At 38.1% G+C, this 61,001-nt stretch overlaps 2 pseudogenes; one reads left to right on the plus strand and one right to left on the minus strand.

Annotated features, from left to right (window-relative positions):
- Positions 1-39,590: 39,590 nt before the first annotated feature.
- On the plus strand, positions 39,591-41,641 carry LOC144370351 (arf-GAP domain and FG repeat-containing protein 1 pseudogene; annotated as a pseudogene).
- Positions 41,642-54,750: 13,109 nt separating this feature from the next.
- LOC101972760 (disks large homolog 5 pseudogene) lies at positions 54,751-60,706 on the minus strand (annotated as a pseudogene).
- Between the last annotated feature and the right edge of the window lie 295 nt (positions 60,707-61,001).

Consider the following 61,001-nt stretch of genomic DNA (forward strand, 5'->3'; position numbering starts at 1 on the left):
GGGAGGAGGGATGGAAATGTGAGAGAAACCAAAGTCTTTTGTGTAATGTGGTATGAAAAAAAACCCAATATTAAATTTAAAAAGAGCAGTTTTTGATTCAAAGGATGCTTATTTAGGTTTTGGCTTTAAATTAATGGGATGTCATCTATAATGAAATTTAAACAAACAATTTCTCTCCTGTGAAATGGGGAATAAGTTCCACCCTTTCTTAATATTCATGATATAAAAGAAATCAGGATACATAAACACACATACACACCACACACCAAATCAAATGCTCTAAACAATGGATGCCTATTAACTTATTTTATTTTATTCTTAGAATTTACTTATACTAAATTTTTCTCACACATTCACTGGTCTACATGCTCAATATTGGTCATATTCCACTATAATATATGATCCTTGAGGTAAAACTCCATTTTCTTCATAGCTATAACCCTACTATCTATAAAAGGACCTCTTATAGGCATTCAATAAGTACTGTTGATTGATGAAAAACATACAAAATAAAACGAGAATACTGGAACATATTAGCAGAGTGACATAGATTTTTAATTTCTGAGTTCTCAATAAAAATAAAAAGTTGCTATTTTTCACTATTATTTTTAGTGAAAAAAAAAACCCTCACAGACAAAGAACATTTATGATAAGAAAATCTGTCAAGGTATTCCCATGAATCTCAAAATATAAGTGAATGAAAGTAAATCAATAAAAACCACACAATCTACATGGTATCAGCATCTGTGCAGGGGAGTAGAGTGAAGGAAAGAGGGACTATTTAGACCTCAGAGCAGAAGAACCAAGAAGAACCTATAAGTGCTCGTGGGAAAGCATGACAGACCTAGGAAAGAATAGCAGCTGACCCTGGAAGGGATTATCCTATCCCAATATCACATTGAGGAAAGAGATCTAGGTAGGATTTTAAGGGACAGGTACACTCTAGCCTCCGTGTGCTTTGAGTGCAGCCCAACAGAATTTCCTTCCAGTACAAAGCTTCATACTGGGAGAAATTGCTAAAAGTAAAAACAAAATGGATGAGGATAGATCAATGGAGGGTTCATTCAATATGGAAGTGGCAGAAGGAGATAATGAACTTCAGTAAACAAACCATCATATCTTAAAAACATCACACATACATGCACATACACACACATACACACACAAAAACATGAAAAGAAAGAAAGTCCTATTAAGTTAGAGACACAACCTGGAAACTTACCTGCTTCTAAAAGTTCAACCCATAACAACAGCAAGAGAAAAATATCAAAATCAAATCTCTAATAAAAAAGCTTTCTTTTTAGAATGAGCAAAATAGAATGCTTCCAAATCATGAAAGCATGTCAAAAATATATGCTTTTAAAGAACAGTAAAACACTAACCTTCTATTTCTAACAAACTAAGAGACAGTAATAAAATTATACAGGGCATGAAAGAACAATATAAATAAGAACTAGAAAATTTACAAATTAGGTGGAAACAGTTCAAAAATAAGTGTATAAACAATTCACTTCAGAATTGAATACTAAACTAGAACAAAAATAAAACCAATAAACATGAATAATTTTCTAAGAGAAATAGAAGGTAAAATTAAGGAAAACATTTAAAAATGTCAAGGAAATAAAAAGCTACAAAGAGATTCAGTAGCTAGTGACAAACTGGTGAAACATAAAAATGACACAAAACATAAATGTTTGAAGATTTTGAAAAACAAAACCAGAGAAAAGGAACAAGTACCAAAAATTATAAATTGAGAATTCTCTTAACATTAAAATTAAAGAATATGGGAAGAATACATGGGAAGAATATACTGTATTCTTCTAAATGTCAATCCAGAACAACCAACATGAAGAAATATTAAAATTACAGAATTGTTTTTAAATTAAGTGAGTCTCTAATAAAATAACTTATTTCTAAGCAAAACAAAATTAGTTTATTATCAGACATTTTAAGTGCAAGAGTTTATTTATGTTTTAATGGAATAACACATTTTAGTCTCAAAACCACAAACCAAAAAAAAAGGTGTGGCTTTTTTTATATCCATAAAAACTGATAATGAACTAAAAAGAGTCCAAAGTGATAACAGACACGACTTCAGGGGGTCTTGATCTCATGAACTATCTATCCCTGATGAGTATGCTAGAGTATCAGTCTGAGTCAATCAAATAGTGAGGAAGACATCAATATAAGAACTAACAAAATGTGTGTTTGTGTGTGCGAGTGTGCACACTCGTAAAATTAAGCGAGAAGTAGTAGGGAGAAATATATTATTTAATGGCTCTGCTAAAACAAAGTGGATATAGTATAGCTATTTAAAAATGGAGAAGAAATGAGCAGCTCTGATCCACCACGTCCTTCTGCCATGATGCTCTGCCTCACCGCAAGTCCATAGCAATAGAGCTAAATGACCATGGACTGAAATTCTGAAACATGAGCCAAAAAACCTTTGCTCCCTTAAAAAAAATCAACCAAAAACAGAAGGTAGATGAAAGAAAAACATGAGAAAAAAGAGATACATGCGGCAAATACACGCAGCAAAAAAGATACAGTATCTCAATTAGCTTAATGGTATAACAGTAATATTGTAATTTACAAGATATATATATGATATTAAATTCAGTAAATGAATAATTATGGGATATTATGATTCCATTTGTAAACCAAAACACTAGATGTAGGGAAAAAATAAACTAATGGAGTATAGAAAGTTAGGTATAAAGCTTTATAATTATTTGAATTAGAAATGTCAGTATGCATATATAGACTATACCACCCAACATCAAGTAGTTACACTTTTTTCTCAGCAGCACATGGAACCTTCTCAAAAATAGACCATATATTATGTCACAGGGCAACTCTTAGACAATATAAAGGGGTAGAGAAAATACCATGCATCTTATCTGATCATAATGGAATAAAACTGAAAATCAATGATAAAAGAAGGAAGGAAAAATCAAGCATCACTTGGAGAATGAACAATAGGTTGCTGAATGATCAATGGGTTTTAGAAGACATCAAGGAGGAAATTAAAAACTTCCTAGAGTTAAATGAAAACACAGACACAACATATCGGAATCTATGGGACACATTGAAAGCAGTTCTAAGAGGAAAATTCATTGCTTGGAGTTCATTCCTCAAAAAAAGAAAAAACCAACAAATAAATGATCTCATACTTCATCTCAAAATCCTAGAAAAAGAAGAGCAAAACAACAGCAAAAGAAGTAGAAGGCAAGAAATAATTAAAATCAGAGCTGAAATAAATGAAATTGAAACAAAAGAAACAATTGAAAAAATTGACAAGACTAAAAGTTGGTTCTTTGAAAAAATAAATAAAATTGACAGACCCTTAGCCATGCTAACGAAGAGAAGAAGAGAGAGAATTCAAATTACTAACATACGGGATGAAAAAGGTAATATCACAACAGACACTTCAGAAATACAGAAGATAATCAGAAATTATTTTGAATCCTTATACTCCAATAAAATAGAAGATAGTGACAGCATAGATAAATTCCTTAAGTCTTATGATCTGCCCAGATTGAGTCAGGAGGATATAGACAACCTAAACAGACCAATAACAATAGAGGAAATAGAAGAAACCATCAAAAGATTACCAACTAAGAAAAGCCCAGGACCGGATGGGTATACAGCAGAGTTTTACAAAACCTTTAAAGAGGAACTAACACCAATACTTTTCAAGCTATTTCAGGAAATAGAAAAAGAGGGAGAACTTCCAAATTCATTCTACGAGGCCAACATCACCCTGATTCCGAAACCAGATAAAGATACTTCAAAGAAAGAAAACTACAGACCAATATCTCTAATGAACCTTGACGCAAAAATCCTCAATAAAATTCTGGCGAATCGGATTCAAATACATATCAAAAAAAATATACACCATGATCAAGTAGGATTCATCCCTGGGATGCAAGGCTGGTTCAATATACGGAAATCAATAAATGTTATTCACCACATCAATAGACTTAAAAATAAGAACCATATGATCATCTCGATAGATGCAGAAAAAGCATTCGACAAAGTACAGCATCCCTTTATGTTCAAAACTCTAGAAAAAGTAGGGATAACTGGAACATATCTCAACATTGTAAAAGCAATCTACGATAAGCCACAGGCCAGCATCATTCTGAATGGAGAAAAATTGAAGGCATTCCCTCTAAGATCTGGTACAAGACAGGGTTGCCCTCTCTCACCACTTCTGTTCAACATAGTCCTCGAAACACTGGCCAGAGCAATTAGAGAGTCAAAAGAAATTAAAGGCATAAAAATAGGAAAAGAAGAACTTAAATTATCACTATTTGCAGATGATATGATCCTATACCTAGCAGACCAAAAAGGGTCTACAAAGAAGCTATTAGAGCTAATAAATGAATTCAGCAAAGTGGCAGGATATAAGATCAACATGCATAAATCAAAGGCATTCCTGTATATCAGCGACAAATCCTCTGAAACGGAAATGAGGACAACTACTCCATTCACAATATCCCCCCCAAAAATAAAATACTTGGGAATCAACCTAACAAGAGAGGTGAAAGATTTATATAATGAAAATTACAGAACCCTAAAGAAAGATATAGAAGAAGACCTTAGAAGATGGAAAAATATACCCTGCTCATGGATAGGCAGAACTAACATCATCAAAATGGCGATATTACCAAAAGTTCTCTATAAGTTCAATGCAATGCCAATCAAAATCCCAACGGCATTTCTTGTAGAAATAGATAAAAGAATCATGAAATTCATATGGAATAATAAAAGACCCAGAATAGCAAAAACAATGCTAAGCAGGAAGTGTGAATCAGGCGGTATGGCGATACCAGACTTCAAACTATACTACAGAGCAATAGTAACAAAAACAGCATGGTACTGGTACCAAAACAGGTGGATGGACCAATGGTACAGAATAGAGGACACAGTAACCAATCCACAAAACTACAACTATCTTATATTTGATAAAGGGGCTAAAAGCATGCAATGGAGGAAGGATAGCATGTTCAACAAATGGTGCTGGGAAAACTGGAAATCCATTTGCATCAAAATGAATCTGAATCCCTATCTCTCGCCATGCACAAAAGTTAACTCAAAATGGATCAAGGAGCTTGATATTAACTCAGAGACACGGCATCTGATAGAAGAAAAAGTTGGTTATGATCTACATACTGTGGGATCGGGCCCCAAATTCCTCAATAGGACATCCATAGCGCAAGAGTTAACAACTAGAATCAACAAATGGAACTTACTCAAACTAAAAAGTTTTTTCTCAGCAAAAGAAACAATAAGAAAGATAAACAGGGAGCCTACATCCTGGGAACAAATCTTTAATCCACACACTTCAGATAGAGCCCTAATAACCAGAATATACAAAGAACTCAAAAAACTAGACAATAAGATAACAAATAACCCAATCAATAAATGGGCCAAGGACCTGAACAGACACTTCTCAGAGGAGGACATACAATCAATCAATAAGTACATGAAAAAATGCTCACTATCTCTAGCAGTCAGAGAAATGCAAATCAAAACTACCCTAAGATACCATCTCACTCCAGTAAGATTGGCAGCCATTCGGAAGTCAAACAACAATAAGTGCTGGAGAGGATGCGGGGAAAAGGGCACTCTTGTTCATTGCTGGTGGGACTGCAAACTAGTGCAGCCAATTTGGAAAGCAGTATGGAGATTCCTGGGAAAGCTGGGAATGGAACCACCATTTGACCCAGCTATTGCCCTTCTCGGACTATTCCCTGAAGACCTTAAAAGAGCTTATTACAGGGATACTGCCACATCGATGTTCATAGCGGCACAATTCACAATTGCTAGACTGTGGAACCAACCCAGATGCCCTTCAATAGATGAATGGATAAAAAAAAATGTGGCATTTATACACCATGGAATATTACGCAGCACTAAAAAATGACAAAATCATGGATTTTGCAGGGAAATGGATGGCACTAGAGCAGATTATGCTTAGTGAAGCTAGCCAATCCCTAAAAAACAAATACCAAATGTCTTCTTTGATATAATGAGAATAACCAGGATCAGAGCAGGGAGGAAGAGCAGGAAGGAAAGATCAACATTAAACAGATACAATAGGTGGGAGGGAAAGGGAGAGAAAAGAGAAATTGCACGGTAATGGAGGGAGACGCTCATTGTTATACTAAAGCACTCATAAGAGGTTGCGAGGGGAATGGGTAAATAAACAAGGAGAGAAGTGAAATACAGTAGATGGGGTAGAGAGACAAGATGGGAGGGGAGGGGGGGATAGTAGAGGATAGGAAAGGGAGCAGAATACAACAGATACTAATAGGGCATTATGTAAAAATGTGGATATGTAACAGATGTGATTCTGCAATCTGTATCTGGGGTAAAAATTGGGAGTTCATAACCAACTTGAATCTAATGTATGAAACATGATATGTCAATAGCTTTGTAATGTTTTGAACAACTAATAAAAAAAATATAAATCATACAAAAAAAATAATAATAATAAAAAAAGAAATGTCAGTATGAACTTATTATATATATATATACACACACACATATATAGAAATTTATATATGTATTAATTTCTTAATTAGAACAACTAATGAGCCTTAAACCCATTACAAACTTAATTCAACATTCCTAGCATTCAGAAATCCTAGCAAACCTGAAATACCATTCCAATGAAAAGAAATATATTTTTGGGAAGAGCAAATGGCTTATTCTAGGATGTATAAAGATGAAAGTGGAGCATCACACCATAGTAGGTAATAATAATAAAGCTATGAATGGCAGCTATATTCATGACACAAGGACATGGGGGCAAATTTGAAGGGGCTTCCACTGGGAAAAAATTAGACAATTTGATCTTCAAAAGGATGATAATTGCAATTAATCAAAACTCATTAAATGTGCATAAAAATCTTTCCTGAACACCTATTTGGTCACCTGTGGAGAATGATAGAAAACCAGTATTTTAATTGAAAAATCGATGAAAGGAAAAGATGAAGCCATTTCTCTGCCTTTCCTAAAAGAACTATAGCACAGAGTTCCAAGTTGTAAATGAGGAAAATCGCTTGTTCTAAAATTATGCCAATTAATCAATGAAAAAAATGATAGAATAAAACAATTTTGCAACCTCCAGCAAATTAATGGATCTAGGCATCGAGCACCAACAGCTGCTAACATCACAAAAAGAGAGACAATCAGATAGCACATGCCTCTTGTTCAAAGTACTCAACAACATTCATAGTCTTGCCAAATGAATCAACCCGAAATATGATCAAGTTTCTGGATCCATCTGCCAATTTTCAGGGAACAGAAAGAACAGAAGAGAGTGATAAATGGGATCACAAAAACACACTCAGCAAAACCTACACTTGAGAAACTCTACAAGTTAAATGTCCCTGGTTCTTTCATCAGTAAATTCTGGGGAATGGAAATGCAATCTACAGACTAAAATATGCATTAAAATTACATTGAAGTTTTAAATATTGGACAACACTAAACTATGGTTATTAGAGAAATGTATACTGGTGGTAAAACTACACAGAAAAAGAAAGAGAAATATTGGTTACTTTTGGTAGAACAGAAAGGGTCAAGTTGGAGTCCAGGAATGAGTGGACAATGTCTATTTCTCTAACTGGATGTGTTTATAAGGGTGTTTACCTTATAACTCATTAAGTGGTGCATCTTTTTAAAAAATTGTATATGTTTCATTTACTAATAAAATTTATTTTTAAAAAATGAATTCCAGCTTAAAATGCACCTGGCTAGCAGACCTATCTTCTTAAATATAACTCTAAAATATTAATAAAGACAGAAAAGAATGAAATGCACTCTAAAAATTAATTTGATAGACCATCTAATGCCAGAAGTTAAAGTGAATTTCTACCTGCTGAAAGGCATAAGCAGTTCAATTGAGATAAGCTATAAAAGTAGAATAAGCACAAGATTCCCTCATGGGTAAAAGTGAGAATTATGAGAGTTTATATGTAGAAAGTACTTAGTTTGATTCCTGACCCAGAGCAAGAACGATAGGTAAGAATAAGCTATTGTTGGAGGAGAGGTACTAGGGAATGAAAGTGATCAAATTATATTGTTATATTGTATGCCTGTATAAATATGTAATGAATCCCACCATTGTGTATAATTAGCTGTTGTTTTTATTATAAACCTATCTGGGTTGTCTCATAAAAGAGAGACCTCTGAGACACTGTGCACATCTCCCACTATCCTTCCTCCACATTCAGATTTACACCAACAAAAATATAGAGCAGCTATCCCATACCATGTGCCTTCTTGCACTGACAAAACACATATTGTTGTCATCTTTCTGCATCCATTCTGAACATCCATTCTTGGTTATCAGACAGGTAAGGAAAATAGCTCATACATTGTATTCTTGTGGATTTAGTTTTCCATGTCACTAATAAAAAAAGATGCTACAGGGGCAAAAATGGGAAAAGTTCCACTATCTCAGCATCCTGGGAATCGTAATTTTTCATGCTAGACACTTTCTCCTAATTTTGGAAAGCCAGGCAGCAAGGGTAGAAAAAGATGCCCCCCTGGAGGAACAGAGCTTTATGAGTTGAAGAATTTCCAAAAAAAAATGAAAATTGGCCCAGGAGCTGCTTCCCATCAAGCCATATCTAATAATAGTTCTAAGAAAGAGATTAGAGTACTAGCCAATTGAACATCAACAGGAGTAATTTCTTTTCAAATGTATTTACAGAGTTGTTGCAAGTTAACTCACTGGAGGTTGAAAGAAAATGACTCTGAATTTCTTCTTCAAGAAAACAACAGATACTCAATATCTAAGATAAGTTTGAAAATTACAAAAAATGAGAAGCTGTTGCAGCCTCTAATATGAAAAACAAAAAGATAATAATTTTTAACTTTCTGTTACAAAAGTCACAGTTTAACAAAACGAGAACAGAAGCAACCAAAGAACACATGCAAATTGATATGTGATAAAAGAAAAAGTCAAGTCAGTGAGGATAGTGACATTATTCAATAAATAGAATTGGAAGATCCAATGACAATTTGGGGAAAATAATAAAACCATAAAATGCCTAGAATAAATAAATACATATATGCAATCTTAGGATAAATTAAGCCTTTTTTTTTTTTTTTTACTTTTTTTTTTTATTGTTGGTCGTTCAAAACATTACACAGTTCTTAATACATCATCTTTCACAGTTTGATTCAAGTGGGTTATGAACTCCCAACTTTACCCCGTATACAGATTGCTGTTTCACATCAGTTACCCTTCCATTGATTGACATATTGCCTTTCTAGTGTCTGATGTATTCTGCTGTCTGTCCTATTCTCTACTATCCCCCCTCCCCTCCCCTCCCCTCCCCTCCCCTTTTCTCATCCCTGTTTAATGTAAATTTTCTTCTCAAGCTCTTCGTCCTTACCCTGTCCTTGTTTACTCCCCTTATATCAAAGGGGTCATTTGGTATTTGTTTTTTAACGATTGACTAGCTTCACTTAGCATAATCTGCTCTAATGCCATCCATTTCCCTCCAAATTCTATGATTTTGTCGTTCCTTAATGCAGAGTAATACTCCATTGTGTATAAATGCCACATTTTTTTTATCCATTCATCTATTGAAGGGCATCTAGGCTGATTCCATAATCTTGCTATAGTGAATTGTGCTGCTATGAATATCGTTGTAGCAGTGTCTCTGTAACATGCTCTTATTAGGTCTTTAGGGAATAGACCGAGAAGGGGAATAGCTGGGTCAAATGGTGGTTCCATTCCCAGCTTTCCAAGAAATCTCCATACTGCTTTCCAAATTGGCTGCACCAATTTGCAGTCCCACCAGCAATGAACAAGAGTGCCCTTTTCCCCCGCATCCTCTCCAGCACTTATTGTTGTTTGACTTCCGAATGGCTGCCAATCTTACTGGAGTGAGGTGGTATCTTAGGGTAGTTTTGATTTGCATTTCTCTAACTGCTAGCGATGGTGAGCATTTTTTCATGTACTTATTGATTGATTGTATGTCCTCTTCTGAGAACTGTCTGTTCAGGTCCTTGGCCCATTTATTGATTGGGTTATTTGTTATCTTATTGTCTAATTTTTTGAGTTCTTTGTATATTCTGGTTATTAGGGCTCTATCTGAGGTGTGTGGTTTAAAGATTTGTTCCCAGGATGTAGGCTCCCTGTTTATCTCTCTTACTGTTTCTTTTGCTGAGAAAAAACTTTTTAGTTTGAGTAAGTCCCATTTGTTGATTCTAGTTGTTAACTCTTGCGCTATGGGTGTCCTATTGAGGAATTTGGGGCCTGATCCCACAGTATGTAGATCATAACCAACTTTTTCTTCTATCAGATGCCGTGTCTCTGATTTAATATCAAGCTCCTTAATCCATTTTGAGTTAACTTTTGTGCATGGTGAGAGATAGGGGTTCAGATTCATTTTGATGCAAATGGATTTCCAGTTTTCCCAGCACCATTTGTTGAAGATGCTATCCTTCCTTCATTGCATGCTTTTAGCCCCTTTATCAAATATGAGATAGTTGTAGTTTTGTGGATTGGTTTCTGTGTCCTCTATTCTGTACCATTGGTCCACCCGCCTGTTTTGGTACCAGTACCATGCTGTTTTTGTTACTATTGCCCTGTAGTATAGTTTGAAGTCTGGTATCGCTATACCGCCTGATTCACTCTTCCTGCTTAGCATTGTTTTTGCTATTCTGGGTCTTTTATTATTCCATATGAATTTCATGATTCTTTTATCTATTTCTACAAGAAATTCCATTGGGATTTTGATTGGCATTGCATTGAACTTATAGAGAACTTTTGGTAATATCGCCATTTTGATGATGTTAGTTCTACCTATCCATGAGCAGGGTATATTTTTCCATCTTCTAAGGTCTTCTTCTATATCTTTCTTTAGGGTTCTATAATTTTCATTATATAAATCTTTCACCTCTTTTGTTAGGTTGATTCCCAAGTATTTTATTTTTTGGGGGGATATTGTGAATGGAGTAGTTGTCCTCATTTCCGTTTCAGAGGATTTGTCACTGATATACAGGAATGCCTTTGATTTATGCGTGTTGATCTTATATCCTGCCACTTTGCTGAATTCATTTATTAGCTCTAATAGCTTCTTTGTAGACCCTTTTGGGTCTGCTAGGTATAGGATCATATCATCTGCAAATAGTGATAATTTAAGTTCTTCTTTTCCTATTTTTATGCCTTTAATTTCTTTCGTCTGTCTAATTGCTCTGGCCAGTGTTTCGAGGACTATGTTGAACAGAAGTGGTGAGAGAGGGCATCCCTGTCTTGTACCAGATCTTAGAGGGAATGCCTTCAATTTTTCTCCATTCAGAATGATGCTGGCCTGTGGCTTATCGTAGATTGCTTTTACAATGTTGAGGTATGTTCCAGTTATCCCTAATTTTTCTAGAGTTTTGAACATAAAGGGATGCTCTACTTTGTCGAATGCTTTTTCTGCATCTATCGAGACAATCATATGGTTCTTATTTTTAAGTCTATTGATGTGGTGAATAACATTTATTGATTTCCGTATATTGAACCAGCCTTGCATCCCAGGGATGAATCCTACTTGATCATGATGTATAATTTTTTTGATATGTATTTGAATCCAATTCGCCAGAATTTTATTGAGGATTTTTGCGTCAAGGTTCATTAGAGATATTGGTCTGTAGTTTTCTTTCTTTGAAGTGTCTTTGTCTGGTTTCGGGATCAGGGTGATGTTGGCCTCGTAGAATGAATTTGGAAGTTCTCCCTCTTTTTCTATTTCCTGAAATAGCTTGAAAAGTATTGGTGTTAGTTCCTCTTTAAAGGTTTTGTAAAACTCTGCTGTATACCCATCCGGTCCTGGGCTTTTCTTAGTTGGTAATTTTTTGATGGTTTCTTCTATTTCCTCTATTGTTATTGGTCTGTTTAGGTTGTCTATATCCTCCTGACTCAATCTGGGCAGATCATAAGACTTAAGGAATTTATCTATGCTGTCACTATCTTCTATTTTATTGGAGTATAAGGATTCAAAATAATTTCTGATTATCTTCTGTATTTCTGAAGTGTCTGTTGTGATATTACCTTTTTCATCCCGTATGTTAGTAATTTGAGTTCTCTCTCTTCTTCTCTTCGTTAGCATGGCTAAGGGTCTGTCAATTTTATTTATTTTTTCAAAGAACCAACTTTTAGTCCTGTCAATTTTTTCAATTGTTTCTTTTTTTTCAATTTCATTTATTTCAGCTCTGATTTTAATTATTTCTTGCCTTCTACTTCTTTTGCTGTTGTTTTGCTCTTCTTTTTCTAGGATTTTGAGATGAAGTATGAGATCATTTATTTGTTGGTTTTTTCTTTTTTTGAGGAATGAACTCCAAGCAATGAATTTTCCTCTTAGAACTGCTTTCAATGTGTCCCATAGATTCCGATATGTTGTGTCTGTGTTTTCATTTAACTCTAGGAAGTTTTTAATTTCCTCCTTGATGTCTTCTAAAACCCATTGATCATTCAGCAACCTATTGTTCATTCTCCAAGTGATGCTTGATTTTTCCTTCATTCTTTTATCGTTGATTTTCAGTTTTATTCCATTATGATCAGATAAGATGCATGGTATTATCTCTACCCCTTTATATTGTCTAAGAGTTGCCCTGTGACATAATATATGGTCTATTTTTGAGAAGGTTCCATGTGCTGCTGAGAAAAAAGTGTAACTACTTGATTTGGGGTGGTATAGTCTATAAAATTAAGCCTTTTAAACATCATACCAAAAGAGGTAGATGCGTATATCACCCTGAAAACAATACAGTGCTCTGTTTATCAAAAATACCATGAAGACATTTATAAGAAATGGCAAACAATATTAAAAATACATATTTTTAAAGTGCAAACCTATATAAAAAATTCTTGCAAAGAACTCAAAGAAAGATAGTTAAATTTCTCCCCAAATTAAGCAAAGAATATAAACTAAAACTGCATAAGAGCAATTGTCAATATCCAACAAAAATTTTAAAAATTATCACTCTTACTACTAATGTAATAAACAACTTTTTTGTTACTATTTTTCATTCACGAAACTGGGAATACATTTGAAAAATCATATCTAGTATTGTCAAAGTTGAGGATAAATGAGAATTCTAAACCACTGTTTTGAAAACCAGAATCATTTTTGAGAGGGACTTAAGGTTGTGTATCAAAAATCTTAAAGATATATTCTTCTTAACCCAGAAATTTTACCTCTGGACTGTATCCTGAAGAGATTTTTAATGATCTGAACAAATGTATACAACTTCATTTGAGACAGTACTGATCAAACAAAAATTTATATACTGGAGTTAACAGCAGATATATAATCTTGGTGTATAATATCAATTAATGTTTTATAAACCATTGTACATATATGTATTGATATAATGGAAATAATTAAGATATTAAAAATAATGATATAGAACAATACTAATAGACAAGGAATGCGGAATATAATGCAGGATATACTGCTAACACCATTCATTCAATATTTTTAAAATGGATATTTATGAAGTATCATCTTTGCACCAGGTTCTATCTTAGGGACAGGGCAGAGAACAAGTCAAATGACAACTCCTACTGTGAAATTCATTGTCTAGTAGGAGAAGTTGATAATGATTAAGATAAATAAGTAAGATACATATTATATTAGTCATGATTGCTATAGAGAAAAGTAAAAATGAAAGAGGAATATGAGCCAAGTGTGGTGGTGCATTCCTATAATCCCAGTGGCTTGGGAGGCTGAGGCAGGATGGATTCGAGTTCAAAGCCAGCCTCAGCAAAAGTGAGGTGCTAAGCAACTCAGTGAAACCCTTTCTCTAAATAAACTGCAAAAGAGGGCTGGGGATGTGACTCAGTAGATGAATGCCTTTGAGTTCAATATGTGGTACCCCCTAAAAAAGGTAGGGCGATATGAATTTTGTGAGAAGAAGTCTGTGAAAGTTTAAGGAGTTCAAGAGGCTTCACTGCGAAAGGAACTTTTCAATAAAGACCTGACAGATCATATACAAACTCAAAAATTAAAAGTTATACTCTCCCTCGATATCTATCTGTCTGTCTGTCTCTCTCTCTCTCCCTCTCCACACACACACAACACACACACACACACACACACACACATATATGTAATGTCAAAATACATTCTACTGTCATATATAACTAAAAATAACAAATAAAAATTTAAAAACTGATAGAGATGAAAAACCAAGGGAACAGCATTCTAAGTAGAGGGAATAGCAAGTAGAGAGTTCTGGAACATAGTGATATTCAATGTTTGCAGATTATCAGGAAGACAGATGAAGCTGGACCAGAGTGAAAGAGAATGAGGACATAGAGATGATAGGGGAATGATGCATATCAAGCAGGACCTTATAGATCATAGCAAGGACATCAGCTCTTATTTTATGAATGAGATGCAAAGTCAAATACAAGAAACAACAACCAGATCTGTAGACTATCTCATACAAATGTTTTGGCATTTATATGCATGCATTTTATTTATTTATATGTACATGAGAGAGTGGAGGAGAGCACAAACTGAAAACAAAAACTGAACAAGGTATTTCTAAATATTAAAAGGTGATGCATATATATTCTGCAAAATTACTTTCTTCTTTTTTGGACTGCTAAACGTTCCATACTCTGTGTGTTCCTTTTTTTATTTTAAAACATGCCAAGTTTTGAAAAATCCCTCTTCCTACCATCTTGTAAAGTCAACAGGTAAGAAGTGAGAGATCATGACTTTTTAGATAAGGTTCTGTGTGAAGAAGCCTGGCAATGCCTGAGGCAGATCTACGGGGGTCTCCCCCACCTCCCTGCCCTGGCAACCCACCTTAATGGTCTGGGTCCCCTTGTCCAGCAGTTTTCTGTGTGACTCCATTTATGTGCCCTGCAGACTTCCCAACAAGCCATAACTTGGAAACACCTGGAACCTAAAGTCATGAAGAAAAACCTCCAAGGCATCAAGATGGATGTTTTCTGTCCAAGATTACAAATACTTGTGGTTTTCTGTTTTTACCACCCCAAAAGCCTCTTTCAGTTTTCTGTTGTGTATAGAGCTGTCAATCAGAATTATGACATTTCCTAATCCAATTTCCACTGCTATCTTTATCTCTACAGCATGGAGGTGGGAGATAGAAAAACCAGACCTACAGAAAAGATATAACATTGATGGAGAGTTTCAAAGCCAAAACTTTTAAATCTCAAATAGATTCACTGTGCCTACTCCAAAAAGGAAGACTAGATCTCAAGATGAACAGAGGCACCTGAGAACTTGCTGGAAATGCAAATACCCAGAGCCCTGTGCCAAACATGCTTCGTCAGGAACTGAGTTGGGGACCAAGTTCTGTGGGCCATTCTGCCCTATGCTCAACACTGCCATGAAACCACTGGCAAGGCCATTTCCTTTTTCTCGCTTTATTTAAGGGAGAGGTGGTTTGATTAGGTCATTACCAGCATCCAGTGCACCCTCAGAAGACCACATGCAACTCTCTTTTTGCTTCTTGTTCCGTCAGCAGCAACCTGTCATCATGAAATTGCTTCAGGGGTAAGCTAATCTCTCTGGATATTAAACACTGTCCTCCTATGAAAAGTTATTTCAACAAGGAGAATAGCTGAGACATGTTGTAACACTTTTATACTCCTGTAATTTTTATCTTTGATTGCTCAGTAATACCATCTTTTCCCAGTAGGGTGGACCCATCATTTTGTTATTAAACTTGGCACACACTGAAGGCTCTTAAGTCCCAATTTGAAGGGCCCAGATAAAGTGTATTCTGAAGATCCCCATTTACCATTTAATTTGCATTTGGTCTCTGGTACAGATGGTACAAAAGGTTAAAACAAATCACCTATTGATTAGTTTTTCCACATCAGTTCAACTAAGAAATATCTTCTAATATTAAATATGTAAAATAAGACATTTGGCAAAATATATATTTCTTGAAAAAAAATTCCATAGAGTTTAAACTTCAGAGAATCTCTCATCAGGAATCAGCTTTACCAAAGTAAGGTAACTGTGGACCTGGATGGTATGTTTCTTTTTATTATTTCCTTAAATAAACTGTTTGCTTTAGAAAAAACTGTAAATTTGTAGGAAAGTTTCAAAGCTAGTATAAAAAACTCCCATATACCCTTCACTCAGCTTCCTCTAATGTTACCATCTTACATGACTATGATTCATTCAATAAAACTGAGAAACGAACATGGGTACATGACTATTACAGCACCAGACTTTATTCAGATTTCACTACTTTTCATTTTATTTCACTAATGTTCTTTTTCTATTCCAGGACCGATACCAGATACTACACTGCATTTAACATTTTGTTTTGTAGTTCTTTTTTGGTTCTTCCTGCCAACTTCTGGATTAAAACTTCCTATAGAATACCACTTATAAATAACTGTTAATTAACTAACACAGCATCCCACATTTCATAGCTGGCAGCCATTCTGCTCCAAACACAGAACAATCCATTGTGCAGAGGCTGGTCTAAGTCAGCAGTGTGGCTACTGCTGGTTAGGATGGCCTGCTCCAGACTTTGACACCCTCCTAGGTAAGCGAAGAAGAAATCAAAATATTTTGGCCCCAAATGAAATCAAAAACTTAACCAAGTCTTACTGATCCCTAGTCCTGAAGATTATTATGTAAGCTGGTTTGTTCTGGGGGAAATTCTTTGTAACAACACTCTCAAAATGGCTGGAATAACAAATTTTTATAAAAATGCAGTTATTTATTTTTATAGACCACATTTCCCTTATCCATTTGTCCACTGATGGATATTTATGTTGATTCCATATCCACTGGCTATTGTTAATACTGTTGCAATAAACATGGGAGTGCAGGTGTCAGAAGAGAGAAATGCACACACCATAAAGAAATGATAAGGGCTTAAGGTGATTGATATGCTAATTACCCTGGGGTAATTAATACCAAATGTATATATGAATCAAAACAACACATTGTATGTGAAAATAAATTTTTAAAAATTTTAAGTAAAAAATTCCAGTTTACTGCTACTACTAATAATAATAGAGAGGTCTGGACAATGGTGGAAGAAAGACAGAATCATGACCCATTCTCTTGACAATAACCATAGTGAAAATCACCTGCTCATTCAGATTTCCACTGAATTTCCTCACCTATGTTTACACCAATGAGGGAGGCGGGACACAGAAAAAATAAACAAAAACCTTTAGAAAGAATGTGAAATTTTTGAACAGCTCATCTACACCATCATTTCCAGGCCTGCTGTATACATGAGTTATCTGGGAAGACAAGAATATGACTTTCTGGGTGAAAGCAATTACATCTCACACACTTGTGTATTCATGTTCCCATAGCTGATGATATTCTTTCTGTAAATCTCTGAAGTACACTTCCCATGTATCAACTGTGTCATGAACCTGGAATACCAGGAATCCTTCAATGTGGGAGAAACAAATAATAGCGTCTGATTGTTGGAGGCATTTTAACATTATTGATCACTGGGATGAGAAAAGGGTCAGACCCATGAGTACACCCGGCAGCTTCCCTTAAATACACTATGTGAAATTAATGTTTTTCCTTTTTGAAATTTTTCAACTAAGAAGTTGTTGTGAGAGTTAAGATTTTAATGAAAACACAGTGGAGAAAAAACATAGGAAATATGTAGCTATACAACAGCAGCCAAAAGCAAGTCACACAGAGAAGGTCCTCAAAGACTTGATATGCCTGCTCTCGACCGAGGCAGAAGACATGATCACCTAAACTCCTCCAGAAGCCCGTCAGGAGCATCTGTCCTTTCGCAAGGCTAGTCTGTACAGACATTAAGACCTGCAGGTGGTTCTGGTGTACCCTCCACGATAGGAACAGTATAGTCTTCTGCTTCCCACAAATCCAGGTCAGCAAGGGACTTGCATCTCCCTCATTCCAAAGCAATAATGAATGCTGAAATCTGAACATACTTAGCCACTGCTTGGGCATGTTATTTGGCCTCAGTAATTTGTTTGGAAACATCAGCCTATTTGGATTTTTTAATGATCTCTCCCCCTACCAGAAAAAGCAATCTCATTCAGTGATTGTTGTCACCATTGATCATATTAACCAGCACTCTTATTGATATGAATGGAATGGGGATTATAAGGCCATTCAGGGTACATGTCTCCAGCTTTTCTTAATAAAATCTATGTTTAATTATCTAGAAAGCTTTTCTTATGGCTTTGGGTAAATGGAAATATGAGTCTGAGGTCAGAAGGACGTGAGTTATCCTCCTCCTCCCTGCTGACATTGTCCACTTGAGTTACAGGACAAGGAAGACAGGGAAGGCGATCCAGCTCACGAGCCAGATAAAATTTCAGAATCACTGAGCAGACTCTGAAATGTCCCCATCTGCCGATAGCACAATCTGAGTAAGGGTAAAGGGGACTGGAAAGACAGAATTAGAGGCAGAGTAGCAAATCTCTTGAGAAAGCTATTTTTAAGCCCTAAGGTGACACTGAGGGCAGAGGTTTGCTTCTTTGTCTTATAGCCAAATCATGTGATTGTATATTAGCTCTATTATCTAGAAGTATCTTCAAGGGCAGGGAATTTGTATTTATAACCAGATAAGTACATAATCGGGACACAAATATCTCAAAGCCACTTCCCCCTCCTGTTGCTTTGTCATGCTTGGAAAGATTTTTTTGTAGACTCTGCATCTCTTAATAAGGAGCCCTAAATGTCTCCTTGATTACATTGGCATCAAATATGATAAATTGACATTGAATTTATTCTTAAGAAATTTAATAACCTTTCTCTTTTTCTATGATGCACAAAATAAAGCTCTGATGTAATTCCAAGGGGAAAAGTCAAACTTATAATACCAAAAAGAAACCCTCCTTGCACATAAGCTGGAGGAGAACACCAAGGGAACAGGTAGAAGGCTAAAAACACCTACAGAAAGATGTGCTCTAAGTGCAGAAGAAGTTTGGCAAGTGGAATCAGATGCTGAGGGAGATTATGCATTGCTTCCTATGAACATCCACACATCTCCACAAACACACCAAAACATATGCACATACATTTGTTCTCACAACATAAAACTCTCAAAGGAAAAATAGCCTACATATGAGAAAAGATTTTTGCAGAGAGTCTGAAGCCCACACACACTGGGACAATGCCATTTCTTCTTCAACTAATTGCCCCAGGAAGTGCATCTTCATACCTGGAGAGGATGGAGCTATAGAAATATCTTTTCTTAAAGCAATAACAGAGATGTAACCTATTTAAATAGTGAGAAACTGAATCATAGAGCTTTCTGGATACCAATGACCCAGAAACTTCCTCAGTCAGGGCAGAGAAAGAGGAAGAGTTAACATCTGTATTGGGGGCCCAAAATACACCATAGACCACCTCATTGAAATAATGTTACAAAGATTGGGTAAGTCGGCTGAAAAGGTTATGGTAATTCTCTACCTCAAGGACATTACGGGCTAATGAGAATCAGTAGACCAAATGGAAATCCAATCAGATTTTATATTATCCCCATGGGGGAGTGGGTAGGAAGGTTGCATAATCCAAGTAATAGATGTATAAATGAATCACTGAAACAAAATACATTTGAACTTTGGTGACTAATGAGAAGGTCTGGGGGTAGATTTCTGTTCCTTGTGTTGGAGAAAGATGCTGCTAGTGATGAGGACTGTGCTCCCAGTGGTAGAAAAAGTCAATTGAAATCTGGAACATTCAGAGAATGTCACATCTAAAATGTACTCTAGTTTCACTCCTCCAAGTCCATGAGCAAAGCTTCCTTCTGAAGTCCCCCCCCCCACACACAAACCCAGTAAATATCGATCTTCTTGCATCCATTGAGACTTCCCCAGAGATTAAGGTAAGCTCTCCTTCTTAGTTTGTTTTCGTTTTTCCTATCCCCTGAGCTTGATCATCCCTTTGCTTTTTAATTTCCCTATACAGAAGCCATTCCCCAATGTGCTCATTGTTCTCAAATCTCTGCCCAGCAGAGCCACCTTGGGATGAGAGCGATGTGAAAACAAGTCAGGTTGGCCACTCTAGCACTTCACTGGGGAATATGATTCAAACAGAATGGAAAGGAAAGGATGACAAAATAATTCATGAAGCAGGATGTGGTGCCTTCAGTGGGCCCAGAGCTCATATGAAGCCCAGATGGAAAAGCATTCTCTACACTTTTAGTAAGATGTGGAGCTTCTTGGCTTGCATGGACATGATGTGTTCTGATAGCCTTCCTAAAAAAGTTTGATTTTGTTCCGACCTATTTTGTGGACAATGCTTGACAATGACATCTAGCTCTTCATTCGTCTCACAGTCAAGGATATTTATTGATCAGCTATATATGCCAGGCACAGGGAGACAAAGGTACGTTAAAGCTTCTGATCATCATGATCTTGGGCTTAAAGGAAGAGAATGGCAAACATTTGAATCAGTCCATTTGAATACACTGTGATATGTCCTATAATAGACAAGGGGAAGCTCAGAAGAGAGAATGACTGACCCTCAAAGACCTGGGAATCATCACAGAGAAAGAAATATTTAAATTGAGTCTTGAAGGATGGGTAGGCATGATCAAGAGTAGGTAAAATGTGGGGATGAAAAAGAAAATAGTGCAATCTGGAAAGGAAGAAGTATAGAGCAGGGTGCATGAGAGAGGACTGAAATAGACATGTAGGCAGGAACCAGACTTAAAAGACACCGAAGACCTCAGATGACTCTTGAAGTACCCAATGCTACAATTTTTTGCTATTATTAACCAAAGAAGCAGAAGTCAGGATTATGCTTCTTGTTTAATCTGTCTATGTTTTCCACTAATCATTCTGGAATAATGAGTCCTTTTTTCATCATTAAATGACTTGCAAGCAAACCACTTTGCTATAGAATGCCTATCGAGTTAGGAACCAAACCACAGGGGGCACAATCAGTAGCAAAGTCATTTAAGAATTACCAGGCATTATAGCTGTGCTTCCTGAGACACCTATAAGTGTGTTTATTCCTGCTAAGTCACCTGGCATCGACTTCAAAGATAGGTTTTTCAATTAATTGTAAAGTGACAATCAGGCCGTAGGAAGCAGTGATATGGAAGAGCAGAAGGGATTCAGGTCTCTGTAGATGCTGTGCTCACTCCTTCCCCCAAAAGGAAGAGAGGACATAATTAGAAATGAAATTAATGTGATGGCTTTCTTGAGGTGCCTTCTTAAATGAGAGTTTCTTTTGTTCTATTTCAGTTTTCTGTGTTTATATTAATTAGAATCCTCTTAGGTGCTGGACAGGAGTGTGTTAGGGTAGCATATATTAACACAATATGATGCACACTTCTACCCTAAATGGGCTTTAAAGAGCAGTAGCTGGAAAGGAAAATGCTTAGTCAAAGATGCACACACTTGGCTGATCCTGAGCAGCTGTCACAGAGAAATCAAGTGATCCACTGGGATATTCTCACACAGGGACTTATGTACACTAAAGAACTACTTTAAAACCATGACTTCATTGCAACCTACTTTCAGAGCAAATGTTGCATTTAAGAGCAAATAAGATATAAAAGAGTAAAATTGATAAACACTGTGCTAAATAAGTATTGAACATACTTGTATAATTTTCTGTCACTTATACCAATTCTCATTCTGTTGTTCCTATCTTCACTTTTCCCTCAACAGATCCTCATCATTTGTACTTTCCTGGATCACTTTTATCTGATTTCCCTCACTCCATGTTGCTTTTGATGGAATTCATTATTATCCACGTAGTATGCTGGCTAAATGCAACAGAACAGCACTTTCAGAAATAAAGTCTTTCCTATTTCCCTAACTAGAATACCATTCTTGAACAGACTGTCCAGATGTACCTGCCTCTATGCAAATTCTGAAGGCTAATCATGTTGCCTTTTATTTGGGCCAGATTAAACCTGGTCCAGATATATTTTTCTCATTCATTCAATGGCATCATTTGTAGACAAATGGTTTCCAAAAACACATAGCCAGACATCATTTCCTCAGTAACTGATTAAGTAAAATGCCAATTATATAAATCTCTTGTTTCTCAATTTTCTCTCCTGGCTTTCAGCCTTTCTACTATCTTATTGCAAAATGGTTTTTTTTCAGAGGGCAAATAATGTAAGTGGAAGAGAAAGGGACCCAGGCAAGTGGCCTCGTAGCTGCTTGGTGTCCATTATTAGAGTCGTCTAGAATATATTCTAGATGAGAGGTCAGCAAACTACAGCCCACAACCCAAACCCAGCCCACTGCCTGCTCTTTGTAACCAAAGTCTTACTGGACAACAGTGATGCTCATTCACTTATACAGTGTCTGTGCCTACTTACAGTGGCAACAGGAATCACATGAGTGGTAAAGTCTAAAATAATTTTAAGTGCCTTAAAGGAAAAGGGGTGTCAACCCTAGCCCCCAGGGCTTGGGCTTGTGGACTTGGCTTCTTAGAGCATACTATGACTAAAGAGAAATCCTTCCTTCTCCAGTTTATGAACTAGCCACAATGGAGAAAAGTATTTATTTAAAGCCACCACAGGTCAGAGAAGTAGAGGAAGACATTTTGGAAGGAAACTCACAACTGCAAGTAAAAACACCATATCAGTCTGTAATTTCAGTAGCTCAAGAGGCTGAGGCAGAAAGACCTCAAGTTCAAAGCCAGCCTCAGCAAAAGCAAGGCACTAAGCAAGTTAGTGAGACCTTATCTGTAAATAAAATACAAAATAGGGCTTGGGATGTGGCTCAGTGGTCTAGTGCCCTTGAGTCCAATCCCCAGTACCTGCCCCCAAAAAAATAACAACAACAAAGAAAAAATCCACCATATCAACTGGCTTTAGGAATTTATTTTCTAATATAGTAAGTGGAAAGGTAATTTAGATACAGGGTTATTTTTGTTAGTGGTTCGGGAGGGAGTTTAACAACTACCCTGGCTCTTTATGTCTCTCTGGCCTGCCAGCCTTGGCCTGTTAGATTTGTGCTTCAGGCTACCTTTCCTTATGGCCCTGTGATGGCATTTCTAGTCATCTTATGCACATATGACTTGTGCAGTAGTAGAACAATCATCTCCTCTTCGTCTGTTTTTAAGATTCAGAAAACCATTCTCCAAGCCCACCTTTGGCAGGGTACCGTATCTCACCAGAATGGTGTAGACCTGGGGCAGATGTCTTTCTCCCCTGACACTTACACCTTAGCTGAAAAGGGTGGACACTTGAACAAAACTTGGACTATGATAGGAGAAAAAAGAAGAGAGGATGATTGTCACTTAGGCCATCAACAAGGTCTGCTGTAGATTGGCATGAATCCCATTTCACCACTAGAAGAACAATCCACAATCATGCAGCACAAGGTATCCAATGGATGAGCAAGTCGTACTATCTATGTAAAGTATAGTACAATAGACGTGTGTGCTCACACACACAATAAACACTTTTTTTCTAAAGTAAAATGCTTCTATGAATTATCACTATGAACTTAGGTACATCATTTTATCTCTCTCAACCTTAAAAGGTTAAGAAAAGATGAAAATCCTGTCAACATCTGAGATACAAAAATAATTATTAATTCAAAACCTAAATAAAGGAATACTGGGTATTTGAATAAATATTTTATTTATGCTTTTTTATTTATAAGCGGCATTTTTACACAAAGAATTCAGGCTAGGCTTTTTAAAAAAACACTAAACTAAATAAGAAAAGAGAAGATAAGTAGCCATGCATTGGTGCTAAGGGGAAAGTAAGGATAGAAAAATATGAAGACTGGGGTAAAGGGAGTATGCAGAGAATGCAAACCATGTGTTCCTGAAGAGCTGCTTATAAGAACCACCTGAAAATTGAGTTCTGAGCATTCTATGATTTAAAAGAAAAAAAAAGGAAAACATTAAGTTATAAAACTGACAATGTCTATGAGATAAAAATCACAATAATGGTTTAGAGAAAGCACAGCTTTGCTTGATATCAATGGTTAAAATAAATTTCACTCATTTCTTCTAGGGAGGAGGACACTGCAATAAATATTACTCTTATTTTCAACACTTTAAAGTCTCTTATATTAGTTAAAGTGATACTAACCACTGAAACAAACAAACCCTAATATCTCAGTGTCTCAACACAATAGAAATTTACTTCTTGCTCACATAACAGCCAATGCTGGTAGCTACAATCTTTCCAACTTGTGGGCCCATTCTTCTCTAGGGACTGAGAGTTCTTTGCAACCAGCTGAAGCAGGGTTTCTCCACCTGAATATCATTGGCATTTCAGAACAATGTTCTGTTATAAGGAACTATCTTGTGTATTGTGGGATGTTTAGAAACATTACTGGCCTGTACCAACTAAATGCTAGAAATGTGACTATCAAAAATGTGTCCATCTACTACCAGTGTCTCCTGGAGGAAAAATTGCTTCTGGTTAATAAGTTAAAGGAGTGGCATAATTCAGAGAGAGAGAAAATGGAGTGGGGAGAGAGAGGGAGAGAGAGCGAGAGCGAGGGAGCAAGACAGAGAAGAGTCAGATCTAATGTGCTGAATTCAATGAGTTTTGACAATTGTTCCACCTGTTTAATCACTATTTGAAACAAGATGCCAACCATTTCCATTATTCAGATACTCCCCAATGCTTTTGTCCAATCCATGCCTCATTCTCTCCCTGGCAACCATTTTCTGATTTCTATCACCATAGATTAGTTCTGTTTATTCTTGGATTTTGTATAGGTGGAATTGTGTACAATATGACCTGTTTAGTATTCGGGTTATTTTACTCCACACAATGTTTTGAAGTACACTCATGTGTTACACAAATCCATGGATCCTTCCATACTATTGCCAAATAGTCTTCCACTGAATGAAGATACTACAAAATTGTTTATGTGTTCTCTTTTTAATCAATAGAAGAACTACTTTCATGATTCACCTAAATTTTAGGAGAGCTTAGAAATTATGTCCTTAACTGGGTAGACTCTTGCAGTGACAATTTTGTACTATGGGAGGTGGGGCATAAATCTTATGGAGGGCATTAAATGGTCTCTCTCCTCTCTAGTACCCAAATGGGAAACCTTTGTATTGCTTACACCTTTAAACTAGAAGAAGTAACAGCTGCTGGAAATACTTGTGTTATATGGCAGTAAGTTTTGAAAAACAGTCTGAAAATTATCATCCATTTAAACATTCACTGTTAATCACACTAAATGAGAAAATAAACATATACCAATTCATTATTCACATATACTGACTAAATACTAAACAATTAGCAAATACTCAGAGAAGCAAGAAACTTTTAGCTAATGCACATTAGAGTTTTCTTTGTACATTTCTTTCTTGAAAGTTTAATACTTTAAAATAAATTATTTGCAATTTGTTAGAATATGATTGACCATGTATAAATAGTAATATGTTTGAATAACCATAATTATGTTTAAAATTTTCAGACTTGCAATTCACAGAAGGCTCAACTTTAATTTCACATGATGTGAGTACATTATGTTTTAACATGAACTAAAAAGAAAAAAGATAATCTATAATAATAGAAATGTAAATTGAACATTTATCACACTTACCCATGAATGGAAGCTCATATTCATGAATTCATGAATATGTTCAAAGTAAAATATTTTCCAGACCTAAAGGGCTGGTTCCTTAAAACATACTGCAAAAATACAGTAGTCCATGACTAGGAATAGCTCAATGGTAGAGTGTGTCCATTGCATATGCAAGACCCTGGTTGGAGCTCAGCACCCTCCTCAAAAAAATACAATACTATTTTCTGCTGGAATAATGCTAAAAGATTAAATATACCACATTCCCTGATTTATTTTTACTAATGCCTTAAGATATTCCGAAACTCATTAAAATACAGAAAACCAAAACTGTGATTGAAGATGAATTGATATAAATATATTCCTTATTTAGAAAGATGAGCATAGCTATAAAGATTGCTTCATAAAAAATAAATTTTGAATGTGTCATATGCTGATCTGTTTTGATTTGCCTAACTTAACTCATTCACCATGCCTTACTCTTTAATTTGTTCTTCCTAAAATATTTTATTAGTACTCAAACATTTCTGTCTATGTGTGTTCTTAAAAGTGTTTCCAACTGGTGTTCCCTGAAATAATTTGGAACTCAATAATACAGGGGCTCTGATTGACACAGATATGGTAAGGGTCTCATAAGTATCTAAGTGAAACCCCAGAGAAATATCTTCCCCTGCAAGAAGGGAATACAAATATGGCTATAAAAAGAGAAGGTTCTGAGAAGATGGCATAGTAGGAAGCATCACACATCTGTCTTTCCACCTGAACAATATTTCAGTGGCAGAATCTGTCTGATGTAATTATTTTGGAACTCAGAAACCTACTTAAGCTTGCAACTTCCAGGGAAAGGGCTGGACTATAAATTGAGGTTCATTTCAGTCAATTTCTGCTCTTAGCAGAGTAACAGGAACTAATCCCCTACCTGTCACCCATGACAGGCAACTATATTCCTGGAGGAGAAAAAAAAAGCACATAACTTGTGGAAGCCAGGCAACTAGAAGAGGACCTTTCCTCCATATATAAAAAATCTATGCCTAATCAGTGGTTGCTGTGTCTGATCATAGGTAACGGCATTATTGTTAAACTTCCTTCCTCATTGTTGCAAGCCCCTCTTCATTTGGCTAAAGTGGCTTCTATGAAACTTATGGGTTGGTGCCCTTTCCCTCTCCCTGTTTTTTTTTTTTTCTTTTCCCTTGGATACAGACAAAAACTAGGACATTCAAAAGCAGTAGCATACATAAGAAAGTATACATGCCCAGTGATCATCACAGGCTCAGGAGGCCCCCTAGAAGACTTTACACTTAGATTGATCCTTGGCACAGAGACGGTCTATAACAATTTCAAAAACAAACGAACAAACAAATAAAAAAGACCAGCAAACCTTAGGGAAGAAGGAGAACCCGATTTCCAGAACCACTATATTATTAGATTCAAATACTCAGTTTTGAACAACAAAAATCAAATCAAAAGGCATACAAAGGAACAAAACAGTATGACCACTTAAAGGAAAAGCAAATCAAACAACAGAAAATGTCCCTGAAAAACACCTGCTGACAGATTTACTGGACAAACACTAAAACAACTACCTTGTGGTTTTACTGTTTCCTTGTTTTACTGTTTGTCTGTGAAATCAGTTCTAAAATTATTAGGTGATGCTTCTAGTCACACAATACATAGAGAATGGTATATATGAAAACTTTCAAAAAACAATGTATAAACAAAATGAAAATTTCAATAAAGAGGTAGAAAAACCTAAATAAATGTAAAAGAAAACCAGTAGATGAAAAATACAATAACTGAAAGGAAGATTTCCCTAGGAGTATTCAAAGAAGGATTTGAGCACACACTCATTGGATTTGAGATAGGACAATGGAAATTATTACAACTGAGGAATGGAAAGAAAAAAGAAGAAAAGTGAAAAGAGCCTAAAGTTTATATGGAACATCATCCAGCAGAATACCTAAGCATTGTGGGAATTCTAGATTAATCAGAGGAGGAAAGAGGGGAAAGAACATTTGAAAAAGTACTGACTGAACACTTCAGTAAATAAAGACTGAAAACCTTTAATAAAAAGATATGAATACAAATATCCAAGAAGCTTAATGAACTCCAAATAAAGTGAACTCAAGGACATTCACATCAAGACCATCAAGTGGTTATGACCATAATTTCAAAGGACAAAGAAAACTTTGGAAGCAGCAAGAGAAAAATAACTCATCACATATAAGGAATCCTCAACAAATTTATGTGCAAATTTATTGTGAGAAACTTCAGAGATCAGAACACTATACCTGATAAATTCAAAGTATAGGGAAAAAATGATAACCAAGAGTGCTTCATCTAGCATACCTGTCTTTTTAAAATGAGGGGAAATTTGGGGTTGGGGATTTAGCTCAGTGGCAGAGTGCTTGCCTGGTATTCACAAGGCCCTATGTTTGGTCCTTGGCCCTGAAAAAAAAAAAGGAAAAATTAAGACATCTCAAATAAACAAAAGCTGAGCAAGTTTGTTAGCACTAGACTTTCTCTGCAAGAAATGTTCCAGGAAGTCAGGTGTGGTGGTGCACGCCTGTAATCCCAGTGACTCACGAGGCTGAGGCAGGAGAATTGCAAGTTCAAACCCACCTTAGCTACTTATTGAGGCCCTGAGCAAGATTCTGTTTCTAATAAAATATAATACAAACTCTGTCTCCAATAAAGTATAAAAATGGGATAGGGATGTGGACAGGTGGTCAAGTGTCCCTTGGTTCAATCTCTGGTACAAAAAAAAAAAAAAAAAGAAGAAAGAAAGAAAGAAAGAAAAATGCTCCAGGGAATCCAGCAGGGTACAATGAAAGGGCTAAATCAGACATTAACTTAAAGCTATAAGAAGGAATAAAGATCTCAATAATGGTAACATAGGCAATAAGAAAAGCTAGTATTATTACAATGATTGTAGTTGCACTTTTTTTTCTACATATAGGAGAACAATGCATTCCAAAAGATTATAAGGTGATGCTTCTAGTCACACAATGTATAAAGATAAAATTCAGTAACAAAGGAAAAGGGTAAGGACAGAGCTGTTAAAGTATCACAGTTTTGTATGTTATTGAAGTTAAGATGGTATAAATTGAAATTAATGCTATAATTTTAAGATGTTAAATATAATCACCATGGTAACAGCAATGAAAATAGCTATGGAATATATACAATAGGAAATGAGAAATTATTTTAAATATTTCAGCACAAAAATGAAAACAACTAAATACCAAGGAAGATAATAATTCAGGAACTGAGGCACAAAACAAGATATCTGGAAAACAAATAGCAAAATGACAGAAATAATCTCCTCCTTATTAGTGATTACCTTAAGTGTAAATGGATTAAAATATCGAATCAAGGCAGACTGGCAAAATAGATTTTTTAAAAATCCTTTGATAAAGTTGTCTCAAAGAGCTTCAGTGTGGACTCAAATAGATTGTGGATACAAATAGATTGAAATTGAAAAAATAAGAAAATGAAACTCATAACCAAAACAGAAAAGAATTGGCTAGTCTAATATCAGGAAAAACACACTTTAAATATAAAGTGATATAATAAACAAAGATAATATAATTTAATTTAAAAATATAAAAATAATAAAATATAACAATTTATAAATATCTGTGTGTAATAAAAACAGACTATCAAAATATATGAAGCAAAATCTGATAGAACTTAAGGAGAGATAGTCAAATTTGTAATAAAAGTTGGAGACTTCAAAACCCCACTGTCAATAATGGAACACTGTAACCAAACAAAGAACAACACAATAAAACAAATTTACAGATCTATCAGTTATATACAGAACATTCTACCTCAAAATAACAGTACATATATGAAACATTTTCCAGGATAGACAATATTTTAGGACCTAAATTCTCAGTGCACTTTTTTTAAAAAAAGAAATATATTTTCTCTCACCAGAACAGAATAAAAGTATAAATCAAAAACAAAATTAAAACTAGAACTTTCTCAAAACTGTGGAAAATAAATAACCAGTGAATCAAAAAGTAAATCATTAAAAATATTTGAATGTAAATAAAAATGAAAAACATACCAAAACTTATGAGATGCAGCCAAAGTAGTGGTATGAGAAAACTTATACCTACAAGTGCTTATATTTTAAAAAGCCCTGAAAAGTCTCAAGTCAACAACCTACCTTTACTACTTAAGGAACTAAAACAAAGAAACTAAACCCAAAGCTACCAGGAGCAGAATGAATACTAAAGATTAGAACAAAGATACATGAAATAGAGAATAGAAAAATAAATGACACAAAATAATTGATTCTCAGAAAAGAGCAACGAAACTGACCAACTTTGCTATATGAATTAAGGGAAAAGAGAGACAAGAGACTCAAAGTACTAGAGTCAGAAATAAAAGTAGAGATATTAATACAGATTCAACAGAAATAAAAATTATGAGAGTACAATGAACACAACCAACAAATTGGAACTGATAAAAAGGACAAATGTATAATAAAACAAAATCTACCAAGTTATAAAGAAATAGAAAATCTAATCAATTTCAAAGGATGAAATAGAAGATGTCATTAGAAGCCTACCAACCAAGAAAATCCCAGAACTGGATGGAAACACAGCTGAGTTCTACAAGACCTTTAAAGAAGAATTAATACCAATACTCCTCAAATTATTTCATGAAATAAAAAAGAGGGAACCCTTCCAAACTCATTCTATGAGGACAATATTACCCTGATTCCAAAACTAGGCAAAGACACATTAAAGAAAGAAAATTTCAGACTAATATATCTAATAAACATATATGCAAAAATTCTCAATAAACTTCTGGCAAATCAAATACCAAAACATGTCAAAAAGATAGTATACCATGATCAAGGGGGTTCATTCCAGGGATGCAAGGTTAGTTCAACATACAGAAATCAATAAATGCAATTCATCACATCAGTAGACTTAAAGATAAGAATCATATGATAATCCCAATAGATGCAGAAAAAAACATTTGAAAAAATACAGTACCCCTTCATGTTCCAAGCACTAGAAAAACTAGGGATGACAGGAGTATATCTCAACATCATAAAAGCTGTCTATGCTAAACCCCAGGCCAACATCATTCTAAATGGATCAAAATTTAAAGCATTCCCTCTAAAAACTGAAACAAGACAGAGATGCCCTCTCTTTCACCATTTCTATTTAACATAGTTCTTGAAACACTGGCCAGAGCAATGAGACAGACGAAAGAAATTAAAGGGATACAGATAGGAAAAGAAGAAGTCAAATTAGCACTATTTGCTGATGATATGATTCTATACCTAGAAGACCCAAAAAATTTCACCAAAAAACTTCTAGAACTAATAAATGAATTCAGAAAAGTAGCAGGATATAAAATCAACACTCATAAGTCAAAGGCATTTCTGTATATCCATGACAAGTCCTCAGAAAGGGAAATGAAGAAAACTACACCATTTTCAATAGCCTCAAAAAATAAATAAAACACTTGGGAATCAAATTAACAAAAGAGGTGAAAAGCCTCTACAATGAAAACTACAGAATGCTAAATAAGGAAATTAAAGAAGACCTTAGAAGATGGAAAGACCTTGTCTTTGGATAGGCAGAATTAATATTGTCTAAATAGAACTATAGATATTTAGGAGAATTAATTAGTAATCAAAAATCTGAATAAAGATAAGTCCTGGACATGATGTAATCACTGGTGAATTCTACTAAACATTTAAAACCAATTAACACCAAACCCTCTCAAACTTAAAAATTAACAGTAATAATCAAAAGGAGGAATTATTTCCAACTGGAAACTAAAAAATGCTTCAGCTAGCATTACTTAGATATCTAAGCCAGACACTGCAAGAAAAGGAAATTGCAAACCAATATCCCTTATAAATAAATACTGATGCAAAAAAGTTTCTTCAAATATAAAATTTTCAAATGATATATCTGGAACTTTCACATCTTTTGGTGAGAATGAAAAATGGTACTTTGATTTTGGAAAAGAGTTTGATACCATTTTTATATAGTTAAACATTATTTACCATATGACCCAGGAGTCCTAGAGAATTCTACCCAAGAGAAATTAAAGACATATGTCCCCAAAAGACTGGTACTCAAATATTTATAGAAGAATCCTGGAGAATAGCCAACCCTGGAAACAGCCTAAATGCCCAACAACTAGTGAAAGGATAAACAATTTATATATATGAATGCAAAGCCACAGTACTCTCTAATGAGTAGGAACAAACCATTGATGTATGTCACAGGATAAACATATCTTAAAAACAGCATGCTTTGGAACAAAAGCCAGACAAAAAGTACTGCACACCATATTTGTGAGATATCAATAGGATTCTGGAAATTTAAAACTATACGGAAAACATCAGTTGTTACTAGGGTCTAGAAGTGAGGAAAATAGATTGATTGAAAAACAGCCAAGGGGACATTTTGAAACATCAGAAATGGTGTATATTTTGATCATGTCAGTGGGTATATTTGTCCTACTTAATTGAAATGCAAACATAAAATTTTGACTTTTGTTGTTTATAAAATTTATAGTAATAAGCATGACTGTTTTCTGTAAAACCTTTTTTTTTCTCAACAAAATACTAGCAAACCTGAATTAAGTGGCACATTGAAATGATTATATACAATAGTCAGGTAGGATTTATTCTTAGAATATAAAAATGGTTCAACATATGAAAATCAATCAGTGTAATACACCATACTAAAACGAAAGGGGAAAACCTACATAGTCATTTTAATTGACAGAGAAAAAAGTTAGATAACAACATTTGACACCCTTTCATGACAAAATGTATTTAACAAATCATGAATAGAAGGAAACAAACACAATATATAAAAAACTAAACAGAATATACTCCCGTGTTTAAATGAGAAGATCTGCCTTTTTCTAAGCAAGAAAGCAGCAGAGAAGGGAGGAAGGAAACACAAACAAAATGTAGAAAATATAAAAAAGTATACTGCAAGATAATGAGAATTTAAGCTATGGAAGATACAGCTATTTTTTTAAATGATTCATGACTAGTACAGAAGTTTCACAGAGTGTGGTTAACATACTCAAAATTCATAAAAACAGACTTCAAAATAAGAGATGAGCATGACAAAAATAATAACAGAAAACTGAAATTTAAAAGGTGCTAAATTGAAGACAGGCATAAATAAATAGAAAACTGAAAGAGAACAAGCAAGATTGTAACACAAGTATAAATGCAATACTGTGATGAAATAAGTATTATTTGCCATAAAGAGCAGAATAATCACTGGTGTATATTGAATTGTACATAAGGTATTGCAGACGTTCTTCCAGGACTTGGACGGACACAAAGGAATTAGTAAAAGAGGTTATACATATGGAAGACAAAGTTTGAACACCAAAAATGTGCATAACTAATTGTCAATAAGAAGAAATGAAAACATAAATGAGAATACAGGTATAATCAACATAAAATTTCTCAAGTTCATAAGAGACCTAAAAAAATAATAATCAAAATAACAACCTAGCAAAACTAAGAAAAAGAGACACCTAGGTAAACATATTCTTGTATAAGCATAGAACTTTTAAGATAAAAGCTACCAGCCTTTCAATTCTCCCCACCCCCCTACCCCCCACCAGGTTTTCTCTCCCAAACTCACCTGTTACCCCCATCTGGTCTCTCAGTTACCTCTGTTGGGTTCTTTTTCATCCAGCAACAAGAAACATGAAGGCAGAGGTTGAAGGGAGAGGAAGCAGGAAGTGGACTGGCAGGAGGAGAAGCAGAAAACCTCACTCACAAAGACTGTAGAATTTAACAGTTCTCCCTCCCAGGACCCTTCTATCTTAGCTCGCAAATGACTCTGCGGAGCCTCGACACCAAAGCGGGCCCTTATGCGATGACGTCAGGCGCACAGCGTCTTCTGCAGCACCACTTCCGCTTCCGGCCTCTGAATTGCTGAGGTGAGCCCTAGTCATCCTTCAGCTCTACCCTTGGCCCGGTGATGTAAGATCCCAGCAAGGACGGTGCAGACCAGGAATTCAGAGGGACTGAGAAGTTTTAGTGACTGTGAAATTTGAAGACCTAGTTCCTTACTCAGCGCCCCAGCCTCTAAAATTGGAAAGGCAACTGTTAAACTCGAGTTTCCAGTCATGTAAACAAAAAGTAAGGATAAAGGAACAAAGATACCCGGGCCTTACTCTTACAAACCTGAACATCAGAAAATAAATCAGTTACAGTTCATGTGAAAGGAAAAGAAAGAATTGTGATATGAACATGACCAGAAACTATATTACATCTATTTATTTGTTTTTCTTTGGAGAAAAATATTTAACCATATCTTCTGTAACTTAGGAATAAATTTAGACAAAAGAACTCAAGAATGAGGCAATTGTATTTAAAGGCTGGGATAAACCTTGGCACTAATTAAACACAAAGGTATGACTAAAGAATTTTTATAATAATAGATGAAATCAAAATTAAGTATCAAGAATAATCCTGGATGATATACAGTAATCCAAGATGTATATCATAAATGACATTTTTTCTTCCTGTTTTTCTTCCTGCCAGACATGACCTGCAGATGGAGGACTGCCTCCCAATTCATGGTACCCTCCTATCTCAGAAATTGGAAGTAAAATATCTTTGACCTTATTTCCTGTTGTGGTGGTGTATTGAATTTGTGCCTCCCATCTGAAAAACCAGGGACTATCCCAGGTCAAGTTTTCCTCAGGGCACCAAGGGGGATATTGAAGCTGGATGTCAGTGCCAGATGAATGATGATCAGATAGGGCCACAAAAGCATCGGCCAGTAGAAACTAGTGCTTTTGTGAGGGACTGTGTTCAGAGGTCAGACAGCTATGCATCAGATCATCCTCCAGGTAAAAGAAATATCCTGTGAAAGGCACACTGGGACCCACCACACCAGTCCCGTTTATTTCCCACTAAGGCCCTGTTTAGCTGTTGTGATACTGGACTCCCAGTGTAACAGGAGACTCTCAAGACAGGTGTTGACAAATTCAATGCTCCTAGAAGAAGAAAACCATAAGAGACTAATGTAGACTTTTTCCAGTCACTGTATAGTGGTGCTGAAAGCATAGTTTTGTCACCATCTGTGTGGTCCATGTTCCATCTTTCCCTGCAATACTAGGGTGTTCTTTTTATTTTTTCCCATTCTGGTTTGTTTACATTGGGGTTGTTAGAAAATTTTGATAATCTATTTGACAATAAAATAATATTGTTTGGAAATTACTGGTCAGAAGAAGTTGAGGAGACTAAGTAAGACAATGGTATAAATTAGATTTTATTTTTACTTGTAGTTTATAAAAACCCACCTCAAGCAAACATAGGTAAAATGGGAAGTGAAATCATGTATTGGATCCCTCATTCTCTCTCTCTCTTAGAGAGAGAGAGAGAGGAAGAGAATTTTTAATATTTATTTTTTAGTTATTGGCGGACACAACATCTTTGTATGTGGTGCTGAGGATCGAACCCAGGCCGCATGCATGCCAGGCGCCGAGCAGTTAAATGACATTTGAGCTAGAGAAAGGGTTCTAGGTCGACAATTATTTTGGATAGTATTTTTTTTCAAGAACCATATACCTTTTTTTTTTTTTTTTGGTTAACTGAAAAACATACCCAAAGTGGAAGCTAAGTGTAGCTTCTACATTAAAACTAAAGTCTTTGTTGTCTCTCTTGCCATCAGTCAGGTATTTTGTAGGTTTCTCCCATGTTTCACCTTAATAACTTGGAATATTTTTCTAGCCTGTCAACATTTGGGGATGCCTAGTCTAGTGAATATTTTAGTACATATCCTTTATAGCTCAGCACTGGTTAAATGATCTAAAATATACCATTATCTTCAGCATTTTTATTACTTCATCTTAAATTAATTTTTCATAGACAACTAAATGAACCAACATCATACAAGGCATAAAGGATGACACAATATTATTAAAAACTGCTTAAACTATTTGTATGCCTTTTAGAAATTGCCATTTTTCAAAAAAATAGTAAAGCGGATAGACTATTTTTTTAATGTTACAGCATATGTGTCTATAATTATGTTGACAATTTTCTAATATGTGTGTGTTTATTTATATATATATATATATATATATATATATGTATGGACCACATTGAAGTCAGAGTATTATATTTTCTTGTGTTCACTAACATAAACCTCTATAGAAAAACTGTAGAGAGAAAACAGGATGCTGGTCTTGAAGTCAAATGGAAAGGTGCTGATTTACATGAAATAAAATTTCTTTAGGTTTTGCCCCACTCAGATATTCTTGAACCATTTTAAGGGCTCTGGGGATCCTGTCTCCTAGGTTCAATCTTTTGTGCTGATAACTGCTCACATCTGAGGCACCTAGGCATGGTGCGTGAGTAAGGACAGAGTCTTCAAGGGAAAGTGTCCCTTTCCTGTTTCCCCATAGACAGAGAAGGGGGAGACCCAGCCATTGAGAACAATTTATAGACATATTTAATGCCACAAAAGTAAATCAGAATTACCAGTAGAGTAGATGGAAGGAAACAGGGTGAGGGCAGTGGGAAGGAAAGGGTAGGTACTAGGAACTGAATTAAAGCAAAGTATATCCCATGCCTTTATAATTATGTCAAAATGATTCCTGATGCTATAACTAAAAAGAACCAATAAAAAGGAAAAGACTCAAGACATATAGACATATTTAATTCCCAAAATATTTTTGGAAATGGGAAGGACATACTTGGAGTAGACAGAAATATGATATAATTTCCAAGATATCAAGGTGGCTATGTACTAGTAATAAAATAAATCCCTATAATTGCATCAAATAAAGGCAAGCAACCCATATGATAGCAGGAAAAAAAACATGACTAGGCAATTCATAGAAGATAAAAGTGAAATAGCTGATAAATGTGTAAAAATGTTTAGATTCACTAATGTGCAGAGGAATGCATACTAAAGAATCCAATGAAATTCTACTTTGTTTTAGCCATCAGACTGGCAAATATTAAGAAGAGAATTGATACATAATTTCAATAAGGATGCAATGAAAATCATCTTGGAGAATAGATGTCTGAATCTCTTCAAACACATTTTATTAAATAAATCTTATAATAAATATGTAAATCATAAAAATAAGGCACATCAGTTAATATAAATAGCATTTTGTTTTCTTTGTATTATACAAGGCATCTATATCTATCTCTCTCTATATATATATATATCTCCATATAAAGAATAAGTATCATTTCATGTCCAGCAAACAGGAAAAAAGCTATTACAATATAACAATTACAACATTTAATATGAATAGGAGAAAGTACTAGTTAGGAAAAAAAAGGGAACTGCTTATGATATTAACTTAACATTATCTAGTAAAACAATAGCTTCTCATATGCTATGATCCAACAATTTCATCTCTAGGAACAAAATCTATAACATTTGCACATATGTGCAGACAGACATATGGAATGATGTACACTGCTGCTTTGTTGATAATAGTAAAATCTTCTAGCAATCTAAGTTTCAATCAACAGGTGAATGAATAATTAAAAGCTATATGGAGCTAAACTGAGTGTTTGAACATGAGTAAATCTTAAAAATATCAAGTTAAAGTATAATTTAGCATTAAAAAGACAAAAGAACCCACATGTTTAGGATATGTATTTATGTGTGCATATGTGCATGTACTTAAGTCTTGACAGGTATGTAAAGTAATAGGAACTTGAGCAGGCAGGATTTACACCAGATCTGTGACAGCAGCTTTCTGGTTGATAGGACTAGGTCTGAAACCAACTATGTCTTTAGTGTTGTTTCATGAAAACATAAAACATTTCAAAATTGCAGTAGGTGGAGTCTTTATGATGTTTATTTTACTGATTTATATGCTTGAAAGTTTTAATTAAAAATGAAATAAATTGCATAACCATGTGTATAACAGTAGCCCATTCTGGTAAGAATAGACATGTTCACCCAAATATCAAATGCACGTATGCTTGAATAAGACTGTGGGAGGGCATATGTCAGATCATTAATACCCTGAACTGAGAAAGGAGCATATATATGAGAAAAAAACACTTGTGTAATGTGTAATATATACATACACACACACACACACACATATATACACATATATAAATAATTTATATATACCTATATGCCTATATATATGTATATATGATTTTATGGCTACAAAGAAGATATCTGGGTTTATTAATGAAATAATTTTTAAAAATGAATGAAAATGAGCAAGTAACATAAATAATTCAGAATAGAAGAAATATAGATGACATAAATATTCCAAAAGAGTGCCAAGCCTCATAGTTATTAAAATTCAAATTGAAACTAGAATGTATTGTCTCCCTCCTCCTTTGATTGAAGAAATCAAAAAAGTTATGGAGGAAAAAAAGCACTGGTCTAACATTTCTGAGGGGTGATCTGGAAGTACATGTCATAAGAATTTTAGCAGAATATTTAGAAAACCCTAAAACAATGGTCTGTGTGTACATTATCAAATACTCATGATAAAAAAATGAAATAATGTTAATACTTCTTTACAGGAAATGAAAAATAATTATGATTCATTTAAGAAAATACATGCTGTGTGGCCATTAAAAGTTGCAATATAAATAACAATATATTTATGAGAAAAATGACAGTGTGATATTACTAAGTAAAAAATCATTAGATCATTTGAATGATCCTATTCTTTAATAAATCAATAAAATTCATGAATGCTTATTAATAAAACCATTTTAAAGTTTCAACTATAGAATGTGATTACAGATTTAATTTAATATCTGTACCTTTTAGAATTTTTTCAAATTTCTTCATAATATGCATATATTCCTTATACTTTATAAATTAAGTATTAATTTAGTGATATGAGAATTAAGTTTAAAGGAAATCTTTTAGGTTTAAGAAAAAATAGAAAATGTGAAAGAAAGGTAAATCACTATGCAAGACATAACCAAGATGTTAGAAATCCACTGAATGAGAGCTATAGGAGAACGAAGACTCAAAGAAAATGAGAAAAACAGCATACAAACAAGAAATCTTCACAATGCAGGAGCATTCCTCCTGAGCTGACGAATAAAAAGTGTTCAAATCAAAAGTTCCCTCCTGACCACCTACCTTCATCAAGTATGAGGAAAGTTATTTATGTGTAGACACATACCGGTAAAATCTGAACACAAGTTGAACAGAAAGTTCACAGATTTGGGGAGGAAAAGTTCAAGCTACCATAGCTTCTGCCTTTAAGTTAAAGAGGGTAGGTAAATGGAAAGCACGTTCTTTTCTCACTTCAGTAAGATTGATGAAGACAAAGGAGAAGAGGCCAAAGGGGAAAAAAATACTGAAACTTCATGGAGAGTGGGAATGGGGAACTGCAGGGAATAAAATAAAATTATGTTATATCACTGCTCTTAGAGTAGAAGCAACAGTAATAAATACAAACACTATATCCTCTAAAGATTTTGAAAAGGAAATGCATCCATGGGGGGGAAAAAACTCAGTGTATTAAAAAGGAAATAAAAAAAAACTTATTGAAATAAAAACTCCAACAGCAGAAATGAAAAATTTAATAAAGACATTGGAAAGTAAAGTTTTTAATGTCTCTCAGACCCGCAAGGTAGAATATACAAATAACCTGTGTTTCAATCCAGAAAGTTCACAATCACATAATAAGAGTTATAGATAGAAGAGAGAAAAAAAATGAGAGGAAATCATCAAAGAAAAAAATCTAATAATAAATCTGAGAATTGAAAGGCTCATGATACACAGGTGCATGTTCATGTGTGCACGCACACACACAGAATAAATAATTCTCTTTGAAAAATAATCTCAGAGGAGAAGTCGGGAAGATGGCGGCGGCGGTGGTTGGCCCAGCCCGGCCGGTTGGTGTGGCCCGTCAGCGCGCGCTCCGCAGCGTCCACGCCGCGTGGAGCCCAGTGGAGCAGAGCAGCGCTGCGGCCGCCGGGTCCGGCGCGGGCGGCGCGCGCTGATGGAGGGCTGCGGCCGCGGCTAGGGCGGCCCGTGGGACTGCGGGCCCCTGGCGCAGCGCCGCCCGGCTCCCGGCCCTGCCGGCCTCCTCCTTCGGCGCCACGGCCATGGCGGCCAGCGCGAAGCGGAAGCAGGAGGAGAAGCACCTGAAGATGCTGCGGGACATGACCGGCCTCCCGCACAACGCACAACCGAAAGTGCTTCGACTGAGACCAGTGCGGCCCCACCTACGTGAACATGACGGTGGGCTCCTGTTCAGGCAGCCTGCGAGGGCTAAATCCACCGCACAGGGTGAAATCTATCTCCATGACAACATTTACACAACAGGAAATTGAATTCCTGCAAAAACATGGAAATGAAGTCTGTAAACAGATCTGGCTAGGATTATTTGATGATAGATCTTCAGCAATTCCAGACTTCAGGGATCCACAAAAGTGAAAGAGTTTTTACAAGAAAAGTATGAAAAGAAAAGATGGTATGTCCCACCAGAACAAGCCAAAGTGATGGCTTCAGTTCATGCATCTATTTCAGGTTCCTCTGCCAGTAGCACAAGCAGCACACCTGAGGTCAAACCACTGAAATCTCTTTTAGGAGATTCTGCACCAGCACTGCACTTAAATAAGGGCACACCTACTCAGTCCCCAGTAGAAGGTCGCTCTCAAGGACAACAGCAAGAAAAGAAGCAGTTTGATCTTTTGAGTGATCTTGGCTCAGACATTTTTGCTGCTCCAGCTCCTCAGTCAACAGCCACAGCCAATTTTGCTAACTTTGCATATTTCAACAGTCATGCAGCTCAGAATTCTGCAAATGCATATTTTGCAAACTTTGATACATTTGGACAGTCTAGTGGTTCGAGTAATTTTGGAGGTTTCCCCACAGGAAGTCACTCTCCTTTCCAACCCCAAACTACAGGTGGAAGTGCTGGATCAGTAAATGCTAATTTTGCTCATTTTGATAACTTCCCCAAATCCTCCAGTGCTGATTTTGGAAACTTCAATGCTTCCCAGAGTCATCAGACAGCATCAGCTATTAGTAAAGTTTCAGCAAACAAAGCTGGTTTACAGACAGCAGACAAATATGCAGCACTTGCTAATTTTGATAATATCTTCAGTGCTGGACAAGGTGGTGATCAAGGGAGTGGTTTTGGGACCACAGGGAAAGCTCCTGTTGGTTCTGTGGTTTCAGTTCCCAGTCATTCAAGTGCATCGTCAGACAAGTATGCAGCCCTGGCAGAATTAGACAGTGTTTTTAGTTCTGCTGCCACTTCCAGTAATGCATATACTTCCACAAGTAATGCTAGCAGCAACATTTTTGGAACAGTGCCAGTGGGTGCTTCTGCACAGACACAACCTGCTTCTTCTAGTGTGCCTGCTCCATTTGGAGCTACACCTTCCACAAATCCATTTGTTGCTGCTGCTGGTCCTTCTGTGGCATCTTCTACAAATCCATTTCAGACAAATGCCAGAGGAGCAACAGCGGCAACCTTTGTCACTGCATCCATGAGCATGCCTGCCGGATTTGGCACTCCTGCTCCCTATAGTCTTCCCACCAGCTTTAGTGGCAGTTTTCAGCAGCCTGCCTTCCCAGCCCAAGCAGCTTTCCCTCAACAAACAGCTTTTTCTCAACAACCCAATGGTGCAGGTTTTGCAGCATTTGGACAAACAAAGCCAGTGGTAACTGCTTTTGGTCAAGTTGCAGCTGCTGGAGTATCTAGTAATCCTTTTATGACTGGTGCACCATCAGGACAATTTCCAACAGGAAGCTCATCAACCAATCCTTTCTTATAGCCTTATATAGACACTTTACTGAAATGAACTTTTATGTGGTCACATTACATCTCTCTGCCTCTTGCACTGTTGTCTTGTTTCACTGATCTTAGCTTTAAACACAAGAGAAGTCTTTAAAAAGCCTGCATTGTGTATTAAACACCAGGTAATATGTGCAAAACAGAGGGCTCCAGTAACAACTTTAACCTGTGAATTGGCAGAAAAAGGTAGCGGTATCATGTATATTAAAAATTGGCTAATATTAAGTTATTGCAGATACCACATTCATTATGCTGCAGTACTGTACATATTTTTCTTAGTAATTAGCTATTTGTGCATATCAGTATTTGTAACCTTAACACATTGTTGTGTGAGAAATGTTACTGGGGAAATAGATCAGCCACTTTTAAGGTGCTGTCATATATCTTGGAATGAATGACCTAAATCATTTTAACCATTGCTACTGGAAAGTTACAAAGTCAAAATTGGAAGATTTTATTCGTTCTTGAATTTTTCCTTTCTAAAGAGCTCTTCTATTGATACATGCCTAAATTCTTTAAAAATGTAGAGGGATACCTGTCTGCATAATAAAGCTGATCATGTTTTGCTACAGTTTGCAAGTGAAAAAATAAATATTAGAAAATATGCTATTGTTTTTGTGTTCTTGCTGCAATGCCTTTACCAAAGTGGCCTTAAATATGAGTAGTGAATTGAGAACATCTTGAATTCTTAAAGACTTCTAGTGACTAACTTTTTATTAAAAGGCCATGTAGAAAATTTATTAAAACTACTAGGATTGCTATATTCAGGAATATGTCAGTGGTAAAGCATTTAAATGTAGCTTGTCAGATTCACCGTAATACTTCTACTTTCTTTGCAACTTCCTTATTTTGTGAAATTTGTGTATAGAGAATTTGCATGTATGTGTTATTTACAAAATTTTTTAAAAGATTTGGAATTTCTCAAGACTGCAAAAGGCCTATTTTAACTATTGATTTTTTAAATTTTAATTGCATTTGAAAGTATTGAAAGCAGACATGCATTAAGTGTGACATGATTACACCTCAGTTGTCCCCCACCCCCTTTTCTGGACAAATTGATATTATTGATAGGACATGTGTTTATGTTCATTTTTGGGGAAAAAAGCTGGAACCCAATGTTACCTTAAAGTTTTGGAATACTTTGTTTAAAAAGGCAGTGATACTAAGTTTAGTTATATCTTTTTGTTAATATTCAAATGAACTTGTTTTAATATTTATATATAGTAATGCTTCATTCATCCAGAATCTCATCAAAATGGAACACAACCAAGAAACTTGGAGTAATTTTTAAAATATGTGTCTGAACAACTTATCTAAGTCATAAAATCTATATGTTAGAGCTTATGCATTTGTTTTTGTGTGAGATTTTAATAATTTTGATTATTTGATTTCCTAGCTCATAGCATATTAGTAGTTCAGAAGTGATGGCTTGAAAGGAAGAAGGTAAAGAAACTGAACAGCATACACTGTTCAGGACTATTTAGTGAGGGGCAGGCAGCCCAGCCTAGAGAACATCAATATATCATTTTCTGATAATTATCTGTTGTTATAACGCTGTGTCACCCAGAAAAGGTGAAATTACATACATATATATGAAATATATATGAAAAGTTTTATCTTAAAATGATTTAAAAAATTTTAAAAGCAAAAAAAATAATAATAATAATCTCAGAATCTGAACACCATTTGGAATTTCACCAGCAGTATTAGAAGGAATAAGACAATGATGAAGAATCTTTAGTATTCCATGGGAAATTATACCCAGTCAAAACAATGTGATAGGGTAATAAAGATTTTTTTAAAAATATTTTAGTTCTCAAAAAAATCTGCCTCTCATGTACGCTTTCTAAGGAGCTTCTCCAGATTGTCCTGCACTACAACTGTAAGTAAGCCAAGAAATACGAAAGACACAGAATTGAGGAAACAGAAATGCTATTAAAGGGGAAAGAAAAAGAATTTTCTAGAAGACTGGTAGAAAGAGATTCCAGGAGGATGATCACATGTTCCTTTACAAATGCATGCCCTGGTTGGATCAGGTGGACAGAAAACCCCATGAGAAGGAGTGGATGTGTTGGTAGGAGGTGGGTAAAAAAATGAAGGAACTTTTGGTGTGTTTGCTTAAATCGCCAGGAAATTTATAATTCTTTCAAGGAAGTTGAGACTGAATTGGTGGTAGATGGTAGTATAAACATAGGTCAAAGAGAAGGGAGAATGATAGGGAGTGGAAGAATTTCTACAATAAAGGAAACACAATCATATAACATTGCAAAGCTTAGCTATGGATAATATTTAAATGGTATTAATAAAATATTACACCTAGAGTTAACAATAAGTGTGATACATCTACACAGAAAGCATGGGGGCATTGTGTCTATGCATTGATACTACTTAGGGAAATTTATTAAAAATATTCTGTATTTTTCATACAAAGAAATCAATGGATTAACAGACCTACAACACCAAGAAATGACAACATAAGCATAGTGCTTAGGAATCAAATTCCAGGAGGAAAACCCTTATCAAAAGAAGTGTAATGTGAATAAAACAATCTTAGGGTAATTAACAGGTAGTTAGGTCAGATAATCAATATTCTATTACAAACCTCTAGCTTATTTGGTTTATTCCCTCAAATAAAATATATTTGATAGTCTAATAAATAAATTTAAGGTACTGTCATTGCAAAAAACAGTATGGTATTTCTTCAAGAAAAATAAACAAAGTTTACCATAATATCTAATAATTCCATTTCTGAGTATAATCCCCAAATAAGTGAAAGCAGGCAGTCTGACAGATATTTGTATACTGATATTCATAGCAACATCATGACAACAGCTAAAATATGAACACAACAGCAATTTTTATGAACAGATGAATACGTAAACAAAATGTGGTATATACATATGATGGAATATTATTCAGATTCAAAAAGTAATGGGAATGACATGAATGAACTATGAAGAAACCATGCTGAGTGAAATAAACCAGATGCTGAAGGACAGGTATTGTATATTTCTCTTATATGGGATACCCAGAGCACTAAGATTCACAGAGAAAGAATGTGGGATGGTTATCAGTGGCTGTGGGGATGGGAGTTACTCTTCCACAGGTAGAGTTTGAGTTTGGAAAGATGAAAGGCTCTGGAGATAGATGGTGGTAGTGACAGCACAAGAATGTGAGTATACTTCCTGCCACTAGACTCTACACTTAACACTAGTTAAAATGGTTCACTGTGTGTTATGTCTGCTTTTCCACAATAACAAAAATTTGCTTTCATAATCCTTGATTTTCTTCCCATTCTAATTTCCTATTGATGCTTAATAGATTGTCCAAAACTTGGTGGCTTAAAACTTCATGAATTTATTATGTTAAAGCTCTGGGGGATAAAGTCCAACACAGGTCTCACATCAAAGTGTTGATAGGACTGTGTTCCACATCCCTTTCTGATGCTTTCAGAGAAAAACCTATTTCCTTTTCTTTTCCCACTTCTAAAAACCATCCACATTCTTTGTGACCCCTTCCTTCACTTGAAAACCTGCAATGTTGCATGTCTCTGATCCACTGTCCTGTAGTTATATCTCACTGACTCTGATCTCAGCTGGGAAAGACTCTCTGGTTTTAAAGACCTAGGCAATTAAATTAGGCCCATCAGGGTAATCTAAATCCACCAAAGTGGATGTGAGAGCCTATGCCAGAAGAGGAGGGCATCTGTACTCCAAGGTTACCCAGCATAGGATGTAGGAACCTGTGCATGGTAAGAGCCTGTCCTGTAACAGAAATAGTCTGGGATGTCTGGAGCTAAGCAGATTGAGGTGGGATGATTGTGGGGTCATGGGAGGCAGTGACCTAGTAAGGCGAATGGAAACTTGAGCAAAAGAGGGAGGTAGGCACTGGTGGGGTAAGGTATTGGCTTAGAAAAGCTTTTAATCAGCCTGAGAGAGGGAGGGGGGACCTACAATGGGGGCATCAGGTGGGACCAATGCCAAGCCAGGAGGGGATTGGAACCCAAAGAGGATAAGAAGGATGCTCAGATGATGGCAGGTTGACACTTGCCCTCCAGGAGGTGTCAGAGCTTAGGAGATGTGAAGTGGCAGCATCTGAGGAAGGTCAGGAGGTTTTTTTGGCCACTGAAGATTGTTTATATAAGGTATAGAGCTGTGTGTGTGTGTGTGTGTGTGTGTGTGTGTGTGTGTGTGTGTGTGTATGTGTGTTGCCAGAGATTGAACCCAGGGATGCTCTGTTTTAACAGATTGCCAAAAACTTGAGACAGGACCTTATTAAATTACTTGCCATCTTCTTGGTTCAACTTTCAGAGTAGTTGCGATTACAGATGTATGCCTGGCAAAGGTTGTTTATATATAAGGAGATATCAAATATATTAAGGAAAATTAGAGACACATTTCTTGTACTGAAAGAAGAGAGTTAAAAATCTGGAAAGAAAGGAGACTAGAATGGAACATATAATATTAGGAATTAAAGATGTTAGTATGAGCTCATGTTTTTTAGTGCATCTCTCAGTGTCAAAATAAATATAGGTTAAAATGTGCACATACGTTTTATACATGCATACATATATACCTATACATAGAAATGCACACACAAAACACCTAGATGTTGTGACCTAAGTACCATGCTCCAGTGAATAGAACTAGAGCTCCTTCGAGGGTTGATTAATTCCAGAGCTTATTGAAAAAATGTGTTAAATGAGCTTGGAAAAATCTTGTGCCAGAAAGTAAAAGAGTGCTTTAAAATGATTGGCAAAAGTGTCAAAGGGACACAGAAAACAGCTCAAAATGATGTTAACTGATCAAATGAAGATAATTCATGGATCAAAAAAATTAAAGATAACATTTTGATTAAAATAGGAAGCCATGAATTTATGACAAATAAAAAAATTAAAGCTGTATTCATGAAGAGGAGAGTATTTATAGGTTGTTAAAGTACCTCTTCCCAAAATATTTATTATGTATAAAATTCACTGGAGAAATCTGGCAGAAATATACCTTAATCAAGTGATAAAAAATAGGACAGATTATGATTTTAAACTTGATCTTTTCATTGGCAAAACTTGAATGGGTTTGGAGCATTATATAGTGGCAAAGTATTAATAAAAATTACTTAATTGTGGGGATTGTACTGTGGTTATAAACAAAAAAGTATCTTTGCTTAATATTTTGCTAATACTCTGGATGTGATGTGTCATTAGTATGGAAGGGAGAAACTCAGAGATGCGCCAGTGCTATTTCTATTTATGATATGTGTTTACCATCAGGCCAACATTGCAGTAAATAATCTTGAAATAATTAAGCTGCCTCTGGAGAGGATTAAGTTCACATTTATTTATTGAATTTATTCAATTCTCAGTAATCAAATTGTTAGTTACTATAATAAACTAACCAGAATCATTCAGTCTTATCATCAACAGTTTTCCTTTTCATTTGCCCAAATCCTAGGAGACAAGTCACATGTAAGATATTGAACTTCTTGGGAACAATATCAGAAGAATCATAACTTTCACAGAGATGGTTGTTTCCAGGCTGATTAATGATATTTCATGAAGTGCACTCAGAGGTTCAGGCTCCCCAGAATAAGCTGGTAGAATTGCTCTGAGCAAACACTTCTGCAGCTTTTCCCGGAGATTGAGCCAGTTTTCCCAAGTTATCATGAAGTGGATCACTCTGTGAAATGAGAAATTTGTTTTTTGTACTTTATTAGTTAATTTTAACTATTACATAAAATATAAACAATTATAAATAATAATAGGGTAATGTGATGTTTTGATACATGTATATGGTATGCAATATTTAAAACCAATTTTTCAGATTAAATATATCTATCTTCTCATTTATCATTTCTTTATGATTAAAAACATCCAAAATATTTTCTTCTAGCTTTCTGTAATGTACATTGTCATTATCTACTGTCATCCTGGTGTACAGTAGAACCTCAGGACTTCTTGGTCCTGTCTATCTGTAGCTTAGTACCTAATGATCAACCTTGCCCCATCTCTCCCCCCTACTCTCTCACCACTAACTACTACTGTACTCCCAGCTTTTCTGAGATCGACTCCATATATGGATCACATTGTGAAGTACTTGTCTTTCTGTGTTTGGCTTACTTCACTTAACATGATGATCTCCCGGTAGATCCATGCTGTCACAGATGACAGGATTTCATTCTTACGGCTGAACAATAGTCCATTGTGTATCTGTACCACATTTTCTTCTCCAGTCATCAGTTGATAGGCACTTTGCTTGTTTCCATGAAATGAGATATTTGATCTAACATCTGGTCAAATAGGAATTAACTATGTAGAACTAAATGAAACTGATTAAAAATTTATAAGTGGAACATTCTTTTATAATATCATCATTTCAAGAATTTCTGCAATCATAAAATTGCTTGAGAAAAAATTATAAATAGTTTATTAATATAATACTATAAAAATTTTTAGGGCTGGGGATGTGGCTCAAGTGGTAGCGCGCTTGCCTGGCATGCATGCAGCCTGGGTTCAATCCTCATCACCACATACAAACAAAGATGTTGTGTCTGCCGAAAACTAAAAAATAAATATTAAAAAGTTCAAAAAAAAAGAGAGCCTTATTTTAAAAAAAATTTAAATAGTCAATTCATATAAAAAAATTCTCTCCAGACTTTCACCATCCAAAGATTTGCCAATATATAAATGAAAGATCCCCCTGATTTGTTTGTAAATCCTCATCATAAAACTAAGAGCATAAATATTCAGAATTAAAACCATTTGAAAATATCCATACTCCAGTAGAGGAAAATCATTTAAAAATAAGTTCTTATAGAGGAATGAGAATTGGACAGAATTAAAATTTCATCAGAATATCTAATGTGGGCTGGATATAGCTCAGTTCGTATAGTGCTTGCCTCACATGTATAAAGCCCTGGGTTCAATTCTCAGCACTAAAAAAAAAAAAAAGAATATCCAATATTAGGAAGAAATTTTTTAACAAAATCTTCAAAATTTTAGGGAAAATTATTTTCTTTCTTAACCAAAGAAATTTTTACCAAAAGTAAAATGTGATTCTATTCCAAAAGCAAAAATTTATAAAACCAAAAACTATTGAAAGAAGAAATCCAAGGAATTCTCAAAAGAAGATTACAGAGGATAGGAGTAACACTTTCAAGTGGCGGTGACTCAGAAGCAGCAGTTAGTCACTTGAGCAAAGGCCTCCTGAAGCTAAATGCCTTGAGTACGTAGATCCAGCTCATCTTAGATCAATCAAAATGGGTCCTTATACCTTCCTCAGTTGAGGCACAGAGAGTCTAAGTAGACAGCAAATTCTCTGAGCTGACAGGAGTCAGAGCTCAGAGCTGACCCAGGGTTTAACTACTCTTATATCCTGCCTTTTTCAGTATAATTGAGTGAATGAACTTAGCAGAAATTTGAAGAGGATTTACTTCATCTTTAGTCCTTGAAGAATTTTCCTTTGTATGGTAAACTATAATGGCAAGGGATTACATGGGATTTTAGTGTAATCACAATTCTAGAAAAATGGTATGCATGTATACTTACAGATTTATAAGATTTTTTAAAGCTTAAAATCAACCAATAATTGTAGAAGTAATAAAAATTGCTAGATATCAAAAATTGCTAAAAGAGACGTTTGACTTTAGTAGCTCTAGAAAATGAAGTTAAGTGTAGGGGGTATAAGATGATATGTTTACTTCTCCTTTTATTCTTTTCATTAATTTTTGCAGTTATTTGATAATGTGCATATATATATATATATATATATATATATATATATATATATATATATATATATATATATGTTTCAAGGATTGAACCCAGAGGCACTTAGTCACTGAGCAACATCCCAGTTCTTTTTATTTTGAGATAGATTCTCCCTAAGTTGCTTAGGGCCCTGATTAGTTGCTGAGGCTGGCTTTGAATTTGTGATTCTCACCTTCCCAAGTCTCTTGAGATTACAGACTTGTGCCACCATGCCTAGGTATTTGAAATATATATATATAAATGTATATATATATATATATATATATATTTAAATCTCATTAAATATATGATGAAATGGGATGAAACATGAAAAATAAAAGAATGATAAGTAATTTACTCAACTAGAGGAAAACGATGACAAGATCAGATGAAAGTTATGTGCTCAATAATACAATGTGAGGGATGATGCTCGTTAAAGGTTGGGAGGGAAGTGGAGGGAGGGAAAGCAGATCAAGAGGGTGAAATATTGGCAGATGATCTCGATTTCTAAAGTTCAGTATTTCGCTCCACTCTTCACTCTGGCTTTTTATACAATAAGAAATTATTGTTCCCAATAGAATGGTAGATTCATACTTTGCCAAAGTATGCTTCACCAAATACTTAATCTTTACTTCTGCTCTGCTCAGTTAGCTTTGATCTTTGGAGAAATAGAAAAGCCTTTAATGTACATAAATTAATTCTGTACTTCTCTCTCAGGGAATTTTGGAGCCCGGTTAAGAATGAAATTTCTTAAAAGTATAGACCCAAATAAGATGGTCAGGTTGCTATATTTGTTTTCATGGAAACCAGAGACCCTTCCTGCTGAGCACTTTCCTCAGTCCTCCTCCACAGGCACACATGCCCACTAATGACATTCACTCTCTGTGCTTTTCCTTCACAAGGTGGTATTTCTGCATACAAATAAAAAGCAAGCAAAACCAAACAAAACAAAACATCTACTTACTTTTCTCAAATGCAGTCACATTACCCAATCACAGGGTGCTAAGCCAATTAAATACCAATTGGATTTAGCTACAATTTCCCCTACCATTTTGATGCATGTGTTCATTAACGTGAAGAACTTGGAGCAGAGGGGGCAGTTGTTACAACTGAACAGATGAATGCTCATTAAGCAGCCCAAGGAGGAGGCCAGATGCCACAGTTTAAGCATATTCCCAGTCAGTGCCAAGGACACTCAAGACGTAGATCCAATCCAATAATTGGGTATTTTCCAAGGACAGAGAAATGACCATTAGTACTACAACAAATAATTTCTCAAGGCTCAGGCAGAATTCAATACATCCTCATAGGGCTGGGCTTGGGAGAAAAAGGACAAAAGGAGCAGTAATACACCGACAGCAGCTGGCATTTATTGAACATGCTCTGAGTACACACAAATTTAAAGCCCAGGAGGAAGGGAGGAGGATCCTTGGTGACTCCCTTTTGTAGATGAGAAAAACTGGGCATAAGAAAGTGCCTTTTCCTAAATCCACCCTCTTCTTCTTCCACAGGGATAATTTTAGTCTCTTAGTTTTTGAGTGAGACAATCTGCTAAGCTTCACGTTAATGTTATTGGCTTCTAGAACTAGAAAAAAGATTGTCGTGGTGTGGCATTTATTTGTTATAATAATACAAAAGAAGTTGAAAGGACAGGGTTTAAAATCATTGTAAGTACTGAATTTAGGTTTACAAACCTCACATGGTTTCGTGTTTAATTTCTAGGAAACTGAAATTACTGTGATATATAAGGGGCTCTCCATGTCTGCAGGTTTTGTCTCTAGAGATTCAAACAACTGTGGCTCAAAAATATTCAGGAAAAATTTGTACTGAACCTGTACAAAATTTTCCTTGTCATTGTTTCATAAACAATACAGTATAAGAGTGATTTCAAAGCACTTAGGTAATAGATAGTATAAGTAATTTTGAAATCTTTAATTATAAAATTAAAGATTTAAAGTGTACAGGGGGAAATGCAAATTTCATGCCATTTTTATTGGACTTGAGCATTTGTGTATTTGAATGTCTGCAGGAAGTCCTGGAACAAATCCTTGGAGAATATCAATGTACTACTCTGTGTGTGTGTGTGTGTGTGTGTGTACATAAATACATATATACACACACTATATTTCACTAAAATGGAAAATTCATTAGTATCACGTTGTGCCTCATCTCCTTTACCATTTTCTGCAGTAACATAACCTTTCCTCCACTTTACTTCTGACTTTAGTCCTGGCCTTCATCTCTGCTCTGTCTTTAAAATCTTAACCATGATTTAATAGTAGGAAAGTAGGATTGTCCAGAGAATTTCAAGGAGGTGCTAAAACCTATTAAGAGGGCCAGTTTAGCAAAGATGTGGCACTTAAGCAAAGTTCTTTCTAAAGAAATATATATATATATATATCCATTCTTAGATTATGAGAGCTTCAGGGGGGTTGAACCTTTGCCATATAAGTATCATTGAAGTAGAAGTTATGTCATGAATGTTCCAGACAGAGAGTGGCTAGTATTGCTCTCCTATCAGCATTGGGAACACATGGTGATATGAATGACTTCCAAAAGTTAGTCCAGGAAAATAGCTATGTTCATTCAGTCAGTATTTTGTTTGTCAACTCTCCAACATGTGTTGAGCATCTTCTACATCTAGATGTCTAGGATATATAAAGCTGAATGCATAATCCGGAATCCATCTAGAGACTCAAAAGTTCACTCTGATCTCATGGACTAAACATTTCTTACTACATACTGGAATGAAGTTTTTTCTAAAATGTAAGATAATAAATATTTTGAGATTTGCAGGCTACATACTCTATGACTATTTCTTCCTCCTTCTCTTTTTTCTTTCTCCTCCTTCTTTCCTTTTGAGAATATAAAACCCATTCTTAAAAAAATTAGTCATACAAAAACAGGCTAAAGACCAGATTTGGTACATGGGCTGTATACTTTCCTACCTCCTGTCTTGGAGGCTTGCTATTCAGGGTGGTCCACAAATCAGTAGCATCAGCATTACCTCTGACCTTTTAGAGATGTAAAATAGCAGGCCTAATCTAGACCTATCACTGTGTGTAAACTATCACCATGTAACCAGTCAGCACAAAATACAGTGGTTTAAAGAGCAACCATAGATAATTGTTAACAAGAACACGGATTTGCTGGGAGACTCTTCTGGCCTAGGCTGATTTCTTACATCTATTACAGTGAGCGGACAGCTCTGATTCTAGATGCTATTTGACTCTAAGTTGAGGCACTTGGGTTCTCCTACAAGTGGCCTTTTATCCTCCAGCAGGCTGGCTTGGCCTTATTCCATTCTAGTTATAAAATGCCAAGCAAGAAAATGGCCAAAGCATGTTATGGTGTGATTTCCTCCATATTCTATTGATCAAAGCAAGTCACGGGGCAATAAACACTTGAGTAGAAAGCAAATAGTTTATCCTTTGTTAGGAGCTACAAAGTCACATTTCAAAGGACATGGACATAAGGAGAAATAAAGAATTGCAGTCATATTTGTAATTTGTCCTACCTATGATATCAGACTCTCTGCATATTAATAAAATCCCCAAAGATTCATAGGAACATTAAAGTTGAATATGCACCATCCTAAAATATTCTCACAGTTATCTGTAGATGTCACTTTCCCCCTCTCTTCTCTTGAAATGGTTCCATATTCATATTCTAAATATTCAGTAGTCAGAACTTAGAACAGGTATGAGTCAAACACCCAACATCAATCAGGAAGAAAGGCTGAACCCAAACTATTGCTGCTCAAACTGTTAATCACAGAATACCAGCCACCAAGAGACACAGTGCTGAGCAGCTTAATTTCCTCATCCACTCAATACTTGAACAAATCCCTTAGCTTTCTGACAGCTCTTGCTTCCCAACTCAGAGTGGTATTTTATAACCTTCAGTCTGTGAAGGAGGTTGTTTCTATTGGCAAATTGACATTTACCTTATAGTTACATAAGAACACAGTTCTCTCTATGAGCTATATGGGTGTCATAAACATGAAGACAGAAGTCCTCTGAGATCAAAGCAATAGAGGAAAAATGGTGAAGACTTTTCTCTGAATGTGATATAATGACTTTTACTTTCTTTCTTTTTTTTTTTTTACTGAAATTGACCTTTATTTTGTACTAAAACTTTTTGATACAAAGTAACATTTTAGTACAGAACATCCCAGGCTGTCAGATCTGTACCCGCCTGCACACCGCCCATCACAGCCCGATCTGCCTGCAAAAACAGCGTGCAAGCAATGCCTCGAGAATGGTTTACACTTTTTCTCAGTTGTCTGAGCTAGAAAACTTGTACCTGGAAAAGAAAGGACAGCACTGAGGACTGAGACTTGTTTCTCTTTTGAATAGCTGTGCAAGAAAATATATCCCTTTTTAAAAAAAAAACGTCAGTAATGACTAAACTACAATCTAGTTTTTAGAATTACAAAGAATCAAATCAAAGACACCTTGCTATTAAAATGAAATGTTAGGAACAGTATTAAAATATAGGTCCTACCCCAACGACACTTAGGTGGAGCCCAGTACAGTACCTATTAACAGGACACACATTGTTTAAGGAGGAACCACATCAAATCTTCAGCCAGACTCGACCAGCATGGGAAGTGCAAAGGAAAGAAAAAGAGAGAAGCCCAACTGAGCCCAATGCTGTGAGTCTTGGGACCAAGATGAACAAGGTCGCAGGTTTTCTTTTTAGATATTCAATAGTGGCTATGCTAACCATTAAACTCCCCCTACAAGCTCTCATTCAAACATCTGAAACGTGAATGTTTTCACATCCAAAAGAACAGATGCGCCTGCCCTGCTCCATGAAGCTGAAAAAGGCCGTCGGGGTTCTCAGAACCTCGAGGGGAGCCATGGCACGCGTCCACCCTTGCTTGACACCCTGTCTAGGACCCAGCCCTGCAGCTGAGACAGACGGGGACATGATGGACCAGACAGAATGTTTAAATAACAAATACAGCTGGAGAAGAGACCCATGAGCGCTTGGGGGTTGGAGAAACAGGAGGGAAAGGCCAAGAGGCGAGTTTGTGAGGATGCCCAAGCTGCCCTCCCGGGTATGGGAGGAAAACACAGAACCAGCGAGTTGACCCCACCCAGGCACTGGTTCTGCCGTCTCCAGCAGTCTGAGCACCTGAAGTGACGAAGTCCTTCCAGGAGAGGTACCACCTCTGAGGAGCAGGGAGTCTGCTGAAGCTCTGATCCCACTGACAAGAACCTCCTGAGGTGGGCAGCCCGCCCCACCCCCCAACTCCATGAGGTTCCAGGGTCATTTGGGGAACTAAAGCAACAGGGGGCGGAAGGGGTGAGGTGGGCACCAGCAGCATGGGGCATCCACGTAAACATAACCACCAGATACTTAGAAAAGGCTTGTAAACTTGTGATCTGAAAGGCTCTCTGTGCAGCATCACTGATTGGGTGGCTATAGGAAGGTGGGTGTTGTACCCCTCTATCAAGTCTTTTGCATTTTCTGCTTTGTTTTGTCTTAAAGCACATGTGAGAGGAGCAGTCTGCCGGCCTAGGCCCAGATCCGAGCTGCCAACCCCCTCTGTCTACAAAGGAGGGGCTTCTGGAGTCCTGGTTCTGGATCCTTCCCCGGCATGTCCTTAAACAGGCCCATCTCTGTTTTTAGTTGCTGGAGAAGAGCGAGCCAGTCTCCCCACCAGCGGGCCGGTCCAGTCGCCTCCTGGTGCCCACTTCCCCTTCCCCTAGAGCAGGCAGTTGAGGATCCACAGGACTTTACTTTGTTCTTGATTGACGGTTGCCAAGATCTAAGTGCAAATGCTTGACAGGGCTCCTCCCTGGACGACCCTTGTGAAGTACCTGCTGTACTCCTGTTCCGTCTTCTGAGCTGTTTTGAACTGCTCTTTGGAATGCCTCTGTGTCACCTTGCCCCTCAAGTAGATGGGGTCTCTCTGCTTCTTGATGTGCTTGGCACTCTTGTAGTGGATGAAGATGACGATAGGGTAGATGTGCATGTGGTGCAGGCGCTCAATGGGGTGGGGAGCGACGTCCAGGAGGCAGTGCCGGTTCTTTTCTGTGATCTCCTTTATTGAAGCCACCATGGTCACATCAAAATGGCCATTCCTCCGTTTGTAGTCGACAAACAGGCAGTCTTTAATGCCCCGCTCAATGGCCTGCTGGGAGGCCTTCATCACTTTCAACGGGCATCTGCAGAACTTGCCAGGGACCTCATTTATCAGCATTTCCTTCACCATATCCAGCAGAGGCCCCAGAATCAGGACAGGCCTCAGAGAGATGCAGTCCACCTTCTGGACCTGCTGATAGGCCAGACTCACTGAATCTTCAAAGAGCTAGAGGGAGTCGTTGGAGAAGGTGTCCAAGGCCAGGAGGTCTTTCCTGTCTTTGGACCCATTGCATTTGTGCTTGTGCTTCCTTCCAAAGAAGGACCAGCAAGCAGCTGCTGACAGCGTCTTGGTGGCACTACTGTCTTTGACCTCGGACATGCTGAGCCTCATGGAGAATTCTTGATCCATCACACATTTGCTGGGAATATGCCAACGCTGGATATTCTGGGCGTTCTCATCCAGATGCCACGCCATCCAGGACCCAAATGTGCCCTGGGGCAAGGTGTCATCCACTAGAGAATGTCCTCCTTCCTAAAGCTCAGCTCATGCTCCACCTCGGCCAGCCGGTCATACAGGGCCCTGATGTAGAAGCTGTCACCAGGCAGGCCCTTGATCCTGGTGAACTCCTCTGGGCGGTACTACACCTTCAGGCGGATACTGTCTTTGGGCTTCAGCATCTCCACGTAGACCTCGTCCACCATCTTATTGTGCACATCCAGGTTGCCATACTCGAGGATTAGGTCTCCTGGCACCAGGCCATCGGGACCCCTGGCAGGACTGTCATCCTCTACTTCGGCCACAAACACCCTGTGCAGGTTCCCACCACACAAATGCACCCCAAAGTCCAGTTGGGACTTCTTAATGAAGATAATGCGTGGTTCCTGGGTCTTCTTGTTGGCATCTCCCATGATCCTGGAGCAGGGGGTGCTCTGCTTGGCTGGGGGTATGCCAGGTTCCTCGTTCTGCTCCATGAGTGGATCAATGACAGAGGGGTGCTCTGGGGTGGTTCTACCACTGCCCTGGAGAGTGGCATGGGCACCGGCAGGGTCCAGATGGGAGTTGGAGCAGGAGTGGCTGCCAAGCTGGTGCATATGTGGGTTGTACTGGGCCAGGATGGTGATGGTGTCACACTGCTGCCCTATGATGAGCCGGGCCTGCTGCTCTGTGGCACTCTGCAGGTTAATGCTATTGAACTCAAGTAACTGGTCCCCATACTCAAGGCCAGCCTGGTGGGCAATGCTGCCAGTGGTCACTTTGGAGACGTAGATGCCGCCCTTCTCTCCACTCACAATGGAGATGCCCAAAGGCTCTGAGCCCTTCTGTACCTTCACGTAAGGCCTGTCCTTCCTCCGTTCCCCGAGGGACGCAGGGTTGACAGCAATCCTGGGCAATGTAGAGGCAGAGGTCTGGGACTGGCTACAAGTGGACAGGGTGTCAATGTTGAGGGGCGACTGCGGAGGGGTGCTGCATTCGGAATGTGACAATGAACCTCTGTCAGAGCCCATGACAGACCTCGGCGTTAATGGGATCTTAATGCGTTCTGCCTTGAACTGCAAGTTACTGGAAGACCTGAGGCAGGCGCTGGAAGGCAGCGAGTTGGACCCGTGGGAGGCTCTCATCTCAGCATAGTCACTGCTGGCGCTGTGGCTGAGGTCCAGGCTCAGGCGGCTCTGGTGCTGGACACTGGGAGGCAAGCCCTGGGGGCCAGCATCTCGGGGCACAGGTGGAGAGCTGCAGGGGCCAACCTTATGGCTGCGCACAGTGTAGATGGGGTTCCGCAGGATGGAGCTCACAGCAGCGCTGGGGGTCATGCTCCAGGGAACAGTTCCCACGGATGGCCTGTTGGGGTAGAGCGGGGGTTCCCATGCCAGCTGGAATGCCCTGGTGAGTAAGGGGACCACTCCTGCACCTTGGGGGAGAGCTCTCCACTAGCTGGGATGCATTTCTGCTCCTCCAGGAATTGAGCAGGAATCACTACCAGAGCAAGCTTGGGCTGAAAACTAGGCGCAGACTTTGGCCGGCGGCACTTCTGCCCCAGCTCATCTGCCTTCTGGAAAGTGAGGTCCTCGTCACAGGACTTCTTGGGTGGCAGGTAGGAGGAATCCCCATCCCATTCGGGGTAGTAGCTGGAGGCGATGCGGACCCTGGTCTTGCGAGGGGGTGATGCATGCATGGGTTCTCCGAGGTCAGTGTCCGGGGACCGGGCACCTGGTGGGCTGGTAGATGGAGAGATGCCCACTAGTGTGGCCTCTGACTCAGAACTGGTTTCCAGTCTGTGCTGGAACTTGATGGAGTCGCTTCTCCTGGGGGGCTTTGGGGGGTGTCAGAGGCCCCATCCTCTTGGAGGGCTGGGGGAGTGAATAGGCCCAGGGCCTGGGAGCAAATAGTCTATTTTGGGGGGCATCTGGGGACGTTTAAAAGTGTTTGGGTCAAAGATAGACTTTCTTTGCTTTGGCTTCTTGTAAACGGAGAGCTTCTCCGGTCCTGCTGTGGAGCTGAGCACGGCCTTGGGCCAGGTCCCACCGCCGTTGGAGCCCTCAGCATCCACCTTGTCCAGAGGAGCATCCACCACCCCACAGGGGCCCACCTCAGTCTCAAAGGGCAGCAGGGGCCGCCTGCTCCGCATGTCCACCAGCCCATAGCCACGTTACCCAGAGGCATTGGAGTGGAAGGAGCTCAGGCTGTGCTCGGAGGTGCTGGGACAGGTCTGGGGGGAGACTGGAAAGGGGCTCCCAGGGAACGGTTTGTGTAGAAAGGAGGTGCTGCCTCGTGGAGTCCCCGGCTCCTTCCTGTCTTCCAGCCCAGCACAGAAGAGCTCCGTCTGCGTGGAACTATGGTGCTGCATCAAGTTCTGCTTGTGATGTGCCTGGGCCTCCAGGCCATGGGTCCGAAGACTCAGCATCTTATCAGAGTCCTTGATGTTTTCAAACATGTTTTGTCCGCTCCACGAGGAGCTCTGAGGGAACACCTTCAGGAGGGAGAGGGTCAAGGAGTCCTGGCAACTATGCAACAGAGATTCACATTCATTCAGGGACTTGTTGTCTAGTGCGATGCCATTGATCACCACAATCCTGTCTCCCACAGCGAGGGACCCTTCTTTGGCAGCAGGGCTTCCAGGTACCACAGCAGCAGCATACACTCCACTCTCCAGACTGATGCCACTGTCTTTCTGTCCACTGAGGTTTATGTGCAGGGATGTGACCACCTTCCCACCCAGGGACTTCCTCCTCCGCAAGACCATGTTGATGACCCCCTCTCCATTGAGGAGGGCCTTGATGGCCTGCTTCTTGTCCTTGTTGATGAGGTTTACATCGTTGATTCTCAGCAGCCAGTCGTTGACCCTTAAGTGGCCATCAGCAATGCTTCCTTTGTCCACTTTCCTGACAAATATGCCACAGTCCCCTGGGAAACAAGGCTCATTCACACCTTCTGCCATGTCAAACCCAAGTGCCTTCAAGTCAACATCCTCCGTCTCCATTTCAAACTCGACGACTTCTGTTTCCCATTCCATGGAATCTGCATGGATGGCCGAGTCGTGGGAGCTGTGAGCATCAGCTGCCGGAACCGGGCCTCCTTCTCCAACTGGGATTCCATCTGCTCCTTGAGCTCCTTAAGCTCCCGGCTGAAGTCCTTCTTCTGTTTCCGAGTGTCATCCAGGCTGCGCAGGGCCTTAGCCAGCTCACTCACTGCCCGGTCCCGCTCCCGCCGCAGGTTGTCACACAGTGTCCGGATGCTGCCGCGCTCTGCCACAATCTTGTCCCGCTCCTGGAAGACCCAGTCCCGGCGGCACTTGGCCACATTGGCCTCCTGCAGGGCTTCCTTCAGCTCCTGGCACAGAGCCTTGCACTGCTTTCGAAGGATCTCCACCTCCTTGGCCCTCCCAGCATCCATTGTCACCGTGTCTTTGATCTGCTGCAGCGCCTCCATTTCCTCGCTGGCCGCCTTCTTCCCAGATGTGCTGCTCTTGAGCTTGGACTCAGCCAGCTCCACCTCGGTCTTCAGCTTGTCCAGCTCAGAGATGACCTGGTCACGCTGGCTCATGATGAGTCTATACTCGTTGTACACCGCGTCCCGCTCCTCCTTGTACTTCCCGGACTCCTTTGCGGTTTTGACCTGCGTGGTCCTCAGCTCCGTCAGCTCTGACTGGAGCAGCTCCATCTCCCACTGCAGGTCCCTGTTCTGGGCCGTGGCCTTGTTCAGCTCATAGTGAATGGCCTCGAACCTCCTCAGGGACAGGGCGCACTGGTGTTGCAGCTGGATGGCCCTGTCCCTCTGCTGGGTCAGCATCTCCGTCTGCTTCAGCAGGCGCTGGTTCTCCTCACCCAGCTGCTCCAGGCGGCTCAGGTCTGAGTTTTGAATGGCGACCTTCTCGCTGTACTGCTTCCGCAGGGCGTCGTAGTCCTTCTTGACCCCCTCCAGCTTGTCCATGGCCGCGTCGCACAGCTTGTTGAGGATCTCTGATGACCCGTTGTGCTTCAGCTGCTGCTGCTGCGCCCGGAGTCTCCGATCTCCTTCTGGTCCTCCTCATGGAGCCGCTTCATGTCTTCCCAGGACTGCTGCAGTAGGTTCCGGTCCCGCAGCAGCTGCCGGTTCTCCCGCCTCAGCATGTCCACATCCTCCTTCAGCTGAGTCTGGTCACTCAGGAGCCGGCTGTGGAGTGTGTGGTAGAAGTAAGTCGGTCTCCTTGGCCACCTCCTGGCACCTCTTCAAGGCATTGGTGTGCTGGTTCTGGAGACTCTGCAGGTCCGACATGGCCCGCACACACTGGATCTTCAGCCTCTCCTAGTCAGGATTCAGTCTGTGGTAGGGCCTCTTATCAAAGGTCGTCCCGTGGGTCGCAAAGGCAGGCATTTGCGCAGCTCATTCCTCTCGCGGGTCATCAGCTGCAGCTGAATGGACAGGTTCTCCACCTTCTCAGTCGCCTGCCGGTCGGTGAGGAGGGGCGGCGGGAACAGCGCCTTCCCAGTGGTGCCCACGCTGCTGAGGGAGCTGCTGCTCTCTGAGTCCCAGGGCATGATGGACAGGACACTGTAGGTGGAGCCGGCTCCCTCAGTGGGCTGCGGCGCCCAACGACGCTGTTCAGGTAGAGAATGGGCAGCAGGTGAGGCTGCGTCTTCTCCAGCGCGGCGCGCAGGTCCTGGAAGTGGTCCCGCTCCTTGGCCAGGAGCAGCTTGAGCAGCAGCTCCGCCTTGGCGCCTCCCGCCTCCTCATCCAGCTGCCACCACTCGCCAGGGCTCAGCGCTCCCGCTGCCTCAAGCAGTCCGAGCACGTCTTCCACCTCCGTCACGGCATGGGCCAGGCTCTGCTGACACTGGGCAAGCAGCTCCCGGCGCTGGGGCTCCGTGGTGGCGGGCCGCGCCGCCCCGCCCCGCCGGACAGCGCCCGGGCTCCACAAGGCAGGCGAGCGCCCGGGCGGCAGCCTTAGGGCGCCGGGAGCCGCGAGGCGGCGGGGGCGTGGGCCGGTGCTGGGCAGGTTGGGGCCCCGGGGCGACAGGCGGCTCAGCAGCGGCCGCCTCCCGGGCTCCTGAGAGCAGCCAGCTTGGCTGCAGGGCTGCTGGACTAGAAGAGATGTCATTTACTTTCTACAAAACTTGAAGAGGTTCACAGGACAAATAGAAGACTGTTCATTTATGACTTGTTTCCTGATAGCTAACAGCACAGTGTGGAGAGCCAGACTGCCGGAGTTCAAATCCCAGTTCTGCAGTTGCCCCTCAATGTGTGACCTCTGGCAAATTACTGAATCTCTGTGTACTTTACTATTTTCCACATATAAAATGAGGGCATAATAGTCTCTACTATGTAAGACTTCTAAGGAGATTTCAAGGTGTTTAAAAGACTTGGCATTTTCAAATAACTATAAGAATGCCTTC

The sequence above is a fragment of the Ictidomys tridecemlineatus genome, chromosome 14 (assembly GCF_052094955.1).
Source record: "Ictidomys tridecemlineatus isolate mIctTri1 chromosome 14, mIctTri1.hap1, whole genome shotgun sequence".
NCBI lineage: Eukaryota > Metazoa > Chordata > Mammalia > Rodentia > Sciuridae > Ictidomys > Ictidomys tridecemlineatus.